This window comes from Melozone crissalis, unplaced genomic scaffold, assembly GCF_028551555.1.
Source record: "Melozone crissalis strain CALT ecotype California unplaced genomic scaffold, PUWL_Pcris_2 ptg000088l_1, whole genome shotgun sequence".
In the NCBI taxonomy this organism is placed as follows: domain Eukaryota; kingdom Metazoa; phylum Chordata; class Aves; order Passeriformes; family Passerellidae; genus Melozone; species Melozone crissalis.
This window is the reverse complement of record NW_026535865.1, coordinates 88,133-156,550: the sequence shown is the minus strand read 5'-3', so window position 1 is coordinate 156,550 and position 68,418 is coordinate 88,133. Positions and strand designations below refer to the sequence as shown.

Below are 68,418 nucleotides of genomic sequence, written 5' to 3'. Positions count from 1 at the left end.
TCTAAACTGGGAAGACATGGATTTGAAGAGTGGACTATTTGGTGGTGTTGTGGTTTAAGAATGGTATTCTCCAGTTTAGTACTCCTGCTGACACTATGTGCTGCTTCCCCTCCACCGCCCTCCAACTGGAGGCTCAAAAGACAAAGATCATGGGTTGACATAAGAACAATTTGCTGGAAACAGCAGCGAGATAAGAACATTAACAGCAACAATATTACTAACAAAAGGTACAAAAAAAATAAATTATTTACATGGCAAGCCCCCCAGCAAAACCCCTACCAGACCATTCTGTCCACCAGGTTTTCTTGGCTGGGAGAAACCCCTTCTCCCTGGACAAGACAGAGACTGTGTCTCTTTTGTGTCGAGTAACGTCAGGACCTTAGCCACACTCTCTCTTGGCTACTGCAAAAAATTAACTCTGCACTATCTGAAACCAGGATAGGTGGCTAAGAAATTGACTGGAGTCCACAGCCAGAGATATGTGGTCTGTTGAGAAGTAAAGTTTATTTATAGAATATTAGAAATTAATTGTGTAGGTTGAAGTTTAATTGTAACTTGCTTACAGTTTAGCATGAGTGGGCCCTGCTCAAAGCTTGACTTTGAGGTGAGCTGTAAATGAACTCCATAAACATAAACAGCTGAGCAGGGGAGGAGGTAAAGATCTGGAGGTCTTCAGATAAGAGCTGAGACTCTGGAGCGCCCCAAGGTTACCCCAAGCTGGAAGAGAAGAGCAGTTAATGGTCTGGTCACATGGACATGAGGAAAGAATCCAACAAGGTGTTAGAAGACCCCAGATCATAAATTGCCATTAGACCAAGGGGCATGTACAGAGCATGTGAAGAGCATGTGAAGGTCAGGTGCACAGACTGTGAGCAGATAAAAGCCTAGGAGTTGTGCTGTTCAGGGTCCCTCTTTGGAGGCACCAGCTCAAGCTGAAATATACTGGCTGCCTCATAACCTTCTCAGATGAGAAGGCCCTGGGGTGACATAAACTGCAGCCTTTCCGTGCTTAAAGGGAGCTTGTAAGAAGAGGGAGAGTGATTTTTTACACAGGCAGATAGTGATAGGACAAGGGAGAATAGTTTTAAACTGAAAGAGTAGAGATTTAGATAATGCTGAGTCATTAGGAGGAAATTCTTTCATGTGAGAGTGAAGAGGTCCTGGCACAGGTTGCCCAGAGAATCTGTGGCTGCCCCATCTCTGGAAGTGTTCAAGTCCAGGTGGGATGGGGCTTGGAGAAACCTGCTCTAATGGAAAGTCTCTGCCTGGCACAGGATGGAATGAAATGGGCTTTAAGGTCCCTACTAACTGGAACCTGTCTGTGATTCTACGACTATACACCTCCAGATTAAGGGTCTTTCTTCTGTGGTCTTGTGTAGAGCCTTCTTTAAATGTTGATAGGCCGAAATCCCGAGGTTGGGTGCTACAACACAAGGTACTCAAGCAGGTACCCAGTCAGAGATGCTAAACAGAGAGGCGAGAACACAGTGAATTGTATAAGCATAGCTAAAACCATGGAAGTACAATTTTTCAGTAAGAAATTGTGAAAAATCCAGTGCTTGCTTCCCCATCTAGTGGTTATATTCAGAAGGAAGAATGTTCCAGTAAATATAAGCCACCAGTCTCTGGAGGCTGGGGCTATGTGCATGCAGTAAGATCAGACACCACAAATGTGCTCTCACGTGTTTTTGCACATTGATCCTATTTAAATGGGCAAAGAGTTGCAGTTATAAGTGTCCATCTCCTCTTCCCCTTCTACTTGCACAGTTCTTTTCAAAGAATCTTTTAAGAGTGAAAGAAATCAAATATATCACAAAATCATATAAAGGTGTAGATAGGGCAAGACACTTTATACTTTAAGTTCCTGCTTGAAACAAAGCTGTCTGCAAAGTTAGATCAGGTTATTCAGTTGAACTTGATCCAGTCCAATTTTAAACTCTCCAAGGATGGAGATCCGTCACCTCAGTGAATATACCAACTCAGTCCATATACCAGTACTGTTCCACCAGCGTGGAAACTCACTTGAAGAAAACAAAGTTGTAGCAAAAAAAATGCTTCCAAGTCCTGGCAGGGAATGGGAGTGCAGCTCCCCTTTTTCTTGCATACTCTGATGTCTGCAGAAGAAGATGCTGTTTGTATTTCAGCTTTTAGGTTGTGCCAAGAACAGGCTCAGACTGCCAGGGTTTCCCAGCAATGCAGGGTGGTGAGAGAGATTTCTCAGCTTTTTAGTTCAGGCCCTGAATAGCTCTAATTACTGACAGCCTTGCTCATGCTTGCAGGCTCTAGAGTCCTGGGCCAGTGTGCCTGGAGACTCACAGCTCAGGAGTGGCACTGACATTGCAAGAATTAGAGAAGTGAACCTTAGACTATGAATGCTTCTAAGGCATTTCTTTGTATTTGTAAGTGGACTTAGTTGCCCTTGTACAGATGCATTTTGCGAGAAGCAAGCCACAACTTGTAAGAACCCAGCTTGCTTCCTCTGAGAAAAAAACATCAGGAAGGTCACTTTAATGACTCTATTGTAGTGTTTTTAGCCCTTTGGCCCTAGGTCTCGTGTTTTGACAAATCCCTTCAGTCCCTCACGTGGAACAATCCTTTGCTCTCAGGGCCTCATAAGCTTCCTTCTTGTTATCCCAGATCACCATCTAGTGGGTGCTGGAGATCCCACCACAGCCAGGGAGGAGGGCTGTGCCATGGCCTAAGGACACCAGGCTGATTTTTTGAGCAGCCTTTAAGTGATGTCTGAATGAGCAGAGTTGTGTGCCAGCGGGACATCATTGGAATTTTGAAGTTTCACTCAGCTGGGCTCTTGGTTACATACAAAGGGTTTAACAGAAAAAAACCTTCCCTTTTGTCAGTGGTGCCTTGGCCCATGCTGTTATAAGATCTGCAGTTGAAATACAATTCCTGGAAAAGCTGAGTAAGCCTGCAAATATCCCCCTATTTTTATAAAGCCAGATTGAGTTCTAGAGTGTGTTGAGCATGTAAGTAGCTTCACTCATGAATCAATTCACTCACAGGACATATTGATCATTCCACTTTAGCAAGTATTTTACCTGTGAGTTTTCACACTGAAATTATTGTAAATCCTTGAAGATGAGGATACTAGAAGGAACTGAATTTAATAACAACCTGAAAACCTTCTGAAACTGCACTAGATGCCAGAGTAAAGACAAGATCTAGACGGTGTAGCTGGTTGGTTCCTCAAAACTGTCACAAGATAATGTCTTTCCTTACAGTTGGAGGAAGATTGATGTCTCTCTTTCCTCAGGGAAAAAATTATGATTCAGTCTTTACAAAGAAGGAAACAAATGCTCCATAAGAAATCCCCTGCTGAGTTAGAACCTCTGAAAACATTAATGGCAGTAATCAACATCACTGTCATGTTGTTAAAGACCCTCAGACATGGGATGCGTGCAACCCCACCCCGATTAATTTTGGGTTAGGATTACATGCAACTCTTAGTTTTCAGGGATGAACCACTGGCTTCATATTGCATGTTGCCTGAAAACAGGTTAACAGATGTATTTTCTTTATTCTTGCAATTTCCAGCAAACAAGTGCTTGAAAATACATGGCTTGGCCACTGCTCAGTCACCCAGTGGCATTAATATAGAAGTTTCTGGCTCAGGGTCATGATGTCACAGGAGGTGTGAGCTGCCACAAGAGAGAGTAGGACCTTAATAAAATACGCAGAAGTGGATCTGTAAGACCCACAGAAATGGTCTGGCAACTGGGAAAGCATGTGACATTGGTTAGTTGAGTGTGACATAAATCCATGCTGCTGTTCAAAAAGGAAGCCCTATTCCTCTTAAGGTTGCTTGTCCTTGCCAGCTCCCCCATGCTGGAAAGAATGAGTTATCTGAGAAATAACTTCATCAGTTCAGAAACAAGTTAAAAAATAGGTTTCAACTGAATCAACTCCAGCAGAACCTAACGTACACAGAGTCCTGGATATATTTCCCAATTAATGAGAATAACTGTACTGCTGAAAATCATAGAGATGTTGATAGAATGGACCTCTGGAGTCCTCAGGTACAACTTTCTCCTTGATCCAGGTCTGCTACCAGAAGCAGACAAGATAGTATATTAACCGACCTACATGGTGTGAGCATCTCGAATCTGCCTTCTTGTCCAGGACACTGATAGAGCAATAAAGCTAGAAATGAGACAGCGATTACCTGTGGTGCTGTCTTCACTCTAGAGCATCTGTTTCTTTTTTTGCTGATAAATGCTTATGACAATGGATCAAAATGCCACTGTCACGCTATGGAACAACTGTGAATGCTCCATTCTTTGTGAGATGGTGGCTTTTTGCTTTTGTGGGGTTTTTTTGTTTGTTTGTTTGTTAATTTGTTTTTCTTTTGTTTGTTTGGTTTTTTTGTGTGGGTTTTTTTTTGGTGGAATTTTTTTGGGTTTTTTTTTTTTTTTTTTGAGAGCTCAGCTATGGAAAAATATTTAATTTGTCAAAGTCATAGTGACTTTTAGGCCATGTCCCCTTAGAAATACTGACCTAAAAATAGTACTAATCAGAAAGTATGGCATTTATAGTATCTTAATGGCATGCACCCAAAATAGATTCTAGTTATATCAGCAAGTTGACAAGCTCATAGGGTACAGATAACTCTTGTAATTAATTTCTAAAAGTCACAAGAACTGTGAAGTTGGTATAGGTGGAGTTTACTTTTTATTGAAATAATAAATTGCTAGAATCACATCTATCCTGGTATTACTACAGATTTACTTGAAGGTAAATTAAATCACAATCAGAAACCTCCCAACACTGTTAGGATAAAACTGTTAATTTTCCTCTCTTATGTTAATGATTCTGAGAAGTATGGGCTCTAATTAGAACATGTATAGAGAACACACTGTGACCTGCTGATTCTTCAGTGTATGCAACTTTCTGAGGTACATTATTTCTAAAACACTCCCCTTAAATAGGTCACATCACTCACTATGCTGGTACCACACATTCATTTGAGAAGCACAGGACAGCAATTCCTATAATTAAAGTTGCCCAACATTTTCATTATAATAGCATGTTCACAGTTTCTTATAGGTTTAATAGGTTTTAATGTTCTAAAATGAAATTTTCTGTAATGGATATCTGTATCAGAATAAGTACTTAAGTAATTGTTGTTTTTTTAGACACATAATAAGTACTTGATCTGACTCTCACTTTTCAAGACCAGTGTTTGGCTCAGTTTGTAGGACATGTCTGCTTTGAGAAAGGAACTTAACTCCATAAAGACTGGAGCTAAGTCAGCCATGCTGCATATCCTTCAAAATTACCGTTCTTGTGTGAATAGAAGCATGCTAGTTCTTTTGGTTAAATTCTTTGCAAATTGTCTGCACCAAGTGTTCCAGGGAAAAGGCACAGACAAGGTCTAGAACCACACACAGACTCAGGCTGCATGCAAACATCATGCAGCTGCCAGCACTAATGTCCAGACCTGTAAGCTCCCAGTGGATATGCATAAAATAAAAAAATCTTGCAAAGCTATTCAAAGTCTCAGGTCATGATCAGAGGATATGCTAGAATCAGCTTTAAGTCATCTGGGATCAAATGAAAAATGCTGCAGCCCCAGATAACTGTGGATTCCATGGCTGGAGCTCTACCCTCAGGGAAAACAGGGATGACTTCTTCAGGACCATGTAGTTTATTGACTAGTGGTAAGTTTATTTAAGCCAGGGAAGCATGACAGGACCCATCTCAGGTGAAAAGCAAGACTCTTAATCATATTTTCCTTCTGCCTTGGTAGCTGGAGAGTGAGAGTTTAAACAGAGCCTCCTGCTGCTTAAGTGCAGATGTGGTCTTCACTGATCTCCAGGACCTTTTAAAGCTGATGGAGTGTCTGTTCAGTAACATCAGCCAGCTTTCAGCCCCCTCCCACACAGCCCACTGGATCCCATGAACTCAGCTGGGCTGAGAGTTCTCAAGAGATCTTTTACTTGATCTTGTCTCTGAATCCTGTCTCAAAGCTCAGAGACCTGAGCTTGGTGAAACTGACTTGGTGGAAAGAAAGGATTTCCTTGGTGGAAAGTAAGACTAGGAAAGCTTTTGAAGTCCCTTGGCAGTGTCAACTCTAGTTGACCTTTGGATTTCCTCACACCATCTCTGCATGCTGAGGAAGTATTCCTATATTTCGCTTCAGTAGTCTGTCCTTGTTTCCATCCCATGTGTAGTTTTTTTGCATTCATTCACAAGTTCTATGTTTACCAAGTTTGTCTCCTAACACATTTACTTACTCCCCTGATTGCTGGGGCAGACTGTTCTCGTGCTTGGAGGAAGTCCTTAACAAACTGCCAGCTCTTTTGAGCTCCTTTGCCCTTCAGAGCTAACTCTCACAGAATCTCACTTCACTTGAATAACCCAAAGTCATTCTCTTGAAGGGGCTGCAGTCTGCCATTTATCTTTGTCACTCCTCTCAGAACCCTGAACGCCACAATTTCATGGTTGTTACAATGAACATGACATGTCCCCAAATGTTCCTCTCTTGGTCATGAGTACCAGATACAGCTGGGTGTCCAGTTGAAATAGATGGCCTGTGTAGCAAGTGTGGCAAGAATTTGTCCCTAACACACTTTAGAAAACATGTGGACTTCTTGTGCCCGCTGTCTTGCAAATTCAACTGGTAATGCAGCTTGCACTAGCAATCATCAAACTCCAAAGAGTATTGCCTGATTGATGGAAATATTCCATAATATGCTGAAGAAGGACATTTACTTACAGACAGGTATTTTGTATTTAAAAATAGGTATCCTGTGTGGTGTGATCAACATTCTGGAGGGAAGGGATAGCATGCAGAAAGACCTGGACAGGCTGGAGAGGTGGAACTTAGGAACTTCTACAAGGCAACTCCTGCACATGTCAGGGCAATCCCAAGAACAAACACAGGCTGAGGGGAGAAAGGATTGAGAAAAGGCCTGGGGAGAAGGACTTGTGGGTGCAGGTGGATAAGAAGCTCAACATGCCCCAGCCACAGGCATCGGCACACAGAAACCCACCCTGTGCTGGCCTCATTGCCCAGCATGGGCAGGAGGGGATTCTGCCCTCTACCCCGCTCAGGTGAGATCCCACCTGCAGAGCTGCTTCCAGCCCTGGGGAACAACAACAGGAGGATGTGGAGCTGCTGAAGCAAGTCCAGAGGAGGCCACAGAGATGCTCCAAGGGCTGGAGCCCCTCTGCTCTGGGAACAGGCAGGGAGAGCTGGGGGTGTTTAGCCTGAAAAAGAGAAGGCTGAGGAAAAACCTTAGAGCCTGGTCCAGTAACTTAAGTGGCTTCAAGAAAGCTGGAGAGACTTTGGACAGGAATCTAGAATGACAGGACAACGGGGAATGGCTACCTACTGCAAGAGGGCAGGGTTAGGTGGGATATTGCCAAGAAATTCTTGGCTGGTAGACCAGTGAAGCCCTGGCATAGCCTGCCCAGAGATGTGGTTGACCCATCCCTGGGTGTTCAAGGTCAGGTTGGATGTGGTGTGGAGCTACCTGGTCTAGAGAAAGGTGTCCCTGTCTATGGAAATGTGGGGAATGAGATGGACTTTAAGGTTCCTTGGAAGCCAAATCCTTCTGTGATTACTCTGGTGGTTTTTTTTTTTTTTTTTTTTTTTTTGTTTTGTTTTTTTTTAATTAGTGTCATTCATTTATTTGTAAGAAGTTTTGTCCATTTTGCTGTTATATTCCTGATGGGCAATTCTCCTAGCAGGTAAACCAGATGGTTTCATTTCATGATACTTACAAAAGCAATCAGGAGCCCGGCCCTTGGATTCTGCCTTACGCTAGTGCGATAGCTTGTGAGGGATGTAGTCAAATGAAGGGCACTCTGCATGCTGCTGTTAAATGAACCTTGAAGCAATCACTAGGGGTAAGATGAAAATCATTAATTGCTCAATTCCTACGCCCTGTGCCAGCTGCTGTTGAGCGCAGGACGTGGCACCAGGAGCAGCTCATGGCCCGCCCGCCCGGGCTCCGCGGCCGCGGGAAGGGCAGACGGCAAGGCCGCGCACGGGACGGAGACGCGCGAGCAACTGGCCCCGCTCCGACCGCCGCGGTACATACGGTGCCCGGGCAGCAGGGAGCGATCGGGCCAACGGGGGCCCCATAACGAGTCGGCCCGCGGGGACGCTGCCCAGACCGGCCGCCTGGAGCTGCAGAACCGCCCGGGAACCAACAGGGCACCGCGCACAGCCCCCGGCTCCGCAAGGGACGGCTCCGCAAGGGACGGCTCCGCAAGGGACGGCTCCGCAAGGGACGGCTCCGCGCACGCGCAGCGCCCTCCCGTAGCGGCCGCAAATCGGAGCGTGCGCGCCGCGCGGGGCCCGCGGCGAGCGGTGTCGTCCGGCCGCGCGATGCATTGTGGGCGCGGCTGAGGAAGTAAAATGGCGGACCTGGCGAACGAAGGTAGGTGGGAGTTGCAGGCGTCGCTGCTCTGGCCTACAGCGGCTCTGCGCCGCCGTGAGCCTAGTCTAGTCCGGCTCGGCCTGGCCCTGCGATCCACGTTCAGGGGCCAGTTCGGGAGCGCCACCTCCCCGCGGCCGTCCCTGTCCTAGTGGGGCGAGCGGCCGGACAAAGGGAGCGCCTTGGTCGGGCCACCGCGCTGTCCGCGAGGCGCGGGCGGACGAAGCCAGGCTGGGGCCTTCGTCCTTAGGTGCCTCCCGCGGGTTGGTGGCTCTGGGTTCGCGATGCGGCGATTCCCGAGGCCGGTGGCCTGGGGCCGTTGCTCTCTGGAGGCGGACAGTGGGCCCGGCGTTGGGCATGGCCCCTGGAGCGCGGTAGCGAGCGCTGTGTCTTGGCCCCGGCTCTGAGCCGCTTTGTACCCCGCCTTGTCCACTTGCCTTTTGAAGTTATTCTCCACTGCTTTCGTATTACTGTAGATCTTTCCTTTGCTTACACTCATGTTAATACTTTGTTTAGTTCAAGGATTGATTGAAGGCCTATGTAAAACAAGGCAGGGTATCATAGTAGATGCATTGTATTTTTTGGAGCTGAAAACATCAGAGGTGGGCTAGTAAAGTGGCTTCCATTTTTTCTGAAGAGCATTAGAAGAACCTGGGCTGCAATACTGCAGTATTTGGGTATTCTGTCCCAATGTGCGTACAGTGGTGTTTTAAGCGGCAGTGGGTATCTATATTTTGGCTTTAGGAATGACATATGTCTCTCAGTGTTTTGGCAAAAGCCAGTTTGCCCAGCTGTCTCTGTTGTGTCTCATCATTCCTCTCAGCTAATGGAACAGGAAAAGAAATGCCCAGCAGGAGGTGAATGAAAATGTATGCGAGACCCCTTCTTTCAGGACTGTTTCTTACTTTGGAACTCAGTGTTAATTATTGTTCTGATATTAGCGTTAAACAACAGGAAGCAAATAAATGTTGTAGGTGCAGCCTTTGAAGATGAAGCCTACAAACAGCTAAAAATACAATTACACTTAAGTTAACAAATCCTGTGATGTGGCATGGCTTGGGCTGTTGGCTTCCAGACTCAAGGTGAGTTGTCAGTGCCTGAGGAGGCATGATAAGTGGTCTCAAGAATAGTAGTAGCCAAATCTGTAATGACTATTTGTGAGAAACTTAACATCAGTACTTAATTTGTATACTGCCATTATAATGACCTTATAATAAATTTTAATGGGTTCTTTTGTTCTCTTAAAATGAGAAGCTTGGCAGTAGCTATCTTAAGTCATGCAATTTCCTCACTTTACCTCCTCTTTCTGCTGGGGATCATTAAGCTCAGCAGTTTACCAATATTTATTACATCTTCTGATGATGACTTGCCATATGTTTCTATCTCTACTTCTCTTTTTCTGACGGGTCTTGTAGACTGTCTAGGATGGCAAGGGGGAGTTTGATCCCATCCTTGTGCTCCTTTCCTGCCTCCAGAGACTTGCCTCACCTGTAAACCTCTTTAGTTTATACTCCCCTGTCTTTCCAGAGTTGTCATCTGTTGCTGTCATTCAAATGTCATTCAATTTCTTCTTGCAATAAGAATGTGATACAGTCTTTCCTCAGATGAAGTAAGATAAGCTTACTTTGGAACTGTTGTCTCTTCATTCTAATATCATTGTCTGTTGCTAGTTTTGTTCCTTTCAGTGCCATTTTTGAGGTGTGTGTTCTTTGCATAACAGTGGAAGTACGTGCACTTCCTGGAATTCGCATCTTTCTGCTGAAACTTGGAGAATTCTGTAGTCTTTCTACTTGGCTTATTTGCAGTCTCTGTCATGGCAAGGATCTTCTCAGGTGACTGTTTTATCCTCATTCTTCAACACATCAGTTAGTTTTATTTTTCCATTGTTTAGGTGAATGCTTTACTTTCTTGTGCTCAGGTATTTTAATCTAAGTGTGTGAAGTAAGTATTTTGGTACTGATAATGTTCATGTTCACAAAAAAGTGTGATTACAGCGAAGTTCTTAATGTTCCTGAATCTTGATTGATCTGTACAACAGTGCTGTCTCAGTCATACTTTGTTCTTAGGTGTGAACTAAGTATTCTTTGACACATAGTCTACACAAGTACCTAGAATGGGGTTTCAGTCATTCTTGCAGACTGTTTTTGTTTGGTGTGTTTAAATAGTCCAGTGGACAGGCAGCTTTTACTGGCTGTTCATGCAAGTGAAACTCAAGATTTTTACCTGTTTGATTACTGCAGCAAACCTTTTCCTGGCCTTGAAAAGTGCTGAGATTTGTGTGGCTTGTGTCCTCTCATCTTACTAATATAAAGCTCTTCTAACCTATAACTTTTACCATGACACCCATCTTTAAATTCATTGATTGATGTTTCTGATTCCAGTAGTATATTAGGTACCTTTACCTTCTAGGTTCTGATATCTCTCTTAAACTATTGAGTGTCTTAAATCACTGCTAAGCTGTCAGTGCTGCCTCCAAGTAACCATTCTACCAATGTCCTTTGTAACTTCGAACTATTTTAATGGATGATCTTTCTGATGCGTTTTTTCAAAGCTACAAGCATTCTCTCTAATAATTACTTCATTTTTTGTCATTCTTATTGTTCCTCAAATAGTTTTCATCCACTTGTCTTTGCTTTGCTTCCAGTGAGTTGGTGAAGCTGCTCCCCTGCCTCTTTATATTGGAGTGATGACCAATTGTATCTTGACAAGAGAAGGTTATTGGTTTAAGGGGGTCCTCTGCTGCACAGAAGGGGGCTGAAAGATGACATAGTCCTAGTGACACTTTCTGAAGAAGTTTGTACTGTGAAGTTTGCTAGGAGCAGATCCTGGTCTTGGCATTGCCTGTCATGGTGGGAGATGAGTTGATAAATATGGAGCTAATGAAGAGGAGGAGAGAGTAGTTTCTCTGTAGCTGTGTGAAGTTTGATTGACTTTGCTGCAAAGATTTAGTGACATGGTAATAAAGGTTTTGGGGACTGTCATTGTGAGGGTGATAATTGAAAAACAGGGGTTTAGTCTGGTAAGCACAATTGTTATTGGTACTATTGTATTAAGTAGTTACTGAATGTTCTTAGAAACTTTCTTTGGAGTCTTTGGTACTTCACTGCCACATGTGTGAAGTGTCAGTTTTAAGACAATCCAGCTAGAATACCAAAGAGAACTAGCACCTTCCTGTTGGTCCTATATATTTATGGGAACTGGAATGCTTTTCTCATTAACTTGTGGCTAAAACATAACTAGTAATTTGCTTGTCTATAACTTACTGCTGAAGCTGCATTTTTAAGACAACAGACTTCCCTTGTGTGGGGAATGAATTACTTAATCTTCTCAGTGGCTGAAAGGTGATACAGATTTTTCTCAGGGCTAAAATTTGATGGATGTGTTAACATTTTCCTTTCAGGAGGTGTCTGCAACTTACTTGGCTTTATGAAATTGCTGAGTATACAGTTCAAAATCATAACATGTTTACTGTATGTAACTGCTTTTAATTAATTAGAGGCTAGAGAGCGGTGGTGCAGGAAGGGACCTGGGGGTTCTGGCTGATGGCAGGTTGGATCTGAGCCAGCAGTGCCCTGGAGCCAGGAGGGCCAACCGTGTCCTTGGGGGCATCAGGCCAGCTGAGTGAGGGAGGGGATTGTGTCTCTCTGCTCTGCACTGGAGCAGCCTCACCTCGAGTTCTGGGGGCAGTTTTGGGCACCACAGTATAAAAAAGACATTAAGCTAGTAGAGGAGTGTCCAAAGAAGGGCCACAAGGATGGGGAAGGGTCTAGAGGGGAAGGTGTATGAGGAGCTGCTGAGGGCACTCTGTTTGTTCAGCCTGGAGGAGACTGAGGGGAGACACCAATGCAGCCCTCAGCCTCCTCATGAGAGGCAGGTCCCAGTCTGTACACTCTCATGACCAGTGAGAGAGCCTGAGGAGGCAGCATGGAGCTGAGTCAGGGGAGGTTCAGCTTGGATACCAGGAAAAGGTTTTCCACCCAGAGGGAGGTTTAGCATATAAGGCTTCTCAGGGCAGTGGTCACAGCACCAAGCCTGAGTTCAAGAAGTGTTTGGACAATGCTCTGTCATATGGTGGCCTTTTTGGGGTGCCCTGTTGTCCCGGTTTAGGGCAAATTTGGGAGAAAACCGCCAAAGGGGTTCCTCTAGAAAGCAGATTCAAGCGGCCCCTCCCCCAACTGGTTTATGAAAGTATTTCCTTGGAGGAAAGTAGAAAAAACCCTGCTTATTTAACAGGCAAAGCATTCACCAGCACAAAAAATGAGCAGTATTAAACAATAAAACCTCTTGCCACTCTGAAGAGATGACAAACTCAGAAAGTCCCCTTCGTGGGCTGTAGCTTGGCTCACTCAGTCTCCTATCATTCCTCTGGTGATGGAAATGCTGCGGCCCAGGCCCTGGCAGGCCACAGGTGTGAGCTGCTGGTGCTCTTCTGGGTGTTCAGTCCAGAGCAGGTTTAAACAGTTCCAGGAAAAAGAAAAACCACAGTCCAGTGAATTTGCCTCAGCGAGCTAAAAACTGACTAAAAGCAAAGGAGAGCTCTGTCCGTGTGCAGACAATACAGTCCAGGAGAAGGATGTAGGGGAGCAAGTGCAATTTCTGATAACAAACTTTGTGTTTCTTCTCTCTCCCGCTTTGCTCTTGGAACCAGTCTTAATGGTGCAGAATTTATTTCTGGGCTAAACAGACTAATAGGGATACAAGCATCATAAAGTCACCTCTGGACATTTCACCCCTTATCCCCATATCGTCAGCTTACTACCAAAGCTAATCTATATTCTAACTCAACACATACATTTATATACACAGTATACAGCTATATACAATGACAGTGGCATTCAGCAGACAGTGATATTTACTCCTAGTTCTCACCCAACAGTCAGATCTCCCTGAGGTACGTGTCGTGTTGTTCCATCTTTTTGCATTATCTACCGTGTGTAACCTGGTCCCTGAGCAAAGACAATCCCACAAATGGGTTTCTCTGTACTCAAGGCAGAATTCATCCAAACTGTCTTTCCTAATAAACCTCTGACATGTGCCACTGGGACTTTGTCTACTGTATGCAAGGGCAGAGGTTCAGATTGGATAGGGCCTGCTTTGTTAATGAAGCCTCAGGTGTTAACTAACCAGGTGGCTTTTGCTAGATGCTGCTCCCAGTTTTTGAAAGATCCCACACCCTATGCTTTCAAGGTGGTTTTTAAAAGTCCATTGTACTTCTCCACTTTGCCTGCAGCTGTGCATGGTAGGGGATATGGTACACCCACTCAATGCCATGTTCCCTAGCCCAGGTGTTGATAAGGCTGTTCTTGAAATGAGTCCCCTTGTCTGACTCAGTCCTCTCAGGGGTACCATGCCTCCACAGGACTTGCTTTTCAAGGCGCAGGATGGTGTTCTGGGCAGTAGCATGAGACACAGGGTGGGTTTCCAACCAGTGGTGGCTCCTACCATTGTGAGCACCTAGTGCTTGCCCTGGCGTATCTGGGGCAGTGTGATGGAGTCAATCTGCCAGGCCTCCCCATACTTGTACTTGGACCACCGCCCACCATACCAGAGGGGCTTCACTCACTTGGCCTGTTTGATGGCAGCACACATCTCACAGTTGTGGATAACCTGAGAAATACTGTCCATGGTTAAATCCACCCCTTGGTCTCATGCCCACTTATAGGTGGCATCTCTGCCCTGATGACTTGAAACATCATGAGCCCATTGAGCTAAGAACAACTCCCCCTTGTGCTGCCAATCTAAGTCTGTCTTTAACACCTCTATCTTTGTAGCCTGGTCTATGCTGATTGTTTTGGTGCTCCTCATTAGCTCGACTCTTGGGGATATGGGATATGACTGATTTTCACAGTTAGTTTCTCTGTCCTGGTAGCAATGTCTTTCCACTCTTCACTCACCCAAACTGGTTTTCACTTATGCTGCCAATTAGCCTTTTTCCACCTTTCCAGCCAAACCCACAGAGCATTGGTTGCCATCCAGTGTAGAGGTAGAGCTTTGGCCACTTCTCAACTTTCAGCAATGTCCAGGGCCAGTTGAACAGCTTTGAGTTCAGCAAGTTGACTTGATCCACTTCTCCTTCAGTAGCTTCTGCAGGCTGTTGTGTTGGGCTCTATCCGCTGCTTTCTGCTTTAGTTTCATCCCTACAATGCAACAAGAACCATCAGTAAAAAGAACGTAATGTGTTCCTTCTACTGGCAATTGGTTGTATGGTGGAGCTTCTTCAGCACATGAAACTTGCTCTTGTTGTTCTTTGTCAGTGACACCAAAGTTTTCACCTTCAGACCAATTTGTAATTATCTCCAAGATCACAGGGCTATTCAGTTTTCCAGTATGGGTGTGCTGTGTGATGAGAGCAATTCACTTGCTCCGTGTGGCATGGTGGGTAGAGGGAACCTTTGGTGTGAACACCCAACCCAACACCGCTAGTCAGGATGCCAGGAGGAGTTGTGCTTCAGTGCCAGTCACCTCTGAGGCACTGAAGCACAACTCTGACTCCTTCATAGGCTGCTAAAATTTCTTTCTCTGTTGGCTTCAGACCCTCTGTAGCTTTGACTCCAAAATCCTAGTGATTGACCTCGAGTCTCACCAGCCATCTTCTGCCAAAGGCTCCAGGACAGACCATGGCCCCTGGCTGCAGAGTAGAGCGTGTTCTTCACCTCTCTGGTCCTGTCCTGACCGGGCCGAGGGCTACTGCATGAGCAATCTCCTGTTTGATCTTGGCAAAGGCTTGTTGCTGCTCAGGGCCCCACTGGAATTTGTTCTTCTTGTGGTTGACCAGGTAGAGAGGGTCACAATCTGGCTTTACTCAGGAATGTGCATTCTCCAAAAACCTATGGCGCCTGGGAAAGCTTATGTTTCCTTCTTGCTGCTTGTTGGAGACATCGCAGTGATCTTGTTGATGATCTCAGTGGGAATCTGACACTGTCCATCTTGCCACTTTACCCCCAGGAACTGGATCACTTGAGCAGGTTCCTTGACTTTGCTCTTCTTGATGGTAAAACCAGCTTTCAGGAGGATCTGGATGATTTTCTCTCCTTTCTCAAGCATTTCTGCTGCTGTGTTCACCCACACAATGATATCATTGATGTACTGCAGCAGTTCTGGAGCCTCAGTCTTTTTCCAGTGTTCAGTCGCCCCAGGACACCTTTGCAGGGCCAGGAGTTGGACTCAGTGTTCCTAATGAGTCCCTTGCAACTCAGCATATTTTATGATTTGATGAAAACACAGAAGGTGAGCAAACTGAAGTAGTTCCTTTTAGACTCTTCAGTATAATTTCTTTACCGGAGTTGTAGGACGCTGACGTTGCTTCTGTGCTGTTTTGGTGTTGGGGGTTGCCCTGATTGTTTATGCTACTTGCCTTATGGTAGCTTTTGGACAGAGGAAGATCTGCTGTTACTTTGAGAGAAAATTTGTCATTCACCACTGACTGTCTGCAGACTCTAGAAACAAGATTTTTTTCCCTATGGTGACTTCAGATGGATTAGTGGGTACAAAGTTAGGCTGAGTGACATGCCCAAATAATTCACACCCAGACACCATAAAGAGCTATTTAATTGACAAGACAGGGCTATCTAAATGCTTTAATACTTCTTGTGAACACTTTTTTGAATTCTTTATTTTATCTACATTACTAAATAGTTGCCCTCCCTCATGGCTTTCCCCTCTGATATGAAAATAAGCTACTTTTTTTCTTTTCTGACTTGTAACATTTGCAAAAGTATCTCTTTTCACCATGTCAGTTCTATTCGCATGACATCTCTTGTGAAGATTGGCCATAAATTATCCGGTTGTGTTTCTTGTTTCTGTCATGGCTGGATTTTGCTTGTGGAGGTCTTTCTGCAGATAAGCTCTTAGTGACAGCTTGCTCTTTGCTTTGAGTCTGTTGTTGGCTATTGGAAGAGAATCTTGTGTTATCAACACCTTTTGAATTTTTTTTAATGCTGCAAGTCATCTATATCTCTTGATATGTTACATTTAGCATGATTATTCTGCTCTTTGTAATGTAAATGGTGAAAAAAATTCCCAAGAACGTTTTTTGTGGCCTGCAATATTCCAATAAGCATAATTAAACCTAAGTTTGAAATTTTATTTTCTTGACTATTAGATAAGTGTTTCACAAGTGACAAATTACCACTATGACTATTTTAAGTCAGGTAACAGTCTAATTGCTGTTCTTTTTAACTCTTGTTCGTGATTCACAGGTACACTTTTTCTCTCAGGTGATATAGAGTTACAGTTGGAGTAGCTATTCCCAACTTGTATGCTTCTGGTGTCGAAGAGTGCTTCTTGAAATTGAAGCATGGGCTTGCTTACCAAGAATTTGCTCTGTAGATTTTTTTTCCCTGCCTCATGTAGTTTTCCATGTCATCAGGCACTATTCCATTTCTAAATGTAATTTGGAGTAAATTTAAAAAGAAAAAGCATTTGAAACATTGTAATTCTTAGCTTTAAAAATAAATTCTTGTCTTAATAACGTGGCTACGGCAGATCTGGTGAGGTCTGGAAAGTTGTTTTCGTGCCATGGTTCCCTCTAAAATTTAAAGATTAACCTGAATTGTCAAGACATTTGGTGATCTGGGTTGCATATCCTGTGAGGAGGCTGGGTGTGTTCAGCCTAGAGGAAGGAAGTCTTCAGAGAGGCACATCTGGAGCTTATCCAGGTCTGTGAGGAAGTTGTGAGAGAGACAGACCCAGGCCCATCAGAGTGGTGTATGTTGAAAGAACAAAGACAAAACGCGAGAGGTGGAATGAGATGTTCAGACTGGAAATAGGGGAAAGGGTGAGTTTTTGTGGTGGTGGTGGTGGTAGGTTTTTTTCACCATAGGTACAGTCAAGCAGTAGAGAAGAGATTGCCCTGGGAGGCTGCTCAGTCTCTGTCCTTGGATGTTAAGACCAGACTGAATAACCTGATTAACCTGGCTTGACATCAGAATTGACCTAATTGAAGCAGGAGATTGGACTAGAGACCTCCAACCTGATTTATGCTGTATCCTTATGGTAGAGGCAAAATAGGCTCAGCAGTGAAGAAAATGACTGCTTTTTTGGCCCTTGTCACTGCTGTGCCATGAGATATACTCTGTGAGCCTGAGAACTCTACAGAGATACACACTCCTTCAGGTGTTTTTTTCTATTTTCATAAGAATCCATAGTTTGGGTTGGAAGAGACCTTTGAAGACATCTACCCCTCCCCCCATCCCCATTGTTCACGGACACCTTCCACTACACCAGATTGCTCCAGACCTCATCCAGTTTGGCCTTGAATGTTGCCAGGGTTGCCATCCACAGGTCCATGAAGCAACCTGTGCCAGGGCCTCACCACCATTGCAGGGAAAAACTTTTTCCTTATATCTCATCTAAATTTACCTTGTCAGTTTGAAGCCATTCCTCCTTATCCAAAGTCCCTCTACTGTGGAGCCCCTTTAGGTTCTGGACCAGGCTCTAAGGTCTCTCCAGAGCAGGCTAAACACCCCCAGCTCTCCCTGCCTGTTCCCAGAGCAGAGGGGTTCCAGCCCTTGGAGCATCTCTGTGGCCTCCTCTGGACTTGCTTCAGCAGCTCCACATCCTCCTGTTGTTGTTCCCCAGGGCTGGAAGCAGCTCTGCAGGTGGGATCTCACCTGAGCAGGGTAGAGGGCAGAATCCCCTCCTGCCCATGCTGGGCAATGAGGCCAGCACAGGGTGGGTTTCTGTGTGCCGATGCCTGTGGCTGGGGCATGTTGAGCTTCTTATCCACCTGCACCCACAAGTCCTTCTCCCCAGGCTTTTTCTCAATCCTTTCTCCCCTCAGCCTGTGTTTGTTCTTGGGATTGCCCTGACACGTGCAGGAGTTGCCTTGTAGAAGTTCATACGGTTTACATAGTGTCACCTCTCCAGCCTGTCCAGATGGCATTCCTTCCCTCCAGCATATCAGCTGCGCCATGCAACTTTGGTGTCATTGGCAGACTTCCTGGGTGCCCTCAATCCCACTGTTCATGTCACCAAAATAGATATTAAGCAGTGCTGGTCCCAGACTTGGTCTCCACTTGGACATCGAGCTGTTGACTGCAAGTCTGAGTGCAGCCACCAGCAAATTCCTTATCCAGGGAGAGGTCCATCTGTCCAATTTAGAGACAAGGGATCTCCTTCAGGACAGTGTCAAACGTTTTGCACAAGTCTAGGCAGACTGTCAGTTGTTCTTCCCTTGTCCACCAACACTGTAAGACAATCATAGAACCAAATTTGTCTGGTCTGGTTTGCTTTACGTGAAGCCATGTTGACTCTCTGCAATCACTGCCTTATTTTCCATGTGCCTTAGCAGAGTTCCCAGGTGGAGGGTCATGGAGTCTGCTCTATGATCTTGCCAGGTGCAGAAGTGAGGCTTCCCAGCCTGTAGTGCCCCAAGCCTGCCTTTTCTTCCTTTTTGTAAATGGGGGTTATGTTTCCCCTTTTCCAGTCACTGGGAACTTCCTCAGATGGCCACAACTTCTCAATGAATGGAGAATGGCTTGGCCGCTTCCTCTGACAGTTCCCTTAGCACTCATTGGATGCATTTCATCAGTTCCCATGGACTTGTGCACCTTCACCTTCCTTAGATGGTCTCAAGCCTGTTTTCCTATAGCACGTGGTCCTTCATTATGCCAGTCCCTGCTGCTTTCCCCTTTTATAACTTGGTTTGGAGCACTTCTTGGTGAAGACGGAGTCGGAAACATCATTGAGTACCTCAATATCCATGGAAACCAGGTCTCCTGTTTCTTCCTGGAGAGGGCCCATGTTTTCCCCAGCCTTTCTCTTATCACCAGTGTACCTACAGAAGCTTCTTGTTGCCCATGACCCCTTGGATTTTTTTTCAATGAGTCATTTCATGCTGCAATAAAGGTCTGACACTTTGTGGCTGCTAGAGGTGCATCATGTGAGTGAATGTTTTGTTTAGCTGTGGGAAATATGGTTGACAAGGGAGAGTTTGCTACAGCTACTAGTGGTCACTAAAAATCTCATAGTAAATAGTATGTATGACTTGAAGATGATATCTGTGCATGAGCTATGGAGTATTTTCTGTTTCTGCATTTTGATTTCCACAGCTTGTGAAGGAAGCTCAGCAGATTTAATAGTACATGCTTTTCTCACAGCACATAGGGCATTTATCAATAGTTAATGACTTGATGGTAAAATATGTTAAAGAAATTTAATTTAGCCTGTGAAATCCAGCTCTTGAGGTTTTTATAATTATTCATGCAGGTTGAAATATCTGCAGAGTGAATAAACTGCAGGAAGGAGTTCTGTGGATTCAGTTGGTTTTCAGTTGTGGATTCAATTTGATTTGACAGCCTAAAACTATTCAGGTTTGTATAGTTCCAGTTCTTGAGATTGGAGAGGTACTATCTCTGATGCTAGTTACTGAAGTTTTGCTTTCCTCCTTACATGCTTGGACTTCATCTGAATACCTTTATCAAGACTGGCTTGGTTAGAAAATTGACAATTCTCTAGATCTTTGTTTTGCTGTGTTTCTGTCTGCTTTTCTGAAGAAAAAAACCCCAAGCCTAATCCTCAGTTTTTAAGAACTGTGTGTTGTGACTGCTTGTCTGTTGGTGAAGGAGATCTCATGTTCTCTTACATGCATTCTACCTGAAGTTTAGAGGTAGAGGTTTTTTCCTTCGTACATATTTCCTTCCTTTCCTTTATTTTATTTTAAAGTTGCTGACAGTTTAGTGGACCTGGCAGATCTGTTTTATCATAGGTCATCCTTCAGACATCCTGGTATAACAAAATCTTGAGAACGTGACCGTCTGGCCCAGATGTTGGCTAGTACAAATAACAGTGGAATTCTTGTTTTGAATCAGCACTTGACTGGAAAAACCAAAGAAAACCATCTGCATTTCCGATCTGCAAAAATAAAAGCTGATATGGGGGTTCTTCAGTTGATGGAAACAACTGATGGTATGTGTAAGTGCTTTTGTATGAAAAACATTAAATGCTAGAGAGCTCTATGTAAATGCATTTGAAAACATAACTAGAAATAGGAACCAAAATCTGGAACTGGGCATTTGAATGGGAAATTTGATACTAGAATTTTTTTACAGAAAAAAATTGATGCAGAAAGGGATGATTGAGGGCAGTATTACTTTGCTTTTGATGCCTTCAATGAAAATGTTTACCCAAAATTTAAATAAGGCTTAACAAAATAGGCTGTATTTAATGAAGGTGGTCAGATGAGGCAAATTAGTGATCCCTTCTTGCCTTGGGCTAGAGTTAGGGAGATGTGTTCAGCACTGTGGTATTGTTGCAGACTTCAGAAAGGACACAAATGAGCAGGTGTTCCCTGTGTCTGTTCCTGAGTAAGCACTGGTACAGTTGTTAGCTGTGAGTGCCTCTTGTCTCATCGTTGCTCCTGATGCTGTCAGTTGGTCTCGCAATCAGCAAGAGCAGTAGTGAGATTCTTGGACCTTGAATACATGACTGTGTTCCTTCAGTGGACAAAGACTATCAGATGTTGCGCCAGTGTTCCCTTTTTCAGGTTGACTGATAGACCTGGCCATAGTTTGCTTCATTAGATCCTTTTGCTATTCTCATTTGTCATAGCTGGACACAATCTCAAATATTTGGAGGTTTTTCACTCGCTTTTGTTCTTTGTTCTTTCATCAAGTTATTTTTTTCCTGTGAGCTTTCTGCTGTTTCTGACATCTGTCTTCTTTTTTCCTGAGTGCTTAGTTTTCAATCACTGGACTCCATTTTGTATTTTGTGTTACTTTGCATCAATTTCTCTGGCTACTCATTCCATCTTTTGCCAGCTGTCCCGGAGTGCTCTTCTCTGCACTCTGCATTGTTGTTGAATCTGTTTATCTTTGCTCTCTCTCATTACTTCAGTCCTTTGTTATGCACTAGAGAGACAAGTAGATTTTGTTCAGTTCTCCTTGGTATTTGTGGAATTTGGTGTAGGAGTCTCTTGTAAGGTGTGCATGACAATCAAGTCCCCATTCTGGTAGATGTCCCTACTCATTGGTTTGGCAGAGGGCATGCTGCTGTAGCAGTAGCACTAATGAGCACTGAAGTATTGTCTTGGTCTGAAAAGACAGGTGTCTGCTAAAGAAGGCAGGAGCTTCCCCTGAAATGGTTACTGTAAACCCCCTCCCTCCACATTGTTATAATTTTGAAATTAAGGAGCTCACAGGCAAAGATACAGGAGCAGGAATAACAGTTCTTTATTAGGAAAGAAAATTTAAAAAAATAGAAGAAAAGAAACAATACAGTAATACAAAACAACACTGACAGAGTCAGGATACAACCCGAAACCCCGCGGGTCAGGGTGTTGGTAGCAGTCCCATTAAATGGTGGATGCAGTCGTCCTGCAGTGAGTGGTGTGGTTCTGTTGGAGCTGTGATCCTGTGTTTTCCTCTGAAGATCCAGTGCTGGTCTAGATGGGCCTGGTTTTCCTCTAGGAATCCGGTGGAAAAGGCTGACTGTGGTCTTCCAAATTTCTGATTATATCCAGAGAGGAATGCTTGGCTCCTCCCTCTGGGTGGCACACCTCACAATGGGATGATGGAATTTTTATCAGTCATGCAGTGAGACTCAATGGCCCACTAACAGAAGATATCTCCCCGAGGGAGGATTAGTTGTGGAAAAGATCAAGAAAACTACCCAATTAACAAAAGATAACTGCACCACTTCTAACAAATAGGAACAGAATACACACCAGCATTTCCAACCTAAGACAAGTATACCACATGGTATTAAAAAATAACTGTCACTTTGAAGTCAGGGTTTAAAAGCTTGGCTGTTGTCTCAGTGAAGCCCCCCACAGGCAGTTTATACTGAGGTGCAGGAAATGAAAATGGATCCCTGTCTTGTTTCAACACACTCTGGGTTTTGGGACAGGTATTGCATATAAGGGTCTATATTGTTTTCACTTCTGAAATGAATTGCCTGCACAGTGCTCTTATTAATAAACATTTTTAAGATTAGCATTATTTGCTGGATAGATGAACTTAAAAAATAAAGGGAAAAGATATCAGGCAAAATGATGTCATAAGTAACTTAGTTTCTTGATTAATTTTACCTTTTGTAGAACAAATTATGCCAGTCTTGCTAGATCAGTCTTGTAGTGATCCATCTAAAATATAGAAAGATCCATCTAAAAAATAGAGGCTCTTCTACCCTCTCAATTAAATGCACAGTTCTGGTAATAATTTTCATAATTTTGTGTACGTCAACTAAAGTTTTACTTTTTCAGCCAAACTGATCTAATATAGCAGTTCCCAAATTGACAGTTTCATCCCTTTTTCCTTATATGGTGGTCCAAGTACTTTACTGAGCCTGCAAGATTTTGTGATACTGTTCTTTTTTTTGGTGCAAGGTAGCTCTTGATAACTTTATATTTCCTTTTTCTTTTATGCTAGCCTTTCAAGCTCTGAAAGCTTTAAAAGTTTTAGTTTTCTTAGGTGTCTAAACTTGTTTATAAGACTGGAAAATTGCAAAGGTGGAACTTATTTATTTGATTTCTTTGCAAATCTAGCTCTCTGTAAATCCCATTTCCAGACTGAAAGACAGCTGAAATATTGTACTCATCTTTATATACAAACATACAGGAGGGCTGCTGACTGCCTAGTGTGTGTGCAGCTTCTCTTAAAATATAACTCACAGATAAGATGCATCAGTTTGTTGAATGCTCAGGAATTCTCACCTCTGCTTTATCACACACACTCCCCCTTTTTACTTTTGAAGATCAAGTCCTTATAAACATCTGTTATCAGGAGCTGGTAGAAACAATATGTGTAATGGCTAGGGATTCATTGTTGCTAAAAGCATCATAGAACATAACATTTTCATAATTGTCAATATGAATGTGCTTGGAAAAAACTCCAATGATTTCTTTTTTTACAGAAAAACCTGCCATTGCCCCACCTGTCTTTGTATTTCAAAAGGATAAAGCACAGAAGGTAAGGAGATATTGGCACTTTTTTTTGGTTTTGTTCTTAGCCCTGACTCCTTCCTTCCATGGTGATTAGCCTTTGTATTGTTGTGAAGCTGAAGGTGGCTAATAGAGCATTAACATCATTAATGGGCATAGGGCAGGCAGGTACTGAGGGGCTAAAAGTGGGAAGATGTATGGTGGTTTCACAATTATGGGTAGCTCTTCAGACAGAAGATGGACCAATGTGGAAGAAAAAGTATGGTGAAGGTGTATCTTGAACATGAGTCAGAGGAGTGCTGATGCACTTAGCATGACAAAGCTACAAAATTTATTTTTCTGATAATAGGGTTAAGATAAAGCAAAGACAACTGGTCCAGATGATTGCTTTTTACCTCAGGGTACTTAAATGTCTCTCATATCTTTGGTTTGTATGCTGTGAAGTGTCTAGTTACCTTGGGAAGTGGTAATTCTGTTCCTGCATCTCAATATGGTATTTAATTCTGTCTGGTTAATAGTAAAAGCTAGTAAGATTTATGTGGGAAAAAAATCAAGGTTATTCAGGTTTCTGTTGAAGATGGTGGGAACCAAGAGAAGTATGTGATACGCTTTCTGTCGGATCACTGGATTGCTTTGTTGTTTGTGGAGTCAGAAATGTTTGAATTGAAATACTGAATCATTTTTCAGTTGATAGCTTTTCTTTAGTTTAGAACAAGTACCAGACTGAAGCTTTCTCACAGGTTCAATAGGCGTATTCCTCAGCAGGAGCTTGAAATAGTTTTTCAGCTTGGAAAGGATTTAAGTCTGCTGTCCTCCTAGTATTAGCTAATCAAATTAAATCTGCTAGAGAGTAAGTACTTTCAAGACATTCTTTTAATTACATATTTTACAGTGACTGTTTAGATATACTGTGGAATGAAGGAGTGGTAGTGTTTGCACTACCAATTTTGATCACGTTTCCTTTTAGGAAACAGCTCCCAGTCACCCACTGTTGCTTAGACTGATCTGAAGTCCCTTATGAGTTGCATCATGGTGAGTGTTCTCTGCAGGTGTCCTTTACCATGGTGGTGATCATAGCAGTGTGCAGTCCAGGCAGAGTGACATGGTCCTGTGTCCTTTTTACCTGGCCTGGTCTTTACATGCCAAGATAGAGTTCTTGTACTCTCAAGTTCCTTCATGATGCACCTTTGCTTCTGCACCCCTTCAGCAGCCTCCATACTGCATGCCTTCAGCATTAAGCTGTGCAAACTCCTGCACTGAGCTGTGAGGCAGTTCTGTTGCGCTCTGATGGGTGTCAATAAAATATTTGTAAAAATATATTAATTAAAGGGATAATGTGTTTTGCGACTAGCAGAGATGATCCAGAGAGAGACATCTCTGATTTTAATCTGCCCAGCTGCCTCTGAGGATGCTGAGGTGATGCTGAACAGATAGCTGTATTCAGGACCACCTCTGCCTCGGCACAGACAGAAAGTCTGGCTTTGTTTGGTAGAGAGTCTGTGGGTTTCTCAGCATCTTGAAGGCACATGAGTTAGAAATAAGTTATACATTTATTTAAATGCCAAGTGGTGGTGGTGCTGTTATTGGGGCTAGCCACTGTTGCTTTGGGCATGGAGTAAGTCTGGCTTGGGTGGGGAATAGGGCTTGTTCCTTGAAACAGATCAGAGAGTCCAGTGATAGCATCTGTCAGTTAGTTGCCAATTTTCAGAGTAGTAACAGACATAAATGCTTATGCTAAACTGTGTGTTGTATGGAGATGTAGGATTTTTGAAGTGGTTAATAATTTTAGTAGCTTTTATTGTGGTGTAGTTGACACTGCAGAGGAGGACTTGTAGAAGTATCAGTGCTGTGATTCTTGCAGTTTGATTGGATTAAGAGCTTGTTGCTTGTGCCAGTAGTTGTTTTTTGTAGTATAGATATAGAAGTAGTATAGTCAGAACATGATGCTGTGAGCCCAAAGTAACAGCATATATACTATGCTGTATATATCAGAACCTAGCATTCAGGCCAGTTTTAATCAACTTAATTAAGGAAAAGTGCATCAAGTTACATACTGGTTGAGCTGTATCACTGTATTTTCAGAAAGACTTAATAGCTAGGTGTTCCCAAGAAGGGTAAACTCCGTTACTGTTTCTGTAAAAGGTGCTTGGTTAAGTGCATTGCCTACTGCTAAAGACTATCCTCCTTAAAGTTATCAGGGAAATCCTGTCAACAGAGGAGTTTTTCCTTCAGCAATGTTTTGAAGAAAATGCAAAAGTAACTTCAAAATAGTTGTCAAACAACACACTACTTGAATATGTAATTTCTCAATGTAAATTATAATTTTAATTTAGCAAAATGTCTGTCTAGTCACGTCACTTTTTTCTGTAAGCAGAAGTGTTAGTGGAGGCTTTTTAGTGCTGACACAGCAGTCTGACAATAAGCTGAGGGGAAGAAAAAGCACTGCATTGTGTATTCAGTTAACTGTCTGCGATGGTTATATATGTTTGTCTACTATTTTTCCACATAAACCTGGATGTCCTAAGCAGAATTATTTAGTTGCAGCATCTACAGATCCTCTCAGTAGTACAGCTGGGTTGATACAATTCAGTGCTCTTACTGGTTTTTCTGGAACTAACAGTAGTGTCAGCTATTAAGTTAAACAATGTTCTTTTTCCAGAAATCCTGACTTAAGTTTGTGCTTGGTAGGTGTCTGACCTTTGGGTCATACCAACACCACGGAACATTTGAGGCTTGGAGCAGAGTGGCTGGAAAGCTGCCTCGTAGAGAAGGACCCGTTGGTCCTGGTCAGCAGTGGCTGAACGTGAGCCCATGTGTGCCCAGGTAGCCAAGAGGGCCAGTGGCACCCGGCCTGTACCAGCCACAGTATGGCCAGCAGGACTGGGCACTGCTGAGGCATTTCAAATCTTGGGTTCAGTTTTAGGCCCCTCATGACAAGAAAGTCACTGAAGGCTGGAGCATGTTCAGAGAAGGGAACAGAGCTGGGGAAAGGTCTGGAATACAAGGCTAATAAGGAGCAGCTGCAGGGGCTCAGCCTGGAGAGAGGGAGGCTCAGAGGAGACCTCGCTCTCTACAACTCCCGACACGAGGGTGGAGCCGGGTGGGGGTCAGGCTCTACTAGCAGGGAGCAAGGGACAGGATGAGAGGAAATGACCTCAAGCTGCGCTGGGGTGTTTTAGGTTGGATATTGGGAATTTCTTCACTGAAAGGGCTGTCCAGCCCTGTCACAGTTACCCAGGACAGTGGTGGAGTCCCCAACCCTACAGGGAATTAAAAGCTGTGTGGATGTGGCACATGGGGATGTGGGCTACTGGTAGACTTGGTAGTGTTGAGGGAATGGCTTGACTCTGATCTTGGAGAAGTTTTCCAACCTGAACAATTATATGGTTTTATGATCTTTTTCTCCACTAGAAATTGGAAAATATTCAGCATGTTCTAGGACAAAATTCATACCAGCCTGGAAACTAATTCTTTAACTGCATCTTCCAGCTAGGGATATATACACTTGAATAAAACATCAGACCTTGCAATTTGACATGTTTATTTAGAGGGGACAAAAAATGCATAGTGTTCATAATGCTGCTCCTTAATGTTATTTTATAGAAGGAGGTTTGAATTTTCTTTTGCAATTAAAGACACTTGAGCATGTCCAGAGAAGGGCAACAAGGCTGGTGAGGGGCTTGGAACACAAGTCCTATGAGAAACGACTGAGGGAGCTGGGGGTGTTTAGCCTGGAGAAAAAGAGACTCAGAGGTGACCTTATCACTCTCTACAGCTTCCTGAAAGGTGGTTATAGTCAGGTGGGGGTTGGTCAGGCAGCAACTGATGGAACCAGAGGACACAGTCTCAAGGTTCGCCAAGGGAAATTTAGGTTTGATATTAGGAAAAAGCTTTTTACAGAAAGGGTGATAAAGTTCTGGAATGATCTGCCTGGGGAGGTGGTGGAGTGGACATCCCTGGATGTGTATAAAGAAAGACTGGATGTGGCACTCGGTGCCATGGTTTAGTTGAGGTGTTAGGGCATGGGTTGGACTTGATGATCTTAAGGGTCTCTTCCAACCTCATAATTCTGTGAATTCTGTGAAAAGATAGGATTAGTCTGTCCTGGTTTTCAATTTAGATGTCAATGGTGGACGTCAAGTTTGTAGTTACTAAATATGAGTGGGTCTGCATTTTCATGATTTTTATAGCTCCTTAACTATTTAAGAACTATTTTTACAAAGTGTGAAATATAATCTTGCAAATATCTGACTAGTAGCACTGCTATTCGTGTTTCTGACAAGCAGAGTTCCTAAAGCTGATACAAGTTGGAAAATTGCATCAGCTTAAGGCTCAAACTGCTGAGATCTGAAAGCAGTACAAAGTCTGAACCTCACTATGTTAGGCATGGAGTATTTCTGTTATTCCAAATAACTTCTTTATGAGCTAAGCTGTGTTTTTCATAGCCCTTTTTGAATTAAATATTTAAATTGATGGATACAACTTACATCTGTGTTTAATATTAGACACTTTGGTGTTTCTGATCTGAAACTGATTTTAGCTTCTGCCGTAAAACCATTTCATGACAATGGTTTTTCTGGCCATAGATTACATAGATTAGGTGATTTTCTGAAGTTAACTTTTAACATGCATTTCTGAGGTGAAAGTATTCTGTCATTTTTGGATTGACACATTTTTAAGCAATTATATTAGCTCAAACAAATTAAATCAGTAGTAGCATAAAGAAACACTTTGTCAAAAGTGTTTTTAAAATAGTGTCATTTGTTCTGCTAGTATGAACTGTTGGTAAACTGGTCGTTACTCATAGTCATCTCACAGGACCATCACCATTGTCATCACATATGACCTCCCATGTCACATGTATAGGAAAAGGTAGATTCCCCACTCAGATTTAAAAAACTTCTGCACTTGAAAACACCATTGTTTATGGTGTAGCTTGCACCTTGTCCTCCTCCCTCCACCAGCCTGTGCTGGGGTATCGGTAGAATATAGAAAAGAGCACTTTAGTTTGTTGTATAACTAGTTTTGATCAGTGTACTGCTTTCCATATGTGAGTTGATAATGATGGCCTTTTACGATTGACTCTGAAAGAAGGTAAGTTATGTGAAACTTGGGTCAGGTTCCATACCAAAGTGGTGCAGGTAACTGGGGGTCCTAAATGCAAAGCTTCTGGAGTGAATAAGGGCTTATGTTGTTAAATCGTTCAAGCTGTCATCATGGTCTTAACTATGGAGTTTTAAAACTAGGTGTAGAGTTGTAAAACTGATGGATGTGATTGGAAGATGGCATTCCCAGGTATCCTGGAGAGCAAAATCATGAGTTAATTTTTTTTTTTTAAGGTATGTAAAGTAGGGGTTAGTTAAAGTCCTGCTTTGATGCAGTGTTATTTGGAAATGCTTGGGTTTTGGTGATTTGGGGAGGCAAATGACTAGAAAAGATTCTTCATGCTGTGGCCATGACTTACAGGTTTAGGATAGTGACAGAGAGAGAACTGTGAAGTAATTTATGTACAGAGAGGCCGAGCATTCCCTTTCCCAGTCTGTTTCAGCATTGTTAGCATGAATACCCAGTGCAACTGTATTATAAGTCCATACTATACTTAAGGAGTTAAAATTTGTGCTTAAGAGGTCATAATTTTGAATATGTTGCTGTACTTAAAAGAACAGTCATGAGAAGGTATTTGGAGAGACAGTTGTGTAGAAAAAGCTTGGAGGAATATAGAGAGGCTGATAAAGGCTCTTAGGCATATAGGCAAGAGTTGTCCTTGGCTCTAAGCAGGTAAAAAATGTGAAAAGATATACTGAGAGTAGTCTTTTTAGGCCATTGGATAGAGGTGCTGGGGTGAGGAAAATGAGGAAGGGGGTTGCAAATAACTCAATTCAGAAATGGGAGGAAGAGCTGGTCCAAGAGTGCTTGTTCCAGTCTTTATTGAAAAATAATATTATTTCCTTGCCTATATTTGGGATGACTGTGGTATCATGTGAGTCTTAGCTTTTGATTATTCCTTCATGTCTCTCTTTATTTTCTGCAATACAGAGGAAGCCAAATCTCCAAATAGATGTATTTAGTCTGGGTGTGTTATTTTTAGTTTAAAAAAAATAGAAGTTGTTTGATCTGGTTGAGCAAGGTGAATTTGTGTAGGTGGCTTCCTAATATTATTCAGCTCTCCCTTGATCTTTGCCATAGTGTTTAAGAGGCAGGAACTGGTTTCTGTCAAGTTCTCCCTAGAACTGTATTTTATAAGGAATGCTTTCTCTAGAGAGAGGAGGCTCAAGGAGTGACACATTTCTCAGGCAAAATATTCCAGCAAAAATGAAGAGAGTGAGCTGTTCACCAGCTCCAAAGAACTTCCAGAAAGAGCTTAGATCAGAATTCATGAAGCTAACAGACTAGGAAACACTTTGAATAGTATGCATGACCAAGGATTAAAATTAATTTAAAGGGTTCACAGTTTCCTTTGGATATGCTTTTTTGAGAGCAAAACACAGGCTGTACAAAATCTGCCTGGAGCAGTTCTGGTTTGATAGATAAATCCTTGAGTCTTTGTTGGTCTTGTCTTCCCTGACTTAAACCATATACTGTTCACAGAATTCTGAAATTTACAGTAGTTTTTGATTAATATACTTTTTCTAATATAATTTAATTTTTTAAAATATAATTATATATTGGCCATGAAATTCTTATATTGGATTCAGATTTTTCTTCATAGAAGTGGTGATTTGCAATAGATATTTTTCTTGGTTTTGTGGGTCTTGAAGCAGATATTCCAGCGTTGCTTAGGATAGAAGTCAGATTTTTTCTTATTTCCACTTTTAAAAATGCTTGACAGCAAGTAGTTCAAGTATTACAGTAGTTATTAAAATCTGTTGGATGTTTACTTAGCCTACTTTAGGATATTCTAGACTGTGGTGATATCAATTATTTGCAAAATATTTTGTCATTTCCAATTTTAAGTGCTTAGCACAAGTGTGCATTGCATGTTCTTGCCTCTTCTTCATTACGAGCAATTTTCTAAACTGTACCTAGAAGTCAGTATAAATTTCTGGTAAGGCTCTTTTTTTACATATATTTTAAGTGCTTTGCCCAGTTCCAGGTAGCCTTTCCTCCTGTTCTCCCCAGACAAAAAGGTAAGGATAGGTGGCTAGACTGCTAGATTTTATTAAATATTTGATGAAAAAATGTTTCTTTAACTCTTCTCATTCTGTGGGGTTTTAAGCTAGTGTTTGGGTCTCTTATTTACAGCTAAATATTAAAATGTTAGATAACTTTGACAGTACAAAAACCCAGCACCCTGAACTTTTACCTGATATCCATGGTAATATCCCCATAAATATATTTTTACTATTTTGAACCTTAATTATAGTAATTTCTTGCATAATACAATTTCATTGTATCACTGGCTTAAGTTACCATGACAGGGCAAGTGTTACTTGAAGAACTTGGCTCTTAAGTCCTGCTGTTTATTTTTCAGACTTTTGCTTACTTTCTTGCACAGACCGGGGCAATGATGAGCATTTTTAGTTTCTTCATTCTACCAAGTGTTTTCTGGGAGCAAACTGAGGTTGTGTTCTTTTGAGTGCCATCTTTTCCTTACTGCATAATTCTTCAGGTACTTCACCATAAGATGCCGGGAAGCACAGGCCACAGATTGCAAGTGCACATCCTTGGCCTGCATGTTATCCATGGACTATAATTCAGTCTTTAATCGCAATACAGTTGTTTGTGCTCAAAGCCTTTTTATAACTTGTTCGTTCTTCAGATGGGTACAGAATATGATAATGCTAGCTTTTGTTGTACAGGCAGGGATGTGCAACATTAAATGATGTGAAGGAATGAAAAGTCTGTGGCAGAAGTTCAGCAAACACCAAATCCCATTAGGGTGCGCTAGTTATCCAGTCACGTCCCTCCTTGAATTAGATTGAAACTTGCTAATTTATGAAAAAAACATTGGTGTTGCTTTTCAGATAATTCACTGTCATATAAATATGAAAGGATCCTGTGTCTTGTGTGAATGTTAAAATAATTAATTTCTGTGAGAATTTTATAACCAACCTCACCTCCCTCAAAAGTGGGCTGAAGAGGCAGTGGAGGACACTTATTTAGAGTAATTGTCTAATTTTTATATCTGAATCTAAAGGTGAAAGTTATCAACTGTCCTTTAGTCCTTGAGAGAGGGGAGGGGTTAAACCCCAACAAGCCTGTGGCTGGCAAAATCCTGTTTGCTGGGGACACAGATGATTTTGGTAACTTTCAAAAGAGTGCATTTGCTCCAACTAAGGCTTTTGTCAAGGATGGGAACTATTCTGTCAGCACGTTCTGTTACAGAGTTTCTATGTATTTTAATTGGTGTCTCAGGAATAAGCAGCTTCTTCTGCCCTACTGTGAAAACAGTGAAAATTAAACAAATGGATCCTCTCGCTAGGACGACCAATCTCATGTTGCAGCCTTGCATTGAAGGGACGTTGTCTTTTCTGCTCACAGTCCCCTGCAGAGCAAAAAGCTTTGTCGGATTCAGGCGAGGACCCCCAGGGAGAGGTTGAGCCCCCCTGCCATGGTCTGGGTCACACAGAACCAGCTGGTGAGTGCGACTCTGAGCACCCTGCTCCTGCTGTGGCCTCAGTCAGTGCTACCCTGAGTCCTGCTTCTGAAGCCCAGCTTGCTCCTATTCAACAAGAACTGGCAGGGGTAAGTGTCAATCTACCAAGTACTTCTGCTGCTGAGGGGATTAGAGGAAAAAGTCCCTTCCGTTAGGTGGAATCCGTTACTGTTCAGTGTAGGTAGTGCAAATCACAGTCTGTCTGGTTCTTTGATTTCAAGTGTCAGTCTTCTCTAAACCCTTGTTCCAATTAGAAGTAATGAAATTTGTGAGTCTCCCTAGTAGTGTAGCGTAACTGTAGAAGACACCTAAAGTATTTTAAAATTTAAAGTGTAAACTGTGTGTTTGCTAAGGGCAAGAGCACTTCTAAATAAATGAGAAAGTGGGTCTATATTTGATGGATTTGCTTCAAGCAGTGAGAGGAGGACTCTTTGTTCCCTCCATGGGCCATAATATGCTGCAGCTTGACCAAGTGAGAAGGTAATGCAGCTTCCACTGGATATGTCGTGCTGACCTGTAAGGTATTTAACAGACTAAAAGCACCAAGCATCGTAGCAGAGTTTTGGATTAGGGATGAAATCAGTATCTTGTGGAAAAGCTGTCAGTGCTCATAATTTGATTTTTCTTCTGGTGATGTGGCAAAATCTTTTCTGAAAGACTGGATGACTAAATGACTCCTACCATACAGCCTTTCAGAGCAACTTTTAAGTGTTCCTAATCTTTCTGGTTGGTGGACCATGTTTTCTTGGTACAGATGAGTGTCACTGTTCATTCTGGCAACACGCCCTAGGCACGTGCTCTTTGCTCAAGCTTTGTTAAGGCTGCTTCACCCAATACCTGGACCCTTTTCTTGCACTGGTTGTTTTCGAGTTTTTTTGTCCAAGAATTGGCCATTTCAAATAAACCTAGTACTGAGTGGATTGTCATGATAAGGTGCTAATAGCTGTAGGTTAAGCACCTCTCAATGTTCAGACTGTTGCTTGATTAACTGCAGAACTCTCTCTTTTTTGAAGCTTGACATTTTCGAGACTTAATATTTTAAAATGTAGCTGGTAAGCATGTGCGGAAAATCACGCTCTGAAAAACCAATGTCCATAAAGGAGACAGAGGAGCCCTGCAACTTTATTTGAATAAAAAAGGAGAGAGTCCCCTGGCCACACGTTCCCACCAGGTTTTCTTTCTTGAGGTTCTGGAGGGTGGAGCCTTCTCTTTAATCCCAAACTCCCGGCCGCATGTTGCCCTCTTCCTTTCCCCATTGTCTGAAGTACTAGGAAGGTAGAGCCTTCCCTAACTGTGTATTGCATATTCCCCCTTCAAAGTGTCATTTTACCCCGAAGTTCCTAAGTTCAAGCTTATGCTGAGTCCCCCACTTGTCTGTTTCAGGAGTTGGGCTGTCTGGGCTCCATAACAAACCTGCTGCTTGAAGTTGGAGGAGACTTTAAGACCAATTTCAAAGATGTTAACAGCCATACCCTCACCCATGGAATTCTTTGTAGCGATTTTATCACACATCTTTCCTATCAGACATAATCACAGACTTTTATCTCAGTTTTCTGCCATTTGAAATTGCAGTTACTAGAACTATCCAAGAGAATGGTGTTAACCAGACTTTCAGGAACGCAGAAAGTGGTTATCTTCGTTTGTTCTTAGAGAGCAGAAAATCTTACCCCAGTTAACTGTGTTCTGAAAGAAATTTAAAACCCAGAAATGCTGTTGGGGATCATATGCAGAAATTAGTGGCTGTACAAAACATCTGTTTCAGCATTCTTCTTGATTCAATTCAGTTAAATGTAATGAATTGTATGGTGCTCAGTATGGGCATGTGACTGGCATGCACTAGCAAGTACTCTTCAAATTATTCGAGTGTCTTACAGCAAAATCATCCCTTACCTTGAAATCTAGAGGAGATTGATGCATCTTAAGAGTGCTTGTACTGGCTCATTGGAGAGTCAGTTTTCATGCAGTCTTCTCAGGGCCTGGGAAGATGGATGAGTTAAGACAGAAGAAGAGACACTGCATATTTCTTGTTTACTTGTTTGTATACACATTCACAGATATTTCTGGAATGGCATGAATTTAGTGTGGCCGTAGGTACAGCCCCTTGCAGAGCTGATGGTTGTGTCCTAACTCTTTGCTGTCCCACACCAACCTCCCACAGCACATGACCATCCCAGCAAGACTGCTGATTAAGAGGTTCTGGAACAGCTTTTAAGCAAATCATGACAGTTCAATAATGCCTGTGTATGTGCAGAGTGTCTGGACTGAAGACTTGCACTACTGTGCTTTGAAGTCCATTTTATATGATTTTTGCATCTTAAAATGCATTTTCAAAGATAAACACTAGAAGTGTTTCAAAGATAAACACTAGAAGCTCCTAGAGCTTTACCTGAATTGCATTGACCTTTTCTGCTTTAGCCAAATTCTCCCTTCCTCTCCCTGTTTCTCCTCACTAGTGTAAATAAGCAAAAAATGACAATTTAAAGTTTTGAAGTTCTTCTCTTAGCTTGATGTAACAATTGTGTGACGAATCAATGTTTGTATTTAGTTAACATCTGTGACGTATGCTCTTAAGAAGCAGTTGGTAGCCTTTATGAAGCTAATTTCCTTAACTAGAAGCGTGTCTTAATTGTAGGAGCCTCTATAAATAGAGGCATATATGTAACTTTTCTCTAGCTGGATTTCTGAAAGCTGGGGACAGAGGGAATAAGTGAAAAGTGGCTTCTGCTCTTCAGTGAGAAAATTCTAGGTTGGATTTTGCTGTTACCAGTTTGTGTCTCATCAGCATCTATTCCAAAGAACTGAATGGAGATAAATTTAATTACCTTGGTGGTTTCTTGCAGTATGAGCTGGTCCTTGCTTTTGTTTCCATTTTGTGGGGTACTTCTTTAAATCATTATTTTAAAGCTTATTGTTGCTGTAAAGTACAGACTGAGTAGGTTGAGAGGTGTAAAATGGAGAGACTGGACTGCTGTTCATTGTCACTAAATGTATTTTGCTGCTTTTCCAGTCTGTCAGGTTTGTCATGCATATATAAACCCCTGCTTTTTGTCTAGTGTACCCAGCTTCCTCTGAAGCAGCACTGGTATGCAATTCTGACTGCAGTTGTGACTTACTTTATCTGTGGTTTCATAGAAAAGTGAAGCTTATGCTAATACAGTAGATCTGTGTACCCCCACAGAATCTACCTGGCATCTATTTGACCACAGGTACACAGCTTTAATCTCCCAAAACTCTTGGGCTAGGAAGCATGGAAATAACTTGGAGCAGATTTTATGTTCTGCTTTGCCCTCAGTAGAGTACAGAGTTGGTTTTGGATATTGATGCCTGTTACCCACTAAACATGGTGATGGTACATGAGTTGTGCTTGTCAGTTACAAAATTACAACGATAATATTATTTGAGGCACAAGCCTCAAATCATACGGGTTTGACTTTTGAATGTTTTACTTGAGCATTGAGAATGGAGCATGTGTTAAGTTTTTGACATTCAGGTGGAAATAATTTGTTTATTTTTAAGGATTTTTTGCAGATAGAGATTGCAGTTCCAGTCATGCAAATTTTTTACCGCCAAGTGTTTTCTTTTCACTTGCAGGATTTTTGATAAAAGTGGAAACAAATTGCTTTTATATGTGACAACACTTTATGGGCAAAATGGAACAATTTTGAGTTCAGATGCTGATTGTTGAAATACATGATATCATGGTTTTCCATTTTAGCCTTATCTTTTGGGAAAGCATTGCGTGTTGGCAAGGTCAGTGACTAATAAGACCACTTTCTGGTCTTGGACCACTTGACTAATTATGTGGAAAGAGCCATGGATCATCAAGTGCAGTATTGACATGGCTGGGCTGATAGTTCTGGAATGCAACTCCCTGCATTCACACACACCTGTCAGTAGTTTCTTATTCCTTATGCCTAAGGTTTCAAAAGTACTCAACTAGGGTGCTAGTGAGGTAGCTATGAACGTAAAACAAAACAGAAAAGCCCTTAAAGGTAATTAAATAGACACAGTGCAGTGTGTTTTTATTAGGGTTTAATAGAGTACTGATAGTACAGTATTATCTGGGTTCTAAATGTATGCAATGATAAATAGAAAGTTTTTTACTTTCTGATATTCTTACACCCAAGGTATGCCTCAGATATCAGTCCTGTGCAGATTTGTGCAGTCTTTCTGTGTGTCTGCCTGCTCTCAGTGTCCAAGTGGGCCAAATCATGGTGGAGAAGGAGTTTTGGGGCATCAGTGGGCTCTGCCCATGAGCTGCCATTCTTCCATTAATCAGCCAATCTCTGAAGTAAGACTGAGTGAAGGGGAGGTGGCCATGTGCATGTCCTGGGGCAGGAGTGGGATGAAAGGGTAGTGTCGGACTAGGCAGATGGTCCAGTGTGTCAGAGCTGTCTGAAAGGATGGTGTAGCCAAGGTGGGGGGTTGATCTGTTCTTCCAGGTAACAAGTTACAGGACAGAAGGATATGGCCTCAAGTTGAGCATTTAGATTGGATATTAAGAAAAGCATGTTCCACAAAAGGTTTGTGCAGCCGTGGAACAGGCTGCCCATGGCAGTGGTGGAGCCATCTTCCCTGCAGGGATTTGTAAGATGTGTGGATGTGGCACTTGTGGACATGTTTTAGCATTGGGCATGGCAGTTCTGATGGATCACTTAGACTTGATGATCTTAAAGGTTCTTGCTTACCTAAGCAATTCAATTGTTCTAAGATGTTTTGTAGTGAGATGAAGATGTGATGCAGCCGTGATCACCTTCCATAGTGAAAGGAATCTGTCATGGGGTTATTTTTTTTGGAGGAGCAAAGGAGATTATATTAGTTGAGGAACTGGCAGAGAGATAGGAGGAAGGAGCCATAGAAATCCTCAGAAAATACATAAAACCTTTGTTCAGAGACTTTTTAAAATATCTATGATAGTTGGTAGCCTGTGGTGCTTCTTTTTTTGTTCTGGTACTGTGGAACATATTAGGGGGACTATCCATTGCTAATTCCAATAAAAATACTGTCATACTGGTTTATAGAGCATGCTTTGAAAGGCATTCCTCTATATGTTATAATTTTGTTGAAGGAACTAATGTCACTTAGTAATTAGTTAAAGTGCTTTGGAATGAACTCACAAATAATGAGTATGTTTATGTTGAGCTTAAAACTTCATATTTTAAAAATTAAACCAATTTTGAAAACTGTCATTTTCAAATTTTCAGTATATAGAAAATGTAACTGTAGTAATTGTTACACAGTCCCTAAAGATATTAGTGCTTGGGAATCTTCAGGAATCTTACTTGTAAATGAAATATTTTGAATTAATTGCTTTTGATAGTATCTGTGTGAAACTCTATGCCTACATATAAATCACAGAAGGTTATTGCATTGAGTGTGTATCATTGACGTTAAAGAAAAATTCTCCTAACTGATGTTTAAAACATTTGGATCAAACAGAAGAGACTGAAATGTTCAGTATGTGATCTTTCTTTGATCAGTGTAATCTGATTTCAGAGATCTGCAGATGGATCAAGTCCAGAAGATGGAGATGGTAAGAGATTTTATTGTAAAATTAAAAGCTGTGAGTGTGTGTCTTGCTGGGATGTTTTGCGCTTTCTCTAATAAAGTTTTTTCTACAGAATCTGATCGAGAGGATGGAAGCTACTGTCCACCTGTAAAACGAGAGAGAACTTCATCTTTGAATCAGTTCCCTCCTTCTCAGTCAGGTAAATGCTGTTACTCTATTATAAATGAAGGGATAGTTTTCCTACCTAGAAATTCTTTTTCCAGTCATGTAAGCAGTCTTATTACTGTCTGTTGTGCTTTGGGTTAAGACCACAGCAGTCATGTACTCATGTTAGCAAATTTGATGAAGCCCAAAGGAGCTTACAGATAGTTTTTAAAAATGTTTTCTATCTGTAAGTTTATGTGTATTTGTAGTTTTACCTTTTACTATCGTGCTGTTAAATTGCAGAATTAACTAGAAATCTTCTTGATTTGTTGTGATCAGGTCGCTTCTTTCCAAATTTATATAAGTGCTACCTTTTTCTTAGTTACTCTGCTGCCAGGGAAGTTTTTCAAGTCTCAACTCATGTTTTAGTCCTCTTTTCTCTTCTCCCATTACTATTAAAATGGGGAGGATTCAGTGCACTTCTTAAGCACCTGACATATGCAAGAGAGAATGACCACAGCCTGTGTGTGTGCACAGTCAGGGCAGTGAATTCACTGGGGTGAATTCATGCAGTTCCCTTGCATGGGAATGGTCACGTTTGATATTTGTTCACTCACAGGAACAGTCTTGATTTGTGCTGTGTCTCCTAATAGATCATATGAAGGTTTTAGCTTTGGTCAACAGTTATTTTAGTTATGTCAGTGTTTGAGGCAGATTTTGAGACTGCTACTTTATTTCTACTGTCTTAAGTTGAAACAAAGAAAATGAGATACCTTGAGAGAAAGAAGTAAAAAAATATTCCTCTCCTGTGCAGCACAATGTGGAGATGTGACTAAAAGGTGAAAGCCTAGTCATTTTGATTTTAATTTGAAAGAAATAAATGACTATGAAATCCAAGAGGTAGTTGCTGATACTTTATGGACATACCATTTTAAATTCATGCACCAATGCTAGTCAGGGGATGAAGCTCTTCTCTTTCAGATCCAAATTTTCTGTTGGGCAGCTCAGTGGGTCTCCAGATGTCATCCTGTGAATTGGATGATCAGTGTTGCTGCTATCTGTTTGCTAACCACTCTTAGTAAAGGAATGCACAAAAATAATGAAGACAGGGTTTTGTAGATTTTTCTGTGAGAATAATAGTATGTGTATAACCAGGTTCCCCATAGTCTCTTAACACTTGCATTCTGCTATGTCTTTGTGGTATAAGATTAGAATCTCTGTGCTTACATCTGTTAGGAAGTGGAGGAAAACAATTTACTCAACTCTTCCTTGGTTAAATACTGGATATTCCAGGAGTCCAGTAGCCTTTCTCAAGCCTCTGCTTAGTTAATGAATTTTGAGAGGATGTGGTGATTTATTGACACCTTTCTTCTCATCTGATGTGTGTTGTTCTCAAGCAGTGATAACTTTGATTTGAATTGCAAGTTTCATGAAGACCTTTTTGAATCAATTTAAGGAAAAAAGAAAAAAATTTTCAGACTTAATTATAAAAGGCAAATAGCACATTTTTTAGTACAATGGTTTTCAGAGATGAGCTTCTTTTCTCTTTTCAACATACTTGATCTTTTTCTACAGCTGCATAAAAACTAAAAAAGCCAGTAAATACTACAATGCTTTACTTCATGCAAAAGTATCTGTTAGAGAATCTGTCTCCTTCTGATTGTCCTATTTTATAAACTGGATTATGATTTTTGTGTAATACCAAAAGTACTAGAACTGCTGGGCAGGGTGTCAACCAAACTCCCTATTGTTTGCTTCTTTATGACCCAGAAAAGGGTGGAAAAGAGGTGCTGTCTTTTGCCTGTTTTTTCAAATATTTTTTTCCTTTGGTTGACTATTATGCTGCTGAGATGACATCTGATAGTACTCTGATGTGCTCTTCTCTGTTTCTGTAGGAGTTTTGTCTTTGCAGGGTAGTTCAAACCTAAGTTGCTTCTTGGTGTCCATCAGAGGGCAGGTGTTCATGCCTACTCTCAGCAGGCATTACACACCTTTCTGCTCTCTCTGCTCAGGGGCCTTTGGAAATGGTATTATACATTCTGCAATGCTATTATATATACTAACGCCACTTCTAATTCCTAATTCAGATACAGTCCAGATTGGGAATCCTGTATTTATACAGGATTCAGGAAAAATGAAATTTTTTCTTTGTCTATTTCAGGAGACACTGAGAGGATTTTATGGGCAATGGCTTGTTTGCTACTTTGGCTGTAATGCTGTTTTAATTTAGAAGAAGTGAAACCAAAATAAAACAAATTACTAGAAAAATTACTTCAGTTTGAATTCTGGTAACAGGTTTATAATAAAGAACAGCATCCACAACTTCCCTTTTTTTTTTCTTTTTCCTTGGCTGCAGTAACAAAGAACAATGTCTTTATGCCATCAAGCTTTTGTGAACCCTCTGCAGGCAATTCTGACTCAGAACCAGGTGAGCTTCCTCATTTTTCTGCATTTTTCTTGAAAAAATATTTCTGTTGTTAATTTATTGTGATCTAAAGTACTTCAGAAGTAAGACCCTGTCTGTGAGAACAGAAGTGATGATGGTTCTGATCTTAGACCTGTTCTCTTGCTCACTTTGTTGTTCAACATCGCCATTGCTGGAGGTAATTAAAATAATATCAAAGTTGTTGAATGCTTTGGGAGTGAAGGTAGAATACTGCAGTACGACCCTTTCCTGCTAGCCTCACAATAAAACCTTTGGAAAAGTTTCATATATCTACTTCAGAAAAATGTTCTTTTATATTGAAAAGCAAAACAAGCATAAAGCATGGTCATGTGTTCAGCTATGATCTGTGAACCCTGTGTTGACAGAACTGCTAATTTTGTTAGTCTCCATAGTTCTGGTTTGGTTGTATTGGTATCATGCCTGTTCTGCACATCAATATCATATGCTTATAACCAAGCACAGTGAGACTGTAAGATGCTGAGTTGTCTTATTCTGAGTACAGATATTAAGCCCCTAAAAGGAAAACAGTATAATTATTCTTTGTAAGTTGTAAGGAACTCAGTTTTTAAGAGCTGTAGATTTATAAATTTTTTTTGAGATTTGATATTTAATTTAAAAACCATAACTGTAGTGAGTGTGAACAAAGGAGTTTTTTATGTTCATACTACAAAAGCATGAGTAAAAACTTTTTATTACAAGAAACTAACATTAAGCAATTAAGTTTAACTTAGTTTATGATCGTTAGCAATTAGATACTTGTTAGCAGCTGTCACGTTCAGTCATAATTTTGATTGTTATTTCTTTATTTTGATTCTCACTTAAAACCTTTATTATCTTTATTAAGTCCTTCACAGAAGGAGCCCCATTTCTCTGGTGAACAGTCTTTTTCCTGTTTCTTCTGAAAAAATTTTGAACTTCTTGCTTGTGATACCATGTGTTTCTTTGAGGTGTATATTTGCTGTGATGATCACTGGAAATTCAGGTTTCTTTCAGAAGAGAATTTGTTATTTGGAAAGCTCCTAATAACTTTGCATATTTATAGAACTTGTGGGTTGTTACAGTGGGGAAAACCTGAGCAATTTTATGACTGAATGGCTATTTCTAATATGTTACAGCTCTGTCCTTGTAATTTTGTATTTCATTTCCAGAGGAAAAGAGCAGTGGATTCCGGCTGAAGCCACCAATACTTATCCATGGTCAGGCACCTAGTGCAGGTGAGTTCACTGTTTACTGCGACAGTACAAAGAAACCTGCTCAAGCATTTTATTTAGTTAGTAATTTCATCAATCAGCTATAGAAGGTGGTAAATAGAAGGTGGCAATACCTATGTGTCTGCAGAAAAAAAATCTTGTCTTCTCTGGGGCGGTTGTGCCCATATCCATCGTGTAATGCATATGGATGCATCCATGTTTTGCATTGGCTCAGCTGTGCATGTTTGAAGTGCATCACCCAGCTGTTGCTGCTTAGCAAACTTCTGTTTGTGCTTGGAGTTATCCTCCAGACATTGAATTTGATTCCTTTGGTAGCAAACCATAAGAAAAGGGGTGTTCAGCAAGTGCCTTGAGCAAGTTCTGGCCATTACTGAGTGTTTAGTCTGCGACCAGGCCAGGGCAGCTGGAAGTGTCAAGAGAGTGCCCACTTCTGCTCTCCCTGGCTTTTGGTGGCAGCGTAAGTGGCAGGTCCATGATCATGCCTGTTCTGCACTACAGGTTGGCTGTGACTGAGTTTCCCGTTTACTGATGTAGACCCAGCCACTACCAGAAAGATGATAGTATTACAGCTTCTTAGGAATTTGAGGGGGAAAAAAACAAACCCAAAACTATATAGGTAATGAAAGCTATTATTGCATCACCAAATGGAAACTTCATTTCACTTGAAGGAAGAGTAGTAAATTTAAGAAAGGAACAAGCTGTTTTGAGTTTGAGTGTTTGAACTTTGGATAGCTTTATAATCTGATGTCATGCCCTTTTAATATGGGTGACCTGAAATGGAACTAATTGCTATGAGTGAGTTCTGTTGCAGTATTTATTGGATCAAGGGTTCTTCTTGACCTATGGCAAGCCCAGAAAACTGAATTTTCTGGGCTTCCCATAACCTTCTAGAGTTGATGTAACAATGTTCGGGGGTTTTTTAATTAGGTTGTTTAAGGTCAATTCACTTTTTGAATCATAGCAGAATTAGAGTTGTAGTGCTGTGCATCTTACTGTAACAACCAAAGAGGCCAGGTTAATTCAGAAAGCCAAAAGGTTATTAAATGACACAACACAACTATTACAGTACCAATGTGTTTGATTGATTGCACGGATAAAGAAATATTTTACTACTATCTGGACATTACTTTATTAGAAGGAGAAAAGAAGATTTGTAATGTTTAGTTGAATAAAATGTCAGTGCATAAATAGGTTTACTGGAATTTTCTTACATATTGGCTTTTATTTCTGAATTACTTTCTTTCTGTGCTTTCCTGAATAAGTTAGACAATGTATTTTAAAGTGTCTTTTTAGGGTAGGAAATAGTCTTCCCTATTTGGGACTAACTCTCTTTTGAAGCTGAGTAAGGAGGGATGGAAAAGAAGTGAGTAGAAGCTTTTCTAGTGTCTGTTTTTAATTGTGTGTTCTGTTGGAAGCAGTTAGAGAAGATTAGATGAAGCTGAATTTTCCAAATTTAAAACTTTATACTTCTTGAAAAAACTTTGCACTTGCAGGTCTCCCTAGCCAGAAACCAAAGGAACAGCAGCGAAGTGTGCTCCGTCCAGCAGTACTACAGGCACCGCAGCCAAAAGCTTTCTCACAGATGGGTAAATAATGCTTTTGCTTTCTAAATACAGTGGAGAGAGAATAAAAACATTGAATTTGGTTAATGTGGTGGCTTGCTTTTACTCAACACCCACCTTGGTTTTTCTAGTTTTCTCCTTTCAGAAAAGAAATATCTTAAATAGTAAGTGTATCTGTATTACATGAAGGATAGCATAGCAGAACCTTCAGATCTTGTGTAGGGTGACTGTCTGATGTTGCCAGGCCTCTAACTTTGGTGTAACCCATACTTAAGTTTTGAAATAAAAAGAATTTTAAGAGTGTGGTGTAGCAGTCAATCTCAAATGACAGCATTGACCATGGTGTAATAAGCTGTTACTGGTAATTGATCAACAATGAAGTACCTAAATCAGTGAGAGGTGCCTCTGGGCTTGGGGACCATTTTGCTGTTGGGGCTTTGAAGTACAAATTTAATTCTGAACATAGAATTTTAATTTTTAAGTTTGGTCATTCATATAATGTTTACTGTATTATGGAATTATGGAATTTGATGTAGCTGATGGAAATAGACATGGTAAAAGTGTGGAAGTTAATGCGAAAAGCTGTTTAAAGTCCCTCTATCCTAAACCCCATGTTTCCCCAGCCCGATGCCATTTGTTATGTGGAAGTTTAGTTGAACAGAAACAGGAGTAACTTCAGTTAATGCAGAGTCTGGCATAGAACCTAATATTTCTAGCTTGATTTCTTGACATGCCTCCCGACACAGATTGGACTCTACAGAGGACTTAGTATTGGGGTAAAATTTTCAGTGAGAGTTCAGTATGTGAGCAGGTAGATCAATCTGAAGACAAACCCTGCTGGCTGTGAACAGTATTAGATTAGTTGTACGTATTGAAGTCTTTACAACATTTGTATAGATTAATTTGCTGACTGGGTTTTCTGCATTTGGAATTTTGATTCTGCTAAGAATTGCTGAATTGTGGTCCTCATGTCTCTTGCAAAGTACTATGGGAAATTTTTGCTTTACATTACAACGTTTAATGGACTTAAACAAGAAAACTACATTCTATTTGCATAAGAAAAATTTTATGACAGTCTAAATATCTAGAGAGTTCACGTATATTTTTTTGGTTTTTTGTTTCTGTGTTACAGTTCTCAGCAGTGGCACCAATGGTGTAAATATCCCTCCAGATTCTGCAGCCACATCAGAATCACCAAGTGATGCAACATTGAAAAGTTCAGACTCTGAAGACAAGGTAAGTTGGAGAAGGAGACTCAAGGTGACAGACATAAATATTTTAGGAAATAAAGCTGGAAAGAAAACACAGACAAGGATAGGTTCCACTATGCTAAAAGAAACTGTGTGAATGCAGAGGCTTTGTTTTGGGAAGGCACTGAATTGGTCAAGGCTTTATAGATAAAGATCAGAGGCGAAGCCAGCAAGAGGGAGATCAAAGTGAACCTTCACCAGGCTTCAGGTTGTTTATTGAGCTGGTTGGTAGGATTCTGAAGGACAGCAGAGCTCATGAGAGCTCATTACCTGCATGGACAAACATGAGAATGAATAACTTATCCCAAAGCGCTTGAAACTGTGCAAGTTTGGGAGGAGGCCAGCATGTATGGGCTTGGGAGTTCCTTAAATCCAGAAAGAGAATGTGCATGTATCTCGTGAAAGCAGTCAAGACACCTGAGAACTATACAGAAGGATTGCCTGGATGTGTGGGAGAACTGGGAGAGCCTAAATTTGGCTGGAATTGGGAATTACGGGGAATGAAAAGCTGCAAGCAAGGCTTCCACTGGTACTGGCAGCAAAGGTAAAATGAAGGAAAATCGTAGGCCTTCTGCAAAATGTTAAAGGGAACCTAGTGGTGAAAAAAAAGAAAAAAAATCTGAGGTACTCAATGCCTTTGTCTTGTTTTCTACTGAAGAGGTCTGCTGTCAGGTCTACCAAATCCTCTTTTTAGGGGAAGCTTGACAGAGCAAATCATTACACTAAATTTGATTAAGGACTGTGTTAGACAATTTGACATACACTGGTCCATAGGACCAGACAGGATGTGTCCATGGGTGCAGAGGGAGGAGTCATGGTTTAACCCCAGCTGGCAGCCAAGTACCATGGAGCCACTTCTTCACTCCCTCTACTCAGCTGGGATGGGGAGAAGAATCAGGAAAAAGGTAAAGCTAGTGGATTGAGATAAGAACAGTTATTTAAGTGTTGAAACAGAGTTAAGTATAATAATAATAATTGTAATGAAAAGGGGAGAGAGACAGATAAAACACAAAGAAAAGAAGTGATGTCCAGTGTAGGTGCTCAGCACCCGCTATCTGTGCCCAGCTTGTCTCCCAGCAGCCATCAGCCCCTCACCAGCAGCTCCCCCAGTTTACACACTGGGCAGGATGTTTTATGGTGTGGAATATCTGAATGGCCAGTTCGGGTCACTGTCCTGGCTGTGCTCCCCTCCCCCTGCCCAGCTTCTTGTGCAACTCCTGGCTGGCAGAGCATGAGACACAGAGAACTCCTTGACTTGGGATGAGCACAACTGTGCCACAGCCAAAATACCAGTGTGTGATGAAGATTATTCTCATCCTGGATCCAAAATACAGTGTTGTGCCAGTGTTGTACTGGGAAGAAAATGAGCTCAGGACAGGGAGCTTGAGGGGTGCTTGTGTGAGACCACTAGCTGTCCTCAGAGAGTTGTGGTACTGTGGTGGGTCCCAGTTACTTGGAAAGAAGAAAGCATGGCACACCTTTCCACAAATGGCAAGAAAGAAGTTCCAAGAAAGTAGAAATGGCTGAGCTCCTTCCTCTCCCTTTGTAGTGAAGGAGTCCTAGGATATGAGGCACCTTAAACGGATTGAGAACAGCCAGCATAGATAAAACAGAGACCAACCTGATGAGCTTTTATCCTCTGAGATCATTTGCTTTTCAGAGAGCCCTACTTGTTGATTTTGACTTTAGGCAAAATCTTTGTATGGTCTGAAGTATCATTGTCATGGCCAAAATGGAGAGAGCTGTACTGCTTGAGTGGAATTTAAAAGTGGGTGATAAATTGGCTGAAGCAGTGAGCTTTGAGGGTAGCAGCCAGTGATTGGAAGTCTGACAAGTGTCAATCACTAGAGGCATTCCTAAGGACTGTTCAACATATACACAAACAACCTGGCAAGGTGGAATAAATCTTGTTACGTTTGTGGATACTACTATACTGTGGGAAGGAGAAAGCAGTTTTAGCAAAGCAGCCCGTAAGTCCTCTTAATCAATAAAAGGATACACTACTTATTCATGTTCAATCTATTGTTCATCACTGCTGCACAGCACCTGAAGGTTCTTGAGCTTTTTGTTCTCCTAAGGACTTTCTATTCTGCACCTCTGCCACCTGCTTTCCACAAGTGGCTTTGTGACTTCTCCCTGCACACGCCATGGTGGCACATTTCCTGATTATTCCCATACCATAGTTCTTATTCCACTATACTCAGAGCCTTTCACTTACAAAACTCCAAAGTAGTGTTGAAAAACAATTGCAACCTGCATGGGAATCACTCCTTCCTGCTTCTGTCCTAACTTCCTACTCCATAGCTTTTAACACTGATGGGAAGACCCAATGCTATGCACACACAAAGCCTCAGAAGTGACCCGCATACAGCAGTTGCCTCTCAGCAAGGCACACTTCCATCAGCATCAACAGCACCATAAGTAGAAAAAAACCCAAAACCACAGGAAGTCTGAGCATATTACGAAGAAAACTATATAGTTACCATGGGAACTTGGTTATTAGGGAGTACCACCTGCTCCACTGGAGAGGACACTCAGGGGGAAGATGCCTGTCTAGGGAGCTCATTACTAGTTTTTATGGCTGGCCAATGTGAAGTTTTTCTTTTTCCTTCCCTTTTTGATCTCCCTTCTTCCAAAATAAAATGACTGTCACTCTTAGAAGCAATACTATCAGCTATAGATCTGCTAATAAATTCTGTATGTGAGAACTTGTCTCAACATTTTTCATGCAGTATCAGGATCTCCAAGACTTGTCTGCACAGCTCCTTTCTAGACAGTCCCTCTTCAGTCCTTGTGACACATGGGTTCTTTCACCTCAGATACAGAACTTTGCATTTGCTAACCATCAGCTAGTTTTTCTCAGCTTGTTTTTCCAACCTGCTGAGATCCTGCTGAAGAGCCCCTGCCTTCCAACATACTGACCATTAGGCTTAGGAAGTGATCTTTCTCTTTTAGTGCCACTGGCAGATGGCATCAGGAATACCATATGTAGTTTGGGGCTTGACACTACATGAAAAACACTTAAAAATCACTCAAGTGACTGGAGCACAATAGGAGTGACGAGAGAATGAAAAAGCTGAGTATGTTCTGCTTGGACTAGGACAGGCGAATTGGAGAGAGCTCTCAGCTCTCAAGTGATAGGTGGTGGCAAGATGAGAATAAAATAAGGAAGTGTCTATCAAACAGGTGAGAAGCTGCAGATGTGGTGTGAAGGGGATTCCAGGTAGGTTTTAGGACATAACTGTCATACTTAGTGTAGTTGAACATTGAACTGAATTGTTCAAACCAAAAATCGCAGACAAAGACTCTCTAACTAATTAAAGTTTGAAAGTAGTATGTTTATTACGCCGGCGGGTGGCACGGGGTGGGGGGATTATCCCCGAAGTGCATGACCACATCACACAAGGATTTTTGCCTTCTATTTATTTCCCAAAATAATATATATGCATAACTCCAGCACCTCCCATTCCTGCTTTGTATTAAAATGAGATTATTAGTACTTCAGTTCTTCTCTTGAATGGGGTTGGTGGTCTTGAACTGGGTCAGTGGTCCCAGGAATGAAGTCAGGAGGGTCTTTGTCAGGTCTCTGTGACCCTCTGGCACGATCCACGGTCCCCTGCTTCATTATGGATTGACATAGAGTCCAGGTGCTGGGCATTGTTCTACTGGTTTCACTATGTTCCTATAATCGTTCACTTGCTCCACTTCCTTCTACAAGTGAGCTTATTTGTAATATAACAATTAGCTTTAGCTTAAGCATCTAGTAATTATTAACCTATTGTTAGTGTATCTAACTTCAATATGAATTGGCTCTAACCCTTAGCTAAAATCTTAAACCTTTAAAATCGTGATTCAGAGCCAGACTACCAAAATGTAAAACTGTCACGTGGATTGTTTTTGAAACTTGATATGAGATCTTGGGCAGCTTAATAGAATTTTGAAGTTGGTGCTGCTTTGAACAGAGTTTGGACCAGGTGCTCGTTAGAAATTCCTTTGAACCTTAACTATTCTGTGATTTGCTAAGAAGGACACTTAACAACAGAGACATTTAAATGCAAAACATCCCTTGTGGATCTGAAAGTGTTATTGGCTTGTCATTGTAAATGAATGTGTGACTCACCTTGTCATAAGGTGTTTTTATTTTTCCATTTCTTTAGACAGCAGAATGTCAGAAAAAGGAGTCCAACAATACTTCAGATGATGACTGCTCTGAGAAGGTTGAGCTAAATGCACAGCAAGCATTCGTTTTTGGGCAAAATTTACGAGATAGAGTTAAGGTAAACACGTTTGTTCTCTTGACTAAGAGTTTATGAATATATGTGAAATTAAGAACTATGAACACAGCAGAGTTGTCTGTTTGATAAAACTAGTCTTTGTACATTTAATAAATTAATTCTGTTAAGTAACATAAGAAGCTTTTTTGAAAAAAATGCATCTACTGCAATCATGAGTAACAGCTAAAGCTCAGTAGAATGTGGTGTTTTCTCTTACTTTTTGGGTTAGAATGAAGTTGAAATGTGGTCCTAAGCTGTTCCCGTGCTACCAAGACTTCAAAGAAAAGATGGAAAAATAGGCTGAGCCTGGGCTTAAACTTGTGCGTAGAATAACTTGTCTTGAAGACGGGTTAGCTCAGGTTTCCTTGCATGCTAAAAGAAAGTGTAATATTGGGACATATCTTGTTTTATTGTAGAAAGCATTTGTGGATGAACTTTGTCTTTAGGTAGAGTGAGTTGAAAATTTCATAATTAAAATTATTGATATATACTTGTTCTTTTTCTAGCTAGGAGATGAAAGCAATGAAACTGCCGATGTGCAGAATGCTGGCCTTCTGACATCAGATATACCTTCTGCAACAAACTATTTTCTACAGTACATCAGTTCCAGGTGAGACTACAGGGAAACCAATATAACAGTTCTCCTTACTCTTTATTTTCCTTATTAAAAATTCGGTATGATTCTGTTCTTTATTGGATGCAGGGCTTAGACTGGGTCAGTGGGAACCTAGACTTCTGAAGAATGAGATGGCAATCTTCAGATCTGGGGGAATCCTCAATCATCTCTTCAAGGGAGATGCATTTGATATTATTTATTTGACCACATCCTCACCAACACTTCTTCAGAAAACCAAAAAGCATGACATGAGAGGCATGAAACCAAAAAGCATGACATTCTTCTCATGAATGATCAGAAACAGAGATCTGCACTGTATTTGTGTTGTTCAGTAGGTTTCATATAAGATACAGATAAAAGGAAGAATAGTTAAAATTTTTCCATTATAGTAACCTTTTCAGAGTGGCCTGTATGAATAAGTAGGAGCCTAACTGTGGGAGGTTTTTGAGAGAACTTCTAAAGAATAACAATAACATCAGTAACATCAGAAGAAACGTGATGTATAGGTAAAGCGAGGCAGCCAGGAGAAAACTGCTAATCCTGTCTTATGTAGTAATGACCTCTGAGCTGACAGCCTTCGCTTGAGGCTAAGGTAGTGATACATGAAATCTGTATCTGTGTGAAGATGCTGGCTTAGTTGTGGTCAAAAAATTTAAGTAGTGTAAAGAATAAGAAAACAGAAGATACAGAGCTGTGAATTCATGGAAAAATGTGAGGGGAAATCCCACCAAGAGTGATGAAGCAGAGCAACATCTCTGCTCCTGGCATAAACTGAAATTCAGATTGAGGCAAGGAATTAATTGTAGGAAAAGCAACAATACGTGCTTTCTTTGTCTTTATATTTGGCATTTTTAAGATCATGTTGTTCACCATGAAGGAGGCAGTAGGCTGTTTTGCCGTCTATGAACTTTTGATGCTGAACTTTTCAGATGTTGTACTGGAGAGGTAGAGAACACCTTTGCCCTCTAGATGCCAGATCAGTGTCTTTCCAATAGACACAGTCAGACTTATTCAATCAGATTTGGCAGACAATAACTACTAATATGTGGCCTTCAAATACCAGAATATTTTCTCGCATTTTTCAACTCATGTGACACCTACTGTCATTTTATTTGAGTCTTTACTTTGGGAAGATTTATTCTTGGTGAGTCAATTGTGAGAAACCTAGGTTTGAACTTGTCTTAAAAACAATATTGTCTCTAAGGGGAGTTGGGTCTGGTTTTCTGATGAGATGGCAAAGCATTATGGTAATCAACTTGTAAAAAGAAACTCCTCCCTTTGTGTAACACTGTAAATTCTTTAAAAACTAAATATGCTAGGTGGCATGGCAGATATTATTGGTAGGCCACATTGAGTTCCCTGTCAACATTTGGAGTTCAGAACTGTGGTATTTAATTCCCTTAGGAGGTAAAATTATCTTCTACTGAGGATCTCCTTCGTTCTAGGAATCTCTTTAATCAGAAGTAGCAACTCTGCATGTACAATTTAAAGGTTTGCTTGGTTTCACTTGAATCATGTAGATGCGAGTCCCCATTTTCTAAACTTGGTGAAATGCACGTAGGCTTGATTTGGAATGGTCTGCTTTTGTATGTTCACTCTGTGAGCAAGCTGGTGTCTTAATAAGGTATGCCTGATGGGAAGGGACAGGAACAATGACTTTTAAAGTCTTTTGTCTGTAAAAGAATAAAACTCCTGTCTTTCCTAAATAGGATTTAAAATCTGTTAATATAAATACTAATGGGAAGAAGATGTTTATTCTGTAAGGAAGAAGTAAAGGCTGATATTTGATTGTGAAACTTCTTGGAGAGTCTGTGGTGTTGCAGCTAGTCTGATAAAAGGCATTACTTATCCCTGCTGCCTTTGCTTCAGTTATGGTCTTGCAAATGCTTTTGTTTCTGTTTGTTCAGTTTCTGAAAAAATTGACCTAAAGATGTGTAATAGTTCAAGTCTGTACATGTAGAATACAGTTTAAAAAAAAGTATGTTACATGATTAGACAATAAGCCCTCACTTAGCATTCAGCATTGCTTTGTATTTTAGTAGTTATCTGAAGGGGAAGATTTTGACAGAAAAAAATAATTTGTTGTCATTCTGAGAGAATTCTCGTTCTGTAAAACTAGAATGTGCTCTCATGTTAAGTTGGATTAATTTTTACCTAGGTTTGTGTCAACCAGTGCTTACTTTCTTAAAGACAGTGACAATCACTCACTTTCTGAGAATTTTTATTAGTAGAAAATAAAAAAGGTATTATTTTCTATCTTGTAAAACCTGGCTTGTTTCTTGGGTTTTTTTCAGTGTAGAGAACTCTACGAACAGTGCAGATGCATCTAGCAACAAGTTTGTTTTTGGACAGAACATGAGTGAGCGAGTCCTAGTGAGTATCCACCATGTATATGTTGTAATTTTGCCAGTAGTTTGTTATGGATTCTCACTCAGGAATTTTGAGAGCCTTTAATTATACTTCTCACTTGATTATGGGGTTTTTTCAGTCATTTCCTTTGAAGGTAACTTACTTTGAGTGCAGCACGGGAAGTTCATTATAAGCTATTGTCTGCCCAGCAATACTTTCCAGGGTTTCCCTTTCAAGCTCTCAGTGTAAGGATATTCAGTGCCCTCTCTGTAGTGCACATGGTTCTTGTGCCCAAGCATTTTATGACACAGCTCGTTGCTTTAAAATGGCTATTGGAGTTTAAGTATTAGAGGGTATTTTATGTTTGTCCTCAAAATTCAGAGCAGTTCAGTAATGTGACTCCCCCCAGAGGGGATTTCAAGCCCAGCAGTAAAGCAGCTGCCTCAGGACTGAGGTATGATTCTGGAGATGCTGTTCATGATGTACCAACCTAAGGAATAACTTCTAGTACCTCATTGTTTCTTGCTGTTGTTTGTATTCCTGTGCTGCAGCAAAATGGAAACGTTTAATGCTGAATGTTCAGACCTGTCTAACTACAAAGCAGCAGTTTGGTCAATTATGACATGAGTAGCTGTAGCTGAAATTGATTTGCTATGTTGAACAAAGCAAGTCAAAAAGCTTCAGAATAAAGGTTGAAATTTGGTATCAGTTCCAGGGAAAATAATTCAGACTGGTTCTTAGGTCACACTCCATTCAGTTCCTTGGCTAAGATAGTTGGATAGTTTTGACTGTGAAAGCATGTTGTCCATGAGATTCTTTTTTTTGCCATATGGTTTATAAATACTGGAGCTACCCTCAGTACTTGATCACTAGTCCTGTTTAGCAGGATTAGTGTATGTTTTCTCCCTTCTGTTCACCTCCTCTTTATTTCTGTGATAGAGCCCACCAAAATCAAATGAAGGTAGTACAGAGAGTAATAAGGAGAATGCTGCTACAGAGTCTGGGTCTGAATCGTCTTCTCAGGAGGCCACGCCAGAAAAAGGTGAAAACCAAAATATTATATTAGGAATGGTAGTTAATCCGTTTTTAAATTACTGTATTTTTCAGTATCCTGTTACTTTTCAAAAACATAACATTTTTATGTTGCCTTTACTGTCTCCTGTAACCAAAGATACAGGCTGGGTGTGGAAGTTGCTGGATGCTGTAGATCCTCTAATAGCAAACATGTGCAGGCTGCACTTTCTTTTATATTCTCAGTCTGTGGTTGTGGGAGTATCTTCAATGGAATAAAATTAGAGGGAATTAACAGAACTGGTAGTAGGACCTGGTAGAGAACGTAGGAGAAATGTGGCAAACTTTTTTAAACAATTCTATTTCATTTCAAGTGACTGAATTCCAGAGTCAAATGTATGTTGCATTGAGTGGGTGCCCACATGTTGCTTGAACTCAGAACTGGTTGCTGGATTCTATGACTTCAAATTGTCAAGATATTACAGAAATTCTGAGAACCATGGGTTTTCTTCAGTAAACTGCTTGCAAGCCTAAATGGAAGTAGAAAATTAAATGCACTGTCCATGTGTAGGCACAGCTGTATGGCTAGCAAGAGTATCAGTACTGCTGGAGCATCTACAGATAAGGAAGTGTCCATGCAAAGGTTTTGAACTATTGCATGTATGGATAAGACTTCTTGAGAATGTATTTGTTTTGTTCCTTATGCTTGTGAAACAAGTATTAAAAGACAAGCTTTAACTTCTGCTTTACATTTCAGTAATTTTTAATGTGTTCTATTAAAGTCTGTTTTTTGTGCATTTCAAAGGGTCTCAAAATTCTCTTGTACTTGTGTGAGACTTTTATATATCGTACAAAATTTTATGATAATCATTCTCAGACTCTCAAAATGTTGTTCAGCTAATAATATTTCAGAATCACTGGCAGAGTCTGCAGCAGCCTATACTAAAGCAACAGCAAGGAAGTGTTTATTAGCGAAGGTAGAAGTGATTACTGGGGAGGAAGCTGAAAGTAACGTGTTACAGGTAAGAAACGGATAGAGGAGCTTTGAGTTTGTGGGGATTCATATGGATGTCTGTCACAGTAACAAGTCCACAGATAGGTTGGACTTAAATCTACACAGGGGATCCTCAGCCAACCCTGTCCAAGCTTAGATGCAAGCACACCACTGGCCAGAGATCTGGGCAGAGAGAGATCCCAACCAATCAGCTGTTTAAGCCAGGAAGTTTCAAACCCCCTGTATCAGCAGGCCTCCATAATAAACCATTGCTGTTGTTGCCTCGATCTCTGAGAGTTTGTGTCATCCCTGTCTCTGACCCCACGTAACAGATGTCCAGTGAATGCACACCATCTGATTCCCTACAATTCAGCCTTCCTCTATATCTCTAATGTATTTTCTTGTGTTAAAATGCAAACTTTAGATATTTTTATCAAATCCTTATTTATTAACTTGTTATCCATTGTTTTTTAATTTCCTCTTTATGAATAAATTTTAGCATATAGGCCATCCAGGTGTATCTTAAGCATACTTTCCTGAATCCATCACATAGAAGCTTCTATTTTCTGTGAGACAATTATTTGAAGAAAATTTAAATTAATTAAATATTTTAAGTTCTTTAATTGTTGTACTACTGAAGATTTTCTAAAATTTGGAATGGACTATTTATGCCAGCAGTCTAGTTTCTTGCGAAATAGAAACTGTATCACAAACACTCAGGAATTCGATTTGAGATAGTTAATTGAATTAGTGATGTTGTAAAAGGATATTTGGTCATGACTTAGACTGCTGATTTTAATGGAGATATATTTAACATTGTAGCTATTAATTAACTTTAATATACTTACTAACTCTAGTGTATCCTTAAGAAAAACATGCAGGGTTTTCATATAAAATGAAGTGGTGTATGTATTTTTTCCCATTTCTCTTTGTACTCCAATTATAGTTTAGTTTTTTTCCTTGAGATAGTGTGTTTCTCAGCATTTGAATTGTGTTATTTTCAAGGATAACTTTTTTATTCTTACAGACACAATGCCCTATTCTTTTGAGACCAAACAGTTGAACTATCAGTATCTAATGCCTATCAGTTACACTTGTATTACCTTAAAAATGGTTCTCTGTAATGTTTACCTTCTTGGACTTATTTTTACCAGACATACTGGTCTTTAAATGTTCTTCTGGTGCATCTCTGTTTCTATTTAATTCAGAAATGTCTGGGTGCTTCACGTAATTGAGCAAGACACTGAAGAGATAAGAATCCTGTTTCACTTAGAAAAACTACAACTTTTGGCAGTTGCATACTTAATAGAGGACTGACTTGCCTGAATATGTTGTAATTTAACAGATCTCTTGCTTAACTTTAATTCTTTTTTTCTTGTGAAATGTAATGCATTAAAATTCCAAATGGGACTTGTACAGACAGAACTATGTTAATGTTGCAGAAACGTACAGAGCTAGATGTTTTGGCGTGAAGAAGATGAGAAATGAAAGGAATGAAAATGGAAGTATCTTTTCCACTTAGTGCATGCTCATCTGTGGGGAGCTTGAGGAGTGATGGTTTGACGTATAAAGCCTCAGCAGTAACAGTAAAATTGGATTAGAGAGGGCGATATAGAGATGTTTGGCATGGAAGAAAAAGGGAGCTTGTAGGTCAAGATCCTTCAGTATTCCTACTGTTGGGAAAAATACATAGACCTTTTGAATTTTATAACGTCTGAACCCTCAGTTAATAACCTCAGTTATTATTGACTTTGTGTTCAGGCTTTGATAATGAATCGATAATGAGCTAGCATGTTTGTCCATCCTTTGCTTCCTTACAGGAAGAATTTTGCTTTGCTTTCTTTTTTCTCAGTAAATTATATTATATAATTATAATATAATAATTATATAAATTATAAAATATAATTTCTCAGTAAATTATATTTACTGAGTCTTCCCAGCAACAAATAACATATTCAGTGGTACAGTGTGTACCTAAGGCTTTTAAAAGAATTAACTGATACAAGCCAGTCTCCTATGACATTAAGTTTCCTCTGTGAAAATTTATATATTACCTGAAAATTACTTGTTGTTTTGATCTTGAACCCTCTTATTCTTTAAGAATACATAGCTTCTTTTAGTAAAACTTGATGAAAACAGACAGCATATTTTGAGAAATGTATTGCAAAAGAGAGGATGACTGTTTTGATTTCCACAGCTATAAACAATTAAAAATTCCAGTATGAAATCTGAATATTTTTTACTCAACTCTAGGTGACTAAGAAATATATTATTACTTCAATCAACCACTATGCCATAGACATATTTTCTGTTACAGATTCAGTGCAAGCTGTTTGTATTTGATAAAAGCTCTCAGTCTTGGGTGGAAAGAGGTCGAGGACTCCTGAGACTCAATGATATGGCCTCAACAGATGATGGAACATTACAGTCTCGGCTGGGTAAGAGGAACCAGGGGAAATGAGATACTGGATGACAGTCATCCTATTTTCATAAGGTTCTTCCTTGACACACAGCAACATTCATTTAAGTTTCTATTAGCTCCAGAAACTCAGAAGCAGTTTGGACCTTTTCTTTTGCTTCAGTTAGTGAATACTGCCTCCAAAGAGAGTATCTTCATACCCTTCTATTGCAGCACATGTTCCAGTTACTTTTTCCCCAATAAAAGCAAGCCATATTTAGTAACTAGAATATTTGCCTAGAAATTTATGGTAACATCATTCAGATCTGGCTGTTTTGGATAGGTTGCTTGTGATGAGGGAAGTCTGTTTGAATAGTGCACAATTGTTCAGGCTGGCAGGAATGTGCATTAGCCTGAGATTATCTGTTCAGATACCACTGCTGAACTTTAATGTATAAACATATAAGGCTTCAGACTAAATAGCTTTAGATATGACTCATAATCTTCAATAGCCTTGTTTCAGTTTAAGCCCAGCCAGCAGCCAAGCCTCTTGCAGCCGCTTGCTCCCTCTTTCCAGCAGGATCAGGGAGAGAACTGGAAGTGTATAGAAGTTAGAAAACTCCTGGGTTGAGATAAAGGCAGTTCAAAAAAGAAAGCAAAAGCGGTGCATACAATTTGCAAACAAAGCAAAACAAATTAATTCACTGCTTCCTGTGGGCAAGCAGGTGTTCATCCATCTCCAGGGCAGTAGGACCCCATCATGTGTAATGGTGACTTGGGAGGAGAAACACCATCACTCCAAACATCCTCCCTTCCTCCTCTTCCCCCTGCTTTATATCCTGAGCATGGTGTTTTGTGGTCTGGAATATCCCTTTAGTTAGTTTCGGTCACCTGTCCCAGCTGTGCCTGCTCATAACCTCCCACCTACCTGTCACAGCTGATATGTAGCTGGACTGATAAATCTGGTCATAAACAGAGATTCAATTCAGCTTGACTGGTTGGTTAGAGAAAAGAAATCCCTGGGTGAGCAGTGATGGGATAGATTTGAACTCAAACAAAAAATCCCAGCCAGTGCCATTCAATCCTGAATGCAGACATATAATGGGTCAGGGAGCTAGGCAGTGCAGAGATCCCGACCAATCCGTTGTCCAAGCGTGGGAGCCCCCTGTGAGAGGGGACGCCGAACAATAAACCAAACTATTTGTCACATGATCATCTCTTGTACCTGTCTCCAACCTATGAGCATAATGTGTTACATAGTCCCATCCTCCTCATCAGTGTAGTAGTATGAAAAGCAGAAAAGACCTTAGCTCTGTGCAAGCACTGCTCAGCAATAACAAAAATACCTCTGTAATATCAACTGTATGTTCAGCACAAACCCAAAATAAAGCTCCATACCAGTGACTGGAAAGAAAGTTAACTCTACCCCATCCAAAACCCACACAAAGCCTACATTCTCCTCATTTACAGTTGTGACAAAAGCCTAAGAGGGCTTATTTATAAAAAGACTGAAACCTTTGTACAGTAATAAGTGTCTTGGCTGTTTTGAGCTTCCTGATGTGTCTTTTTCCACCTAACTGATCTTCTAACTTGGCTTTAGTGATGAGGACTCAGGGGAGTCTCAGGTTAATCTTAAATACCAAGCTCTGGGCTCAGATGCAGATCGATAAAGCCAGTGAGAAGAGTATCCGGATCACCGCCATGGATACAGAGGACCAAGGAGTTAAAGTTTTTCTTATATCAGTGAGTACTGTTTATGTCTTAACCATCATGCTGAAGTTGGTGCTCACTTAAACTGTAGCTGAGGTAGCATTCCATTTTTGTTTGCACCCTACACTGTCTTAACATCACCCTTGCCCCAAAGACAAGACACTTGGCAGATTTGCTTGTCTAGAAAGTCTTGCAAGCTGTGAACAAATGCCACATCAAAGGCTGCCCTAGGAAGCCATGTTGTTCAAAGCATTGCCCATGGAGTCATGGAGATCTGCTTCGCACATACTGAGACTCTAGTGTTTCATGCAGATTCTTTTCTGATTTAAAAAAAAATTGGCATTATTTAATGGATTTTATGCAGTAGTTTAACTAAAATTAGATTTAGTGGAACTTTCAGCACAGGAAAACTGTCATTGTCTGCATTGTGGGAGGATGAATAGGTGCCCACTGAAAAGGAAACACTAAAGAACATCATATTAGTACTTAAGGTTTACACATTTAAACTTTGATTTTCCTTTGATGCAGTGTACTAAAGCAGTAACAGGATAGTGAAAGTAGTTTCTGTGCTTACTAAATGGGGAACAGCAGTCGCAGTCAGAATTACTAAAACACTTGAGCTCTGGTTGTACAGTCAGCAAGGGAGAAAGGTCATTCCCTAATGACTGCTAAAGCACTAACATATTTGGAGGTCTGAGAACATTCTTTTGATTTAGACTGATTTTACACAAGATGCAAGAGAACAAGTGTCTTGCAAAACAATTAGTGTTCCTAGGGATCAGAAATTGAGAGCATCAGCAAATGGTCAGCTTTCCCTGTGACATTAGGTTTGTAGGCCTGGGATCTGGAGTCCCAGAATTGAACTTAATGATACCAAATATGCATTGATGAAGAAAAATAAATGAAATTATTGGATAAGTTTTTCTCCATATTTTTCTAGTTTTGGAAGTTTTGAGTTTCTGTCATCAGGTTACTCACTCTTGATTTTAGTATTGATAGAAAGTATCTTGTTTGGAATTACTTTTTCATTTTCAGTTTATTGCAGGGGAATTTTGCAGATACAGAGTTGACACATTCAAGTGTCACGTGGGGTGGATGGAAACTATTTTTTATTAAAGAATTTGGGGAAACTATTTCTTATGACAGAATTTGACAGGCTGTCAAAAATGCTTCCCTCTGAAACAGAGACTGTTCAAAAATTTTTGAGTAATTGCCTGTCTGTTCATTGAGTTTTCTCATTATATCTCATATTGATATTTTATGCCAGTTCCTCATGAAACAGTTGGCTTAATTATGATTAACTAATGTGTGAAGTTGAATTATTGACAGGCCAGCAAAAATCTGCAAGATTTTAATTGAAGGTCTTCTTAATATGAGCTTTTGGGAGCTGTCAGGAAAGCTATGTGATTTCTGTGTGAAGAAGGCTATATGAGATCAGCAAATACTGGGTATGTTAGCCAAAGAAAGTTGGAACTAAGCAGAGGAATATACTCTCACCACCAGAGTTCTGTATATCTAATGTCCTGCTGCATGTAGCACAGTCCATTCTGACTGGTTTGAAAAACACTTTATGAGAAAACTAAAAAGTATATTGTGAAATTTGGCATGACTGCTGTGTATTATGTCAGCAGTGTTTTATTGTGTTATAATTCCATGCACTGTTTTCTTATTTCTGAATATTAAAAAATGCAGGCAAGCTCTAAAGATACAGGGCAGTTGTATGCTGCATTGCACCATCGGATCTTGGCCTTGCGCAGTAGAGTGGAACAAGAGCAAGAAGTCAAGAATGCAGCCCCTGAACCAGAGGTAACGCAGTCAAATGAGGAAGACAGTGATGATGATGATGTCATTGCACCTTCAGGATCAGTTGGAAGTGGTAAGTAGGAAAGACAATGGTGTTTCCTGTTTACCATGCATTCTTCTGTGTCATTTCTTAAGGCAGTCTGTGCTCTTTGTGTATGTCTATGGAGTAGGACTATTGCATGGCTTTCCTTTTTGAGCACAACTACTCCTTGCTTCTTCTCCAAACTGGTAAAAGGCCCCTGTGCTGCCTGTGAGTTATATGCCACAGTTTAGCAGAGGTTTTCTGTGCTTTTTATCATTTACAGGATTTCTAAGTGTAGTTCTGAGTTTCATTTTTACCTTAATCATGGCCAGGAGTTGCACATGAAACCTGAGTTGAGTCAGAATCAGTAGACAGCATCTAGAATGACCTTTCAGTAGGGAGCTGTTTGGAAAGCAGAAGGTTTACAAAGGGGCATGGAAGGAGTGAAATGCTTTTTATTGTGCATGAGGAGATCATAATTTAAGAAAAATACTAGTCATCAGTTTGAGGAAGGCTTCCTTTTGTACTCTCAACTTGGAAGTCATCTGTACTTTGCTTTGTTGTGGCTGAGAACATAGAGCCTTTGATAGTCCTCCATCCTGATTCACAGAAGGGGAAAAAGGGAGGAATGAATATGAACAAAAGCAGTGGGAAGATTGAAAAGCTTGGAAACTGAGCTTTTAGGTTTTTGGGTGCTGCTGGGATTCCTGAACTAGATTAGTCAAGAACATAAAATTCTGCAGTAGACAGATCTTAGTCTGGAGAAGGCCATATGCAAGGTGGGAGAGGGGGAATTCTACAGTTTTCATCTCTCATTGAACACCTGAATCTGAGACTTACGTAGGCTACTTGGGATGAGTCTCTTACTGCAAGGCAAGAAACAAAAGATATTTCTTATGACCAAGAACTACTTTTATTGTTTCAGGTCCTAATGATGAAGGTGATGGGCAGAACGTTGGCAGCACATAGCAGATGTGAGCCAATCTGCTTGCAAGGCTGCTATGAACACCATCTTGCAGGCATCTCTGGATACCCCAGGCCAGCAATTCTTTCAGGAGGTTTAGAAAGCTCCAGGACTTAAGAACTGTGCACCTCTGTTCTGTTTGTTTGGGTTTTTGGTCTGGATCAGTAGATTCCACACAAAAAATAGCAGACTTGAAAACTACCTGAATGTGGTTTGGGACGTTGAAAGCTCATCATATTGATGAGCAAAAAAAAAAAAAAATCCAACCCCAAAACAACATAAACACAAAATGCAACCACCCCCAACCATTTCCCCTCTTCCTTGTAATTAAAATGGCACATTACAGTTTGTCACAGCTTTTCATTGGGACCTTTTGGCTGTTTCTTCAATAGTTCATGTCTTGCAGGTCTCCAAGATAGAACTTTTTGACATGGTTCCAACTTGAATTCTGCTTTTATAACCCCTACTCCCCTTTACGCAGGGAAACCCGGTCCTCACTAGGCTCCTATGCTCACTGGCTGCCCTTTTGGGTTCATTTGTTCTTTTTGGACTTTAGATGGGGCAGGTTATGTTTTTACCATTTAATCCCAGCATAGGTTGTGGATGTGGGCACCATTGTTTGCTGTCTAGTGGGTTTGTAAACAGAAAGAAACAAAACATTGTGGTTCACCAGAAGAGCTTTTTTAATGCGATAAGAGACTTTAAAGTCTGCAGGACGTTTTGCTAACTCCTTTTTTCTTCCCATTTCATTATTATTTTTTGGGGATTTATATTGTGGTGAGACTTTTTTATTTTAGTTTTTCAATAAGATGCTCTTGTGTGTTAAAAAAGTGAAACTATTGTTTTGTACTGTTCTTTTCTGTTACTATTTAAGGGAGAGCTAAGCCACTATATATAATAGATGTTGCATACAATTTTTCTTAAAAAATTTTGTTTCTGTGGCTACAGTAAAGTGCAGGAGGCATACAGGTTACACCTTCAGAAAAGTTAATGACAAAACAGCTGTTAGCCCTTGGAAGAATAAAATAGGCTCATGTAATGAGCTCTGCCAGCCATTAAAATAAATCTGTATAATAAAGCAGCTCTCATTTAATGGCTTGATTCAACAAGCCATTTAAGCACTTGCCTGACTTAACTGTATGTGAATAATCTTACTGAAGTCAATGCAACTCTTCGTGCTTAAAGTTGAGGACTTTTTTTTTAAATCTTGCTGAATTAATGGCCTTAAATAGAAAATTTAACTTCTAAACCCTTCCTGTCCCTGTTCCATTTCCTGAAGTCTTGCAGCATGAAGAAAAAGGTAATACTCCCAGCCTTGAGTAGTTTGGGCTGAAGGTTATTGTATTCTATTCCACCACAAATAAAAGCAAAAATGTGGTTTTCTGTGTGCAATTCTGAAGTACTCCTACTGTAACCATAACTCTTTTTTTGGTGGGTTTTTTTTTGGTTTTTTTTTTTTTGGTTTTTTTTTTTGCTTTGGGTGTTTTTTAATAATTTGAGCCTTTTATGTGAAAGTTGAGTTTTATTTTCTTATTGAAACATATGGTATATTCTTGTCCAGCAAGGTTGGAATTTGGTAGTCACCAGGTCACTTTCACTTTAAATTCCCCAAATTGTTCTGTTTCCTTTATAAATCGTTTGCTGATAGATAATTTCTGACTTGCATGCTTGCTCTTTTGTAGATTAACAATCTAAAATGGCATCACCTAAAAGAAAATGAAAGGGGAAGAAGCATTTGACGTAGCATGAATTGAAAACAGAAACCCAGGCTATAGCACAAAATCAACTTTGAAATTTAGTATTCAAATAGTAAAACAGTCCATATTGCTTCTGTTTTAATGAAACACACTTTTCACTGGCAGTCAAGAACAAGTTTTCCCCTGTTTTCTGTTGTTAATCATCACTGAAGACTGATGCTGTTGGGGCAGACGGTGCTTTCCCTTTTCCTGATAGCCAGAAAGGAACATCTGTGATTGCTTTTGTGGAAATTGAAAAGGGCTAATGATAAGCTGTGCCACTGCATCTTGAGCTCTCTAGATTGTCTGCTCATGCCTTCTTGCATTTTGGTTTTCTTTTTTCCTCCTTAGGGTTATGGGGGTTTTTATCAATGAACAGACCTTTTGCTGCACCCCCTACTCTTGGCATGCTTCTACAGGGGCATGGCAGATTTCTTAGTACCCACCACACAATTGTTTCTGCATCACAAGTCTGGGGACTTTAGAGTAAGTGATCTGCATTTTGGATCTGGGATCTTTTTACATTGTTGAGATACTCGGATTTAGACTACTCTTTTCAAAAACCCTTGCACCATAAAGCTGTTTCTTGTCGGCAGCTTGTTCATAAGGAAAATTAATTAAGTGTCTTGGCCCGCACACCTACTTTTGTGAAAACAGGCATTATTTCCTGGTCCAAGGCTCTATGGCGTCCATGCTGAGTCTCACTTTGAAGCGTTTTACCTAAAATGCAAACAATGGTGCATGAAGATTCAGAAATATTGAATAAGCATGCTTGCTTTGGGGTTTGATGGTACACAATCACCTACAGCTTTCTAAAAATTTTGGCAACTATTTACTGATGTAGATTTTATTTTTAGCTAGAAGCTTTGCATAAATGTTTATAGTGAAGGCAGAAATGTTGCTGTGCATCCCAACAGAATTGTGTTGCTGTGCGTCCCAACAGAATTGGCAGTGGGTTGAGTTCAGGCCCTGCCCAGCAAGATACAGTCAGCCAAAGCAAAACCCTGACTTAGCTCTCTGCTTTAAGCCTTTAGTAAGCCAGTGACAGGCAAAACTGGATAATGCCCATGTATCTCAAAAGATCTGTGTAAGACTGTCATATCAAAATGTACATGGGAATTACATTAAAACCTGTGTCAGCAAGCAAGCAAACAAAACACCCTGAGCCCTGCGTTGTGTTTCCTGTACCAAGCAGCGGCTGTTCCAGGGGAGGGTAATGGTGACCAGCTCTGCTGCCTTACAGCAATCTTCCCCTTGATCGTGCTTATGCTCCATCTTTCCCCTTAAGCCTCTTGTTAACTTTTGTGTGGTTTTGACAATTCCTTATAGCCTGTTGGCTGCTAACCCACACAGGTACAGCCTTTCAGGTTTCCAAGTGGAAAAAAAATACTGAAGAGTGTAGTAAAGTTGAACATGCTTGCTGATGACTCAGCAGTGTACTCTGGCAACCAGGATGGCCAACCATGTCCATGGGGGGCATCAGGCCAGCTGGGTGAGGGAGGGGATTGTGTCGCTCTGCTCTGTGCTGGGGTAGTGTCACCTTGAGTTCTGGGGGCAGTTTTGGGCATCACAGTATAAAAAAGACATTGAGCTAGTAGAGGAGTGTCCAAAGAAGGGCCACAAGGATGGGGAAGGGTCTAGAGGGGAAGTTGTATGAGGAGCTGCTGAGGGCATTTGGTTTGTTCAGCTTGAAGAAGGAGAGACCAAGGGTAGATCTCAATGCAATCTTCAGCCTCACGAGGGGAGGTTAGGGGAAGGTACCAGTCTGTACACTGATGACCAATGACAGAGCTTGAAAAAGATCATGAAGCTGAGTCAGGGGAGGTTTAGCTTGGATATCAGGAAGCTTTTCACCCAGAGTGATTTTTGAACTGGAATGGGCTTCTCAGGGCAGTGGTCACAGCACCAACCTGAATTCAAGGATTTGGACAGTGCTCTCAGTCATAGGGTGGGGTACCCTGTGCAGGGCCAGGTGCTGAATTTGATGATCCCGATGGGTCCCTTGCAACTCATCGTGCTCTGTGATTCCATGAAAATGTTGTTGGAATGGTGATGTCACTGAAACCAGAACTAAGCCTCTTAGCCATAAAATGGCAAAAAATGAAAAAAAAAAAAAAAGGCACGCAAAGGAAACACAAACATTAAGGTAAGAGAATGTTGTCATAACAACATCTTTCTGAAGTCCAGTTCCTGGTTCATTGCTTTAGAAAAGACAGGGCAGGAAATGATTTCAATAAATGAGTCCTCAGCCATCCTGCACTAGAACTAGGGTGGGAGGTGACCAGATTGTTAGAAGCCTGCAGGAATAAAAACCGTCCAGCTTTGTAATGGCTCCTCTTTGTTCCCTGAAGTATCAATTGATGCCATTGCTTGAGTATTACTGCCATTAAATGACTGCTCCTAACACATCCCATTCTGCAGTTCAACTGGTCTCTTGCTCTCCCAGTGAGTGTATAAAATGGTTTATTTACTTTTTAGAAACATGTTACGTATTTCAAAAATTACCATGTTTCCCATAATCTTCTCTAGTTTTAGGAATTCCAGTTATGCTAATTGCTATAATTTGTCATACAAGATTTTATTAAACTGACTTTTCACTGTGTGCTTTTTCTCCCGGTGTTACTTGGTCTTTCTGTCTACTGACTGGCTTAAATTGAACTCTAGTCCATTCTGTGGGTAGCAGATTCTCAGACAGGATGTTACAAAGATGGTTTAATTTTTTTAAATGGTTCCTTTTTTTTCCCTCCTGTGAAATCATCATAGACCAACACAGGGGCAAGAGAGAATTGCTAAATCAGACAGTCGGCCTTGATTCTTTTTTGCTAGGTGAAAGTACAGGTATCCCATTAAGAAATGCTTACAGATAATTTCTGTAAATAAAAGTCTCATTTGAAGGTAGTATTCAGAGCTTCCTTTTGGCTACCTCCTTTCAAGGACTCCTTTCCAAAACTTGTCCTTTTGTAAAGATACAAAAGCTGAATTTGTCACTGAGAACACTGGTAATTTTGTTGCATGGGTGTGCAGTGAATGCCTTTTTTCCAGGGTTATCTGTGAATTAAATGTGGGGTTATTTTAAATGAACCGCTCCTGATCAAATTCTGGTGGCTTACCCTCAGCTTCTAATGGAACTGGAAAAGTCAAATGGTGATGTTATGTTTGATTTCCTCAGTTCCAGAGACCAGGAGGTATCATTGAGTCCCCACTGCAGGGTGTCTGCTGCTGGTAACTGAGCATCCATGTGCTGACTGTACCCTGTCCTCTGAAAAGCAGCTTGCTGTCTGTAGTCCATTTAGCAGACAAGATAGATTCCTGTTCCAGAGAATTCAGAGCACAAATTCTGCTGCAGCCAGGAGATCTATTGGACAAGGCCCTACAAAAAGCTCATGAGAGAGGAGGGATGGCATAATGTTTTGAATGCAATTTGCTGATGGATGGTTGTGCCATTTTTGAAAAGGTTTTTGAGATAGAAGGAACCCCAATTGTGAGAAATGGCACTCGCTTTAAAAATTTAGAAGGTTTATTAAAGCCTTATCAAAAAGTACAACAGAAGACTGAATAGAGAAAATAATACAGTGCACCAGGAGCAAGGGATTCTGTCACCATCTGCTCATCCACACAATGGATGTTCTGTCTTTCAACCCTTTAGCCACTCCCAAAGTTTTGTCAATCGACTCCTTCACTGTTCAGTGGTGGAGATAAATTTTTACATCTTGATTGGAGGTCAGGTGTTACCATAGTAACAAGTCCATCCTCCCAAGTGTCTGGACTACCCAGGCCATCTGGTGATAACAGTGCAAGGGGGGAGAACCATACTATACATCTGCAAAATTTCTCTTAACATATGCTTAATATTCGCTCTTTAATTGTGAGAATCAACCATCGCATTACTCATCTATAACAAACCCCCCTTTTCTATAAGTCATTTGGCTCAAACAATTAACTTAAAAAATTTTTTTCTCTTGAATGAGTCATACTAACATCTATTGATGAGGGTAAGAACAGTGGGAACTGGAGAAAAAATCTCAGGTTTTTCCTAGACGCGCTTATTTGAAATGGACAAAAGGGCATCACAGAGGTCCGGTATGGCTTTGAGTCCCATCTACCGTGCCTCTTGGGTTCCTACCCAGAGTAGGTGAATCTTAGTGATGAGTACAGAACCCAGCTTGGTCTTGCCCTCTAATCCCCTTTGTATTAAAAGGCAGCTGAGGAATAATAAAGGTCCAGTATGGCCTTTTTTGCCCCTACCTTACCATGCCTATGGGGTTGCTACCCACATCAGGGCTATGGAATCTTCTTGGTAGTGAACAAAGGGACCAACCTGGTCTTGCTCTCCATTCCTTGTCTTACTTTACTTATGGTTCTTAAGGAGGCTGTCCCATTACCTCTTACGGTCCCTTGTGTACTTCCCCTCAACAGATCCTTGTAATTTCTCACCAATTAAAACAGAAAAAGAATTCTCAAGCTGGCTGGTGGAAACTTGACTCTACTTTTTTGGCATCTGTTGTTTTTCTGGTTATCTCTTGGTCTCTGCTTGCGAGTCAATCTCATTTCACCCAGTCTGGATGTTATAGTCCATTCTTTGGGTTCTTCTACTGGGCCTTTAACTCTGTTAGCATGAATCCATCCCCGCTCTGCAGTTTGCATGGCCGATTTTGTGGTGAGCAATATCTCAAAGGGACCTTCCCACTGAGGAGTTAGGGGCTGGTCTCTCCATGACTTGGTCATTACCCAGTCTCCAGGATTAATATTATGGATTCTGAAATCCAGGGTGGTAGTTTGAGGAATTGCCCCTTTATTCCTTAGCCCTTCTAAGGTTTGTGCTATGGACATAACTTATTTCTTGGCATTGGCTTCCCCTTCATCACAGGCAGCCTCCTGGGGCAAGGTCAAAAAGGGTAACCCAAACATCATTTCATCAGTTGAGATCCCCAGATCTGACCAGGACTGGGTTCTAATTCGTAACAAGGCTAAAGGGTGACATTTTATCCATGACATCTGGGTTTCAATCAACAGCTTAACTAGAGTTCTTTTAAGAGTTTGATTCATCCTCTCAACACAACCAGAACTCTGTGGATGCCATGGAGTGTGTAATTCCATTTTACTCCCAGTTTTCAAACAACTTTCTGCAATATTTTAGATGTGAAATGAGTTCCTTGGTCTGAATCAATCCTGTTTAGCATCCCCTATCAGGGGATGATTGATTCTAGAAGTGTTTTGCTCACAACATTGGTATTGGCTTTAACAGTCGGTACTGCCTCTACCCAATGACTCAAGTGACCTACTATCACTAGCAGAAGCTTCCGCTGGTGTACCTGGGGAAGTTCGGTAAAGTCTACTTTTTATTCAACATTTGCCTCTCATCTGCTAATCTCCACTTCCCGTTGTTATTTTTCTTGGCTCCTGTTTTAAGGAGTTCTTCCTCTTCTGTCCCACTGAATACAGGGACTTCTTGCATTTCTCTCATGGGGGTAATACCATCATTAGTTTTTCTGTTCCTGGTTCAGCTGCATTTTTAGCTTCTAAATCTGCTAAATTGTTTCCTTGTGCCTCTTGAGTCACCCCTTTTTGATGTCTTTTAACATACACTACTGCTACTTCCCCTAGTAATTGTAAGGTTTCTAATACTTCTTAAATAAGTTTCTTGTGAATCAGTTACTTTCCCTTTGAATTTAATAGCCTCCTTTCTTTCCAAATTTTTCCAAAGGTATACACTACTCCAAAAGTGTATTTTGAGTCTGTATACGTTGTTCCTCTTTTCTGTCTTAATATTTTCAGAGCTCATTTTAGGGCATATAACTCACATGACTGGGCTGACTAGTTGGAAGGTAACTTTCCCTTTTCTATGGCTCCAACCCTTCATCCACTATAGCATGCCCTGATACCTGGTGCCCCTGGATTACCCTTGAAGATCCATCGATGTACAGTCGTTTCCCTCCTTGGAGTGGTTGATCTGTTACGTCCTCTCTTGCTTTAGTTTGATAGTTTATAACCTCTAGGCAGTTATGTATTAGTTCCTCATCTAGTTCTCCATACAAAAACTGGGCAGGGTTGATTTGGTTACTCACAATTATCCTAAATCATTATCTATTAAGATGCCTTCATACTTTAACACTTGGGAATCAGTGAGTCATTTCTCAGCCTTTTGGCTCGGGATACTCCTAACTGAGTGTGGGATGTATATATTCAATTTTCCCCCAAAGGTTAATTTTTTGCTTTCTTCTACAAGTAGGGCAGTCACTGCCACCATCTGAATGTCAGTTGGCCATCTCCAGCTAACAGGGTCTGGTAATTTTAATAGATAGGCCACTGGTTTCCTGGATCCTCCCCAGTCTTGGGCTAGTGCTCCATGAGCTACCTTTTTTTCTATATCTACAGATAAAGGGGTTTGTCTAAGGCAGGAAGACCCAGTGCCGGTACACTGACTAAGTTTTGCTTTAAAGCTTCAAAATTTTGCTCATATCCTTTTTCCCACCTAATCTCTTCTTCTACTGACTTTTCATACAAGAACTTGATGGCCTGTGGTTATTTTTCAATCCGTAGCCT

At 40.8% G+C, this 68,418-nt stretch overlaps 1 protein-coding gene across 3 annotated transcripts; it reads left to right on the top strand.

Moving 5' to 3' along the window:
• The first annotated feature begins 8,316 nt into the window (after positions 1–8,316).
• On the top strand, positions 8,317–61,516 carry RANBP3 (RAN binding protein 3). 3 transcript variants are annotated; one of them, XM_054290967.1, is made up of 18 exons: positions 8,317–8,405; positions 23,253–23,308; positions 31,762–31,965; positions 37,373–37,409; positions 37,498–37,584; positions 39,886–39,957; positions 41,124–41,189; positions 42,680–42,772; positions 43,881–43,984; positions 48,156–48,275; positions 48,779–48,882; positions 51,183–51,261; positions 52,177–52,279; positions 53,146–53,270; positions 55,560–55,680; positions 57,241–57,383; positions 59,043–59,226; positions 60,101–61,516. In XM_054290967.1, exons 1-18 carry the CDS (start codon positions 8,384–8,386, stop codon positions 60,142–60,144), a joined length of 1,764 nt encoding a protein of 587 aa, XP_054146942.1. In that variant the 5' UTR covers positions 8,317–8,383; the 3' UTR covers positions 60,145–61,516. The 3 variants fall into 3 exon arrangements, with proteins under 3 accessions (XP_054146942.1, XP_054146944.1, XP_054146943.1); XM_054290969.1 differs by lacking the exon at positions 31,762–31,965; XM_054290968.1 differs by lacking the exons at positions 8,317–8,405; positions 23,253–23,308 and adding an exon at positions 24,269–24,312.
• The last annotated feature ends 6,902 nt before the right edge of the window (positions 61,517–68,418 follow it).

Bases quoted from the DNA above. Each gene is read 5' to 3' on its own strand.
- RANBP3 (XM_054290967.1), top strand. From the start codon at position 8,384: ATGGCGGACCTGGCGAACGAAG. The intron at 31,966-37,372 runs GTAAGTGTCAAT...ATCTGATTTCAG, and splicing joins TTCAACAAGAACTGGCAGGG to AGATCTGCAGATGGATCAAG. The intron at 53,271-55,559 runs GTAAGAAACGGA...TTTCTGTTACAG, and splicing joins CTGAAAGTAACGTGTTACAG to ATTCAGTGCAAGCTGTTTGT.